Source organism: Nansenia antarctica (assembly GCF_963989245.1).
Source record: "Nansenia antarctica genome assembly, chromosome: 20".
NCBI lineage: Eukaryota > Metazoa > Chordata > Actinopteri > Argentiniformes > Microstomatidae > Nansenia > Nansenia antarctica.
In genome coordinates, this window is record NC_137693.1 from 15,424,245 (window position 1) to 15,495,035 (window position 70,791).

Genomic DNA, 70,791 nt, shown 5'->3' on the forward strand with positions numbered 1-70,791 from the left:
TCTGTCTCTCTCTCTCTCTCTCTGTCTCTCTCTCTGTCTCTCTCTCTCTGTCTCTGTCTCTGTCTCTCTCTGTCTCTCTCTCTGTCTCTCTGTCTGTCTCTCTGTCTCTCTCTCTCTCTCTCTCTCTCTCTCTCTCTGTCTCTCTCTATGTCTCTCTCTCTGTCTCTGTCTCTGTCTCTGTCTATGTCTCTCTCTCTGTCTCTCTCTCTATGTCTCTCTCTGTCTCTCTGTCTCTCTGTCTCTCTGTCTGTCTCTCTATTCCCATTCACACAGGTATATGTAGTCGCTCTCTCTTCTTCTTTTTTACATCATCAACCCAGAAGTCACTTTTGGCTTCTTCCCGATTGGATCTTGGTTGTATCAGGAAGGCTTTTCCAGCATGCTTTTACCAAATGTCTCACCCGCTAAAGTCACAATGATAACGACCCGTGGTCGAGGTCATACAGCCGGATAACCATGACGTCAACCCTTTGTGCCTTTCCCAACCCTGTGATTAGTTTGTGCAGTAAAGTAAATTCAAGGTACAGTCGCAGATGTGAGTGCCAACAAGAACCAGAGCTGCGTTCATTAAATCACATATTGTACAGAACAGACACGCCTATCTAACCATCGTCGCTGTCAGCAATATTCTTGAAATGCCTTGCTCAGCAAAGTCCCATGTTGCACATCCTAAACCCAGGTGCATTTATATCATCCTAATCAACACGCAGACACAGCGCCAGACTAGATGTATACAACAGATTCAGACAGGCACATCAGGCAATGCATACCTAGGTCAGAATATGGACAATCAGCTCATGCGAAATCACTTTGTTTGTTTGGTTACTTCTACTTATCATCCAAACCGTGTTCATTGAATGTCAGATCGATCAGGATCGACTACCTCGTATCTGCGTCTTGTTTCAAAAGAAAAGTCAGGTGCTTCTCTAAGCCTCCCCTCACTGGGGTACACATCTCTGAGCCTCCCCTCACTAGGGTACACATCTCTGAGCCTCCCCTCACTAGGGTACACATCTCTGAGCCTCCCCTCACTGGGGTACACATTCTCTAAGCCTCCCCTCACTGGGGTACACATTCTCTAAGCCTCCCCTCACTGGGGTACACATCTCTCAGCCTCCCCTCACTAGGGTACACATTCTCTAAGCCTCCCCTCACTAGGGTACACACCTCTCAGCCTCCCCTCACTAGGGTACACATCTATAAGCCTCCCCTCACTAGGGTACACATCTCTAAGCCTCCCCTCACTAGGGTACACATCTCTCAGCCTCCCCTCACTAGGGTACACATCTCTAAGCCTCCCCTCACTAGGGTACACATTCTCTCAGCCTCCCCTCACTAGGGTACACATCTCTCAGCCTCCCCTCACTAGGGTACACATCTCTGAGCCTCCCCTCACTAGGGGACACATTCTCTCAGCCTCCCCTCACTAGGGTACACATCTCTAAGCCTCCCCTCACTAGGGTACACATCTCTCAGCCTCCCCTCACTAGGGTACACATTCTCTAAGCCTCCCCTCACTAGGGGTACACATCTCTCAGCCTCCCCTCACTAGGGTACACATCTCTAAGCCTTCCCTCACTAGGGTACACATCTCTCAGCCTCCCCTCACTAGGGTACACATCTCTCAGCCTCCCCTCACTAGGGTACACATCTCTAAGCCTCCCCTCACTAGGGTACACATTCTCTAAGCCTCCCCTGACTAGGGTACACATCTCTCAGCCTCCCCTCACTAGGGTACACATCTCTAAGCCTCCCCTCACTGGGGTACACATTCTCTAAGCCTCCCCTCACTAGGGGGACACATCTCTAAGCCTCCCCTCACTAGGGTACACATTCTCTAAGCCTCCCCTCACTAGGGGTACACATCTCTCAGCCTCCCCTCACTAGGGTACACATATCTCAGCCTCCCCTCACTAGGGTACACATATCTCAGCCTCCCCTCACTAGGGTACACATTCTCTAAGCCTCCCCTCACTAGGGGTACACATCTCTAAGCCTCCCCTCACTAGGGTACACATATCTCAGCCTCCCCTCACTAGGGTACACATCTCTAAGCCTCCCCTCACTAGGGTACACATCTCTAAGCCTCCCCTCACTAGGGTACACATCTCTCAGCCTCCCCTCACTAGGGTACACATCTCTAAGCCTCCCCTCACCAGGGTACACATTCTCTAAGCCTCCCCTCACTAGGGTACACATCTCTAAGCCTCCCCTCACTAGGGTACACATCTCTAAGCCTCCCCTCACTAGGGTACACATCTCTCAGCCTCCCCTCACTAGGGTACACATCTCTAAGCCTCCCCTCACTAGGGTACACATCTCTCAGCCTCCCCTCACTAGGGTACACATCTCTAAGCCTCCCCTCACTAGGGTACACATCTCTAAGCCTCCCCTCACTAGGGTACACATATCTCAGCCTCCCCTCACTAGGGTACACATCTCTAAGCCTCCCCTCACTAGGGTACACATCTCTAAGCCTCCCCTCACTAGGGTACACATCTCTAAGCCTGCCCTCACTAGGGTACACATCTCTCAGCCTCCCCTCACTAGGGTACACATATCTCAGCCTCCCCTCACTAGGGTACACATATCTCAGCCTCCCCTCACTAGGGTACACATCTCTAAGCCTCCCCTCACTAGGGTACACATCTCTAAGCCTCCCCTCACTAGGGTACACATCTCTCAGCCTCCCCTCACTAGGGGACACATTCTCTCCGACATGGCAACTGGATGATTGCCTGAGCAGTATAACAATGGGGCACCACACACATTCTACCTGGACCACCCACCACCGGCAGGCTGTCAACATGTAGAAAGCTGCCATTCAATGTACAGATCCATCTCTCTAACCCATTCAATGTACAGCTCCATCTCTCTAACCCATTCAATGTACAGCTCCATGTTCTCTCCATAGAAGCACCACACACCCCAGTCCATGTCTTACCTGGAAGATGGCTTGCCTAAAAAACGATCATAACTAACTGCTATGTCTAAATTGCCACACAAGTTAGCTCCACATTGTTAGGCTCGAGAATGCATAATTCATATTATTAAGAAATATATATACAGGCTAAAGTTAGCTTGCTGGTTAGCAATCAATTGAATGAGTGGCGTAGCTGATATCACAGGAGGTAGGTACGTCAGGACTGAAACATCCGAAAGAGCATTACTCACATCACTCACATCACTAACATTACATTGAGTAGAAAGTCATTTCTAGTGAAATCTCTCCAGCTAGGTAGCATCATGCTAACAGCAGCTAGCCAGCTATCTCTGCCAAACAGGGAACCAGCCTAGCTATGATGACTCCTTTGTTGCTGTCTCTGCCTTCGCACACGTTTATGGCAAATAACGACACTCCTAAAACATTCATTATATCATATCAGAGGTGGCAATACTTACTCTCCATGTACCTCTGCGAAAGGCATTACTTAACACATCGTGGTTTGAAGGTTCAGAGACAGATATTTATTTGCTGTTATTGCTCCGAATCACTGCTGCTGTCTGCGGCAGCAACTTCCGGCGCATGCGCAGCAGGGGTTCCAATTCCAAGTAGGTCCTGATCGAACCCCCCCCTCCCACCCAGGCACTGATCTGAGATCAGATTGGTTTGGTTATTTTAAGACCTAATAGGGTCAGGTTAACAGTTAACTGTTCCTAAAACTGCGCAGAGGAAGATTACCTAGAACCAGTCCCAAGATGGTGTAGCCTACTGTAGACATTAATTGCAACAATACTATGTGCAACAATACTATGTGCAACAATACTATGTGCAATATGACAACCCTCGTGTACATAAGGTTCAGATATAGGAAATGTTAGGATATTTATAGCATAGCATAGAGTACAGCACAGTGTTTTATTGTATAGTATAGTAGTATAGTATAGTAGATAGTGTACATAGCCTTTATTTATGTAAACCAGCTCTTTTCCCTTTTCTATTTTTACCCTTGGCCCTCTTGTTTTTAGTCTTTTTTCCTAGCACCAGGGGAGCCCCCCATACTAAATGTTGTTGTTTGGTACCTGTTCTGTATTAATGACAATAAAGACCATTCATTCATTCATTCATTCATTCATTCATTCATTCATAATTGGTGTAAACTCCATTCCATCTAGGACATTTAATTCATGTTTTCAATATATTCATATCCTACCTAAAGAGTAACTTAAGTTATATGATGATTGCATAACATTATTGATACATTATGCAAAATCTATGACAGGGGAGAAAATATTAATACAATTCAATGTCTAAATGTGTGAAATGTAACTTGTGTAGAATCCTGTGTTCTCGGTAAAAAGCTCTGGGTATTATGTTTTGGTGTAATGATTCATTCCTGCCAACTAGAAGATGTATCCGTGAATTCCAACAGAACATGATCAATAGTGTCACATGGTTTGTGGTTTGATGACGAGCCTAATGTGCCAAGTTCTCTGAACAAAGACTTATATTTCTGTGACAACTCAAACAAATTAGCCCATTACATCCACCCACCTGCTCTGCAGTACTGTGGCTAATCGTTTGTGGCTTGGCGAATATGACAGTCAGACATTGAGAGAATATGAGAATATATCCACATTTGCCATCTTTACCATTATGTTTTAAGGGGTCACTTTTGAGGGTCAGGTCAATGTATATATTGTATTATGAATGGCCACCTTTCTGCTGGTGACAAGAGAATACATAGTAAGAAACAAGAAATAGAGGCATCATTTTCAAGATGATGTTGATTTGAATCACCTAAATGAACATTTCTGAGGAAAAAGTACATAGTAAGTAATATAACGAGTTATCTGTGACCGATTCTTCTGTGTGACATTGTAAAGCCTTGGTTCCCATCCAGACCAAATGAATTCCCCCAGCCAAATCAAGCCTGCAAGCATCATTACACCCACCACCCAGTGAGAGAGGGTGAGCGGCTCTGTCTGAAAGCCCAATCACACACAGAGTCTGGGACTCCAGCGGGTGGGCAAGTAGCAGCAGCGAGCTCCATCAGGCAATAATACAAAGTTAATGATGCAGAATGGTGTCTTTTCTCCTACCCCAGAAGACGTCAATACAGGATGTTTTAAGAACGGTGTTCCAAATTACGCTTCTTAAATTCACCGCAGACATGATTGATGATTTCAAAGGGAGGCATTATCGATCTTCTTCACAGACAAGTAATATTGATCGCAGGTCTAGAGTGAATATAACTTTTTTTTTTTTTTTAAATGTCCCCCAATGAGAAGAATTTCAGACCATCGATGTGACCTGTGCTTTTTTTCTATGTTGGGGGGCGCGGGAGGGGACTTTATCAATTCTTAAATAGCATTTTTTGGCCAGCTGTGCAGTGATCTGAATGTTGCTCTTGCTCAATTTTGATCTTGATGCATTGGCAGCCGTTCTCTCACAGTTCTCTCGACATGCTCATGTCTCATATTTATTATTTAATCAACGCAGTTATTTCTCACCAGCAGCCAGGTTGACAACATCACAGGCAGCTGCCTGTAACTGCACATCTGTTACTAGTCTTACTGATACAGTAGCTAAACATGTGACGCTGCATACATTAAACATAACAGCACTTTCAACCATTTTTGTGAGAATCTTTTTTGAAGGCCAACGTTAACGCAGTCATAGAAAGAACTGTGATGCACTCCCACCTGAAATAGCCATGTGAGGAAAGCCCTGAGGGAACTAAGGCCTTTAATGAATTCTGTGTCTGTCTCTGTGTGTGTGTGTGTGTGTGTGTGTGTGTGTGTGTGTGTGTGTGTGTGTGTGTGTGTGTGTGTGTGTGCGCGCGCGTGTGTGTGTGTGTGTGTGTGTGTGTGTGTGTGAAAGAGAGAGAGAGAGAGAGAGAGAGAGAGAGAGAGAGAGAGAGAGAGAGAGAGACAGACAGACAGAGAGAGACAGCGAGAGACAGAGAGAGAGACAGACAGACAGACAGAGAGAGACAGCGAGAGACAGAGAGAGAAGGAGAGAGTTCAAACATAAGTGATCCTCAAATATCCCTTAGGTTCTAGTTCAGTTGGAGTGTTTTGCTAAAAGCTCTGTTTTTGTTCCTCCTTCTTTCCTGCAGTGCTTTCAGAGTTAGATGATGACAGATTGTGAGTTTGATGGACTATGGGGAAACATCTGCTTTACTGGAGAGAATGAAAACAACACATAAAATAATCATCAATCAATCAACTACAAACTCAACTGTATTACTCTCATATTAACCTTGCGGACCTGAGTTATCTAATTACATTGTTTTGTTAACTTGTCAGGGTGAATTAGTTATGCCAATTCAGCATCCTCACTCTTAGGCATTCATCCTAAGGATAACATATTGCTCTCTAAGCCCAGAAGCCAAAGATGTTCACTAACTACACTGTTGTACAGCCTCCCAGGGATACTTCCTGGGAGTACTGGAAGAGACAATCTGTAAATGTATATAGCTGTATTTCTTAGTGTATAAATCATTTTTCTATGAAGCCAATTATCACTAAAAGCCCCCCAAAAGTGTTTTCTTTTGCCTGCTTGCGACTCTGTCAGTATGTAAAGCGCATTGAGTCGCATCTTGTGAGAAATGCGCTGTACAAATACAACTTGATTTGATTTGATTTGATTCCCTTGCTATTCTAATCATTTGTAATTTCAGAAATTAGCATGAGCCAGCAGACATCTTTATCATGGAAGTACACCAAAAGATGTTAAATCAGAGGGAATAACATAGAGGAGAGGTACATGTTCAAGTGTTCAGAAATGTTTGGGAACCACTGTAATAAGTTAGCGTAGACACACATATTACAAACAAACTTACAAAAAATTGGACAACCCACAGTATAATATGTAAACACAACAATGCCTGGCTCGATGACAAGAAAATTGCATTTTTCAGACTTTAGTCATTGCATATGCATGTGGTTGGTACTATTGAACACAACATCCTTTTTGAGAATGTTCCTCAGTGTATGTCTCACCACTCCCTCTTATCTTGACCTCATACATACAAGGAATAATTAAGTACAAATGAAGTACTTAATACTAAGTACAAAATAAAACACTGCACATTCTACCTCCATTGTGGAAAAGAGGATAAGAATTCTGTTTATTGGTGATTCTTCTATTGCCCGCTAGGGGGCAGTAGAGCTACAGACACGAAACAAATCGTCTGCGTAGCCGCTCTTACCAGGCGAAACAGTCGTCGATGAAAACAACATGTCCGCGCCCCTAACACATGTGGAAGTCAATAATCACACCATGAAGTAACCTTGCTATGGGCGTAGAGTCATGCAATATACTCACATCCAGCCATCGTCCGGTGACTAACGTGTCTATATTATAATGGCTTTCCGTGTGTGCAATGCGTTGTTCCGAAGCTCGCTTCGTTTGCAGAGACAGAGAGTTCTGTCTGCGCCACGGGGACATGCGTCACTGTCTCCCAGAACGGGTCAGTACCGAGCCAGATATCTGATCTATTTATCTATCTAATCATGCATGAACCAGAACATGTCATCATGTGTGTTGGTTAGCACGCGTTCATCTACAGTATTCTATTCGGAGTTAGGTACTGGTCATTTTTGTTGTCAGGTTAATAGCTACATTAAAATGGCCATTTATTATGTGTCATGTCTAAGTAGCCCTTGTCTTGTGCATCAGTTACTTGCCAATGCCAGGTGACAGGTGACAGGTCCAGGATGTGATGTTGATTGTGGAGGTCTTGTTTCCAGGATGTGATGTTGATTGTGGAGGTCTTGTTTTCAGGAGGTGCTGCCTGCCGCCCGGGTACTAACGGACAGGGTTTCTCCTTCACCCCTGTCTGCTTTATCACCTCGGACGCGTTTCTGACCAGACTGGTGAAAGGCAAGGCGACGGAGACAGATGAGACAGAGGAGACAGACGACAGCTCTCATCATCACTACCCAGCCACAGTTCCGCCTGACAGCGGTAATTAAATAAGAACAATATTCCATTTGTTCATTTGCTTTAATGAAATGACTCTGCGAAATGACAACAATTAATTAAAATTAAGTCCTGAGCAGGGCGAATGCAGGTGTAAACATTAGAACAGTTGTCTATCTAATTCCCTTTCCGGTGCCTGCACCTAAACATATAACCGTAGTGCAATATTCCCTATCTCCCCCCGAGCCTTTAACACGACTACAATAAAGGCTGAAACAACAACAAGCCTATAAGAAGAGAATAACTCAAGTGTCCGTACAAATCACAAATCAACAAGCAAAGTGCACAACACGACACAACGCCCATATAACCTAGTAATGTCAACCCATGGAAAAGTCCCTGTGCCAGGCCGGCACGCAGGTCGCCCTGGCGGACCGGCGTAGGCCTGACGGCGGCGGCAGCGACGTGACCGGGACTGGCGGGGAAGAGACCACTGTGGCCCCAGGGGCCGGCAGCGACATCTGGGGCACGGCCACCCTGGCGAGTCTCGAGTTGGTGTCACAGGCGAGGCAGAGGTGGGGTGTGTCCCACGCCGGGGAGAGCCCGCTGATGGCAGCGCCAGCGGCAGGGCGGACCCAGGCTCCGATACAGGTATTCCAGGGCCGCTTGTGGGGTCAGGCAGCCACGGCGCAACAATGGGCACCGGCCTGGCGATGCGGATCGCCAGATCATCATAGATCGATCGGGGCGGAAGCTGGTCATTGCGAACCGGGTAGAACTTGCGCAGGAATCTCCTGTTCCGAAGTGTGATCCTGCCCGAGCCGTCAATCTTGATCACGTATTGATCGTGCTGACGCACCTCCACGACGCAGCCCGTCCTGTCCCATTTGTTGGGGTGGGGTCCTGTCTGGTTCTGTACACGGACCAAATCCCCAACTACGAGCGGCGGAAGGCGTTTAGTGTGCTCCGCCCAGGTGCCCGCTGTGCGGATATGCCGTTTGCGGAGGGCCTCCTCCCTCGCTGTCAGTGTCTCACGCCAAGTTTCATGAGGCCTGTATTTTCCGGGGGCGATCGGGATGAAATCGCGTATCGGGCGGCCAAACACATACATCGCTGGGGAAATCTTGGTGTCCGGGTCAGGCGTGTTGCGGTACTGCAGTATCGCCCTCTGCACGGCATCAGTGTCGAGTTCACCCTTCGGGCCAGTGTTGTCAGTGATCAGCCGTTTCATCGTTTTCACCCCTATCTCTGCACGGCAGTTGCTGTGGGGGAAAGCCACTGATGAGAGGCGATGGTGGACCCCCCATCTGCGCAGGAAAGACCTGGTCTCGGCGGAGGTGAACTCAGGCCCCCCGTCTGATGAGAGCTCCTCAGGTGTCCCGTATGTCGCGAAGGCACGACGTAAGTGGCTTATCAGGTCGAGAGCGCCACCCGATGACCTTGAGACGATCGGCCAGTTCGAGTAACGGTCCACCGTCACGAGGTAGTGTACACCTCTGTGCATGAAAAAGTCTGAGCACACCGCCTGGAAGGGGTAAACGGCCGGGATGGGCGGGGTCGGTGGTGCCCCAGGTTGTGAAGGCGCCATCCGGTGGCAGTGCTCGCAGTTGTTCCGAGCGGCGCTGATGTCGGCTGACATGCCTGGCCAGAACACAGAGGACTCCGCGCGGGCGGTCATCATCGAGACGCCCTGGTGGGCAGCGTGTAGGGCACTCAGTACCTCAACGCGGAGTGAGGGCGGTATGACCACCCTGTCCTTGAACAAGACCACCCCGTCAGTGGATGTAATGTGGTCACGGTATTGGTGGAAGCCACGAATTGTCACAGGCATCCCGATCTCCGGGGACCACTCGAAGCGTGCCCCACTCTGCAGGAGTTTCCGGAACGGCTGCATACGTTCAGCCATACTGAAGGCGTAGGCCACTTGGTTGACCAGTCCAAACCATGACCTGATGTCAGTGATATTGCGTGGACGTGGGAAGTTGTGGATCGCCTCCAGATAGCGGCTGCATGGCCGTACGTTGTTCATGGTGATCGTGAAGCCTGCAAAGTCCACCGTGGATGCGCCGAAGACGAACTTCTCCGGGTTGAGGATGATTCCGTTCCGGCCGCATACATCCAGCCATTGTATTGCCTGGAAGTAACTCTCCTCGATCGTGTCAGCCCACAGCAGTGTGTCATCCACGCATTTGGTCTTGCTGCCGATGTCTGCGACCACTTCGTCGTACCTTCGTGAGTAACCGTCTCCCGACGCCATATACCCTTGCGGGACTGAGCGGTACCGGTAGCGCCCCCATGGAGTGATGAATTTCATCTTGTGGCGGTCATCGTCGTGCAGTGGGACGCTGTGATAACCGTTCCACGCGTCGAACACAGTCTTGCGTTTCCCGCTGGGTACACGTCTCGCCTGGTGGAAAGGGGACTGTGTGTGGTGGGTTTCGCGGAACGCATGCTTGTTGAGTACTTGGAAGTCGACTGTGCGGCGTGGTTTGCCGTTCTTCTTCGCACAGATCACCATGCGGTGACACCACGTCACCGGTGTACCGACGGGTACCTCCTCTAACACGCCAAGGCGAACGTCCTGGTCGAGGCCTGCCTTCACCACATCCTGCCAGTGTATGGCCACGGGGATGGGGGTGTGATGGGCAACTGGTGTCGCATTCTCATCAAGCATGAGACGGAGCGGCGGGCCTGACATCCTTGGTAGGGGCACGTATTGAATGTGCTCTGGGCGTACGTTTTGAGTAAGTGCTCGCGTAGAGCTTCCCTGTTAGCTTCGGTCGCCGGCATGGGGAGCGTGGTTGACCTGGCTGGCGGCTCTGCACGCCGTGGGCAGTCACATAGTTCTGAGGCCGCCAGATTCACCTCCCCAAGTGTTGGAAACCTGTCCGAGATCATGCCCAGATCCACGCAGGCTGAGCGGGAGAGGAATATGCGGTCTGAAGTGTCCGTCACGTACGCAATTTGGCGTGTCTCCAACCTCCGAGCGTCGTTGCTGTCACCGGCGAACCTGACCACCGCGGCACCAAGAATTCGAATTCCCTCGTTGTTCGCCGCCCTCATGGTCATGAATACGGGAATGAGGTCCTCCGTACTCAACCCCATTTGTTGGGCGACCTTGATACCGATCAGGCAGCTCTGGCAGCCCGTGTCGGCCATGGCAGGCAGGGTCACTGCGCGGGTGCGTTTCAGGAGGTCAAATCCCAGTGCTCTGTAATCCTCACGTTCGACGGTGAGGGAGAGGTTGATGTAAGGCTGCGGGTTGGATGTACGCTTCATCCACTTGTCACACATATCGTCTTATAGGTGGTGAGCGAGGGGAAGTGTGTGTAGTTTGTCACCCGCGCTGGCCACGGTGAGCATGCACAGCTCGACGAAGGCTGCCGCCTGCTCGTCGCCCACCACATCTGTCTTCTTAGGTGGGGGTTTGGCTGGCCAGCTACCCAAGGCAGACCTTCTCGAGGTGATTTTGGCGGCTACATTTCCGGCACGTCTTGCCATAGCCGGGGCACTCGTCACGTCTGGTGCGCCATATGGGCGTTTTTCCGTGGCCCATCCCGCCGCAGTAAACGCATGCTCCGTCAGGCTTGGCCTTCGGTGTCTCCAACCTGGCGTTTCCAGGACTCCTTGGCTTCGATATACTCTATCATGTCCTTTAATGGCATGTCTTGTTTCTTTTCGCCAAGCAGGTCGAGCTGTATTTCTTGGTCCGCGATGCCGCGGGCGATCACGTCACGTAGTATTTCCTCTGTGAAGTTATTGATTTGATCACACCCCGCCTTAGTGCAGTCCATCTCATATTTGCATGTGTCTGCCTGCCCCTTCAAGCGGGCGTGGAATGATCGGATGGGCTCCTCGTGTCCCTGTCGCATGTTAGATAGGGCCACCCGAGCCACCATGGTGTTTTCCGCACGGATGGCGAGCGCCTTCATGGCCGCGAGGACCTCTCTCTCATCGCTGTCTACCAGGCTTCTGCCTGCAGCGCGAGTGAGGTCTTTCCTCAGATCCTCCTCGCAGCACTCTAGGAGCTGTGTGACGATGTCAGGTCCGACCAGCTTAGTGCCCCTCTTGTATTCACTCCAGCGGGTTATGAAGTATGACCAAGTCTCTGCCGTCATACTTCATATGTGCTAGTGCTATAGAGGGGCGCCTGAGTTTCTCCATTTTACTGTTAATGCTCGGTGCTCTGGGGACTGCAGCGTGTGCTGTTGCGTGTATGTTCAGCATGGCCACTACCACTGCTGCCTCTTCATGTCTAGCTACATAGTCACAGCCCTCGATCGGGCAATCCACTACTACAGGTGCCATTAGTACAGCTACTTTATTTTTTTTTTTTAACGCAAACTTAATTTCAGCAAAGCAGGTTAGTGACAAGTTCTGTTAATTACCAGTTCTGTTCTTTGACGACATGTCCGTAGGCTATTCAGATTCCCGGGTGGCGCTATTTGCCGATGTCCGTATACAGATTCCGGGGTGGCGTTATTTGCCGATGTCCGTGTAACGGCCAAGCTCCACCTGCTGCGTTGCGTCAACTCGCCATCGGCGTTGCGTCAACTTCCCGTTGTCCAAGCTCCACCTACTGCGTTGCGTCAACGTCAACGTTCTACTAACAACCAATAGGCTATACAATTATAACCAACAACTACAATTGTAAATATACAATTGGTCTCATTGTGACGTCTGCGTCCACCGTCAAAAATCAAACTTTTTTGAATGTCTACTTTGGACGCAGCCATCGGATGCAACGCAACGCTGACGCAACGCAGCAGGTGGAGCACCTTTCATTGATTACAATGCATTTGATCCCAATTTCGGACGCAACGCACATTTGACGCAACGCTCGATGGCCATGGTGGAGCTTGGCCGTTAGTCGTTCGCGAATACATGCGTCTTCCTCTTTGCTGGATTTGTCTGCTTGACTGCATCACGTTGTTTAATTATAAATAAGAACAATATTCCATTTGTTCATTTGCTTTAATGAAATGACTCTGCGAAATGACAATAATTAAACAAGTCCTGAGCAGGGCGAATGCAGGTGTAAACATTAGAACAGTAGTCTATCTAATTCCCTTTCCGGTGCGTGCACCTAAACATATGACCGTAGTGCAATATTCCCTAGTAATCGAATCAAACAAATGCGTTTTGTATTTGTATAAAGTGCCATACAAATAAATGTCATTGATTGGTGGTGCCTATCGCAAGTTTTTGTCTTCTCTATCTAGAATAAATGCCACCTTTCTTATCAAAATGTTTTACTCATAAGTCAACCCTGACTTATCTGTCTTCAGCTGAGCAGACATCATTGCTGGTGAAGGATCCCGATCAACCTGAGAACTCTAAGGTCTTAAAGGTGGCCATCATTGGTGCCCCAAACGCAGGGAAGTCCACTTTGTCGAACCAACTCCTTGGCAGAAAGGTAGTTCACTTCACATTACTGGCCTGTGTTTTCAGTGTAAAACGTGTCTATATTGTGAAGAGTAGCCTATTTCAACCAATGACATTTCACACCTGATTTGTAATAGGTATTTGCTGTGTCCAAGAAAGTACACACCACACGGTCTCGTTCCCTCGGCGTGCTCACAGAAGATGACACACAGATTGTAAGTGTTAATCACAACTTGAACCAGCATTCTAGCTAAGCATTCATTTCACACTTTACCATGAATTGCATGGATATCTCCAATATATCTAAACGTTTGAGCTACAGCACCACTCAAATCCTCTCTCCTATAGCTCTGTTTCTTTCTCTGTCTTTCTTTCTAGATTCTACTGGATACTCCTGGGCTCACGACCCCATCGAAAGTCAAAAGGTGATTGATTTGTTATATGTTGCTGGTTTCAATTTAATTTAATTTAATTGTAATTGATTTATTGTAGTGCTGAAATAGTTCAATCAAATTGACAATTTTTCTTCTTCTTCAAAGGCACCAGCTGGAGAAGTCACTCCTGGAGGATCCCTGGAACACAGTGAAGGAAGCTGACCTAAGTAAGACATGGTGACTCTCTTACTGTAAGGTTACTACTGTTTGGTACACAAAAAGCTGGTTATTGTTATTAATTATTTAAAAATGTGTTTGTTTTAATCATCTTTTATGATTATTTAATTTTAATTTCAATGTAAGACTTTTTTGTCTGTAATGCCCTCAATGGAAACAAGTGTATCTCACGTGCATTCACAAATAGGAGTATGCCAATGTCCTTTTCTCCTTCTGCCTGCAGTAGTGGTAATGGTGGACGTGTCAGACAAGTGGGCTTGCGATAAGCTAGACTTCGAGGTGCTGAAATGCCTGGCCCAGCACCCAGGTATCCCAGCTGTCCTCGTTCTCAACAAGGTACTGCTCTTCTGTTTGAACCTCATTTCCTTCCTGACATGATCTCATTGTCAATAGCAATGTTGACAGTAGCCTACACACTGAAATCATGTTAAATGATAATGATAGAAATTCGGGCAGCTTGAGTGAAACTGCGTTAGTTGTCATGTTCAATGATTTCCGAAAACGTTCGAGAGAAAATCAGGGTCACCAATGTAGGAGTGATGGCAATAACACGACAATGTAGTCGTTTTGCCGGTAGAAAAATAATCATGTGCGCTTTATTTCACTCTCTTCATGCGTACTGACAACAACATTCACTCCCCTCTGTGCCACTTATATTACGTCATATCACCCGCTAAGCAGCATGGGTGATGTAGTAAACACAAACATACAACAGTGCTTTATACAAGGCTGGAACGCCATGAATAATGAATGCTCTACTCGCTAACTAGTGGTCACTACAAAGTATGATATTATGCCACATTTGGAGCCTTGAGGTAAATTCCAATATTTTCAGATGGCCCAAGTGGTGTTCTCAAAAAGCAAACCATGCAGAAAATATCGAGGACAATTATCCCCCCAAAAAGCAATTTGTTAATGATTGAATGACTGTCCTCTAGGTTGACCTGCTGAAGAGCAAGAACAGGCTGCTGGAGATCACGGCAGAGCTGTCAGCAGGAGTGGTGAACGGTCGTCAGATGAAGGTCAGGACCGTGATTAAGCCTCCCTGGGCGTACAAGGGTCCAGCCAGGCCCGCCGGGGCACCAGAACCTGGGGATGAGGAGGAGGCTGACACGGGACCTGGGGACAGTGAGATGGGTCCTGGGGACCAGTCACAGCTGAGCAAAGAGCAGCTCCGGGCCCTGAGGACCCACCAGGCCTGGCCTCACTTCAAGGACGTGTTCATGCTCTCTGCTGTGGACGGGGAGGACGTGGACACTCTGAAGGTAACTTGAGCTTGTGGCCACAGCCATAAATGCTCTGTATGCTACATGCTACAACCACCATCACCACTAGGATAGTGTGGATATGTTACGGTACATGTGGGAAAACTAGGGTTAGGGTTAGGTGCTAGGGTGCTACAGTTAGGGTTAGTGTTAGTGTTAGGATTAGGGTTAGGGTTAGACATGCCAGCATGTACCAAGTCGACGTAGCACCTAACCCTAACCCTAGTTTTCCCACATGTACTGTAACAGATACACTCATAACGATCTAAGTTGTATCAAAGCCATGAATTTATTGAATTCAGGTCATGTCAGATGAACAAACTCTTAATATGATATGTGTGGGTTTCTGTGTTTAACAGCAGTACCTAGTAGTGGTATGATATGTGGGTTATGTGTTTAACAGGCGTACCTAGTAGTGGTATGATATGTGGGTTATGTGTTTAACAGCTGTACCTAGTAGTCATGTGATATGTGGGTTATGTGTTTAACAGCTGTACCTAGTAGTCATATGATATGTGGGTTATGTGTTTAACAGCCGTACCTAGTAGTCATATGATATGTGGGTTATGTGTTTAACAGCCGTACCTAGTAGTGGTATGATATGTGGGTTATGTGTTTAACAGCAGTACCTAGTCGTCGGGGCGAAGCCGGGTCCATGGCAGTACCACAGTGAGGTCCTGACTGACCAGTCACCCGAGGAGATCTGTACTAACATTGTTAGAGAGAAGCTTCTGGAATATCTGCCTAAAGAAGTGCCCTACACCATTTCACAGGTGACTCATGTGAACACGCAGATTGCACTGACACGCCTAAGACATTTATACACATGCTGACCATTGTAACGGCCAAAAGTTGTCTCTCATTCCAGCTTGAGCTGTACTGTAAATTCAGTGGGCACTTACAAATTAATATATTGGCTTCCTGGTCAGTACCACTACTGAAATATGAAATATAAATATTGCTTTGTTGTAGAATACTCACATTGTGCTGTGAATTGTATATTAACAGTTATAAAAATCTTATTTTGCAGTCCATTGACTTTTGGCGGGACAGAGACAATGGGGAGCTGGATATAGCAGTGAAACTTTATGTGAAAAAAGAAAGTCACATGGTAAGTGTCCTGCATTACTCATTACGATTTTCAATGTTACCAATGATGTTAAAAAAAGAGTATTGGACGTAGCCAGTAACTAACATGTAAGGTGCCGTCAGTGGAGGGACATAAATACAAGGAGAAGTGGCGGGAACTCTTTGTCAGACAGAGAGAGCAGGCTTCCATTCTTAGGTAGGTGTGGCCTTCACACAGCCCTGCCAACGTGTCGATGGTTCATCAGCTTATTCTGACCCCTCCCCCTCTGCGTCTCCTGGTGATACAGCATCTCGCTTCTACAAGACCTCTCTGTCCTGTCACACCCATCTCTTGCTGGTGTTAGATGTAAAAGGGTTCATGCACAGGCTTCTGATGAGTAGGTGTTTGTTGATTAGCTGTTTCCTCTGATTGCAGTTTCCATTTTGTGCCCGTAAATAACTTGTAAATATTTGAGCAGGCTCAATTTTTAAACCATGCATTTTTTTTTATGTCAAGCACCCTATGGACATGAGCCTCCATCTAGAGTGGTGCACTGTTCATTGGCGAACGATAAAGTATCCGTGGAAAAGTGACTCAAACCTGACCCCTAACCCCAGACTGTCAGCCTAGTGAATTACGATTACAATGTTGGAGATATTTGGATGTTAGGACTGTTACAACGTTAACTCTGTTCTGCTAGATTTTTTTGAACTTCAACAACATGTGAAACTCCCCACTCATAATCGAGGTCACACTCTGGACCTTATCATCACCAAAGGCCTAGATATTTCAAATGTTGTTGTAACAATTTCAACTTAAAACTCACAAAAGCCATTGATGATATTGCACCCATTAGATCCAAATGCATCTCTGGTAAGCAGAAAGCTCCCTGGAGAACTGCCCCATCCGTAAAGACCCAGAAAAGAGAATGTCGTAAAGCAGAGCGCAGATGGAGAAAAACAAACTTTCAAGTGCACTATGATATCTATAAAGAGAATCTTCAAAACTATAACTTAGAAATAAGAAGCGTAAGACAATCATTTTTCTCTAAGATCATAAACAATAATATCAATAACGCCTGCGTCCTTCCTTTTCAAAAGACAGACTAACAAATCCCCCAACACCCATTGCTCAGGAATTTCACTCGACTAGTAAATGCAATGAGCTTGCATCCTTTTTTAACAATAAATTAGAAACCATAAGACAAGGCATTAGCTCTTCTATGTCATGCATGAAAAACATGTCTCCATTAACACCCCCAAATAGGGCTGACATAACAACCATGTCACAATTTAACACCATCGACTACAAGACCCGAGATAAAATCATGTCACGTCTTAAACCATCCTCCTGTGCCCTTGATGTCCTGCCAACAAGCCTTTTTTTTGCTGCCTGGCAGGCGAACTAATACAGATAATCAACACTTCCCTTTCATCAGGAATCTTCCCCGAAACCGTGAAAACTGCAGTTATCAAGCCTTTGCAGTTATTATTATTATGATTTTTTTTTTCGTTTTATCTTTTTACTTCTTATACCTGCAGCAGTTTTATGATCTATAATCCAAGCACTATGAATTCGCTGCAAATGTGTCATTTTACACTGCGACCTCACACGCCGTGTCACACAAGATAGCGGCTAAACACAGACGCAGTACCTGCCATCTCACACACCATATCGGGAAGAGCAGCGCTTGAATACATTTGCAGTAACAACACTTTTATCTATATCGTTTTATTCATTGTCTTATTATGTTGTTAATTATTATTTTATTTATTTTATTTTATTTCTAGCCTTTATTTAACCAGGGTCGGTCCCATTGAGACACAATGATCTCTTTTTCAAGGGAAGCCTGGCCAAGACAGCAGCTCAAGTTTCAACAGCACAATTACACAATAAAACAACACCAGATCAACAACAAAAAATAGACTAAATACAATTTGATCAGAGCAATAGGATAAAAGTTAAAACAATGGGACTTTCATATAAAATATAAAATATAAAACAGGAGCAAGAACGATATGAATAAATAGAATAAAATAATGGGACTTTCATACAAAACAGGGGCAAGAACGATACGAGGCTGATTCCAAGTTACTCACAAGGTTTTTAAATGTTCCAAGAGAAATTAGTTCTCTCATGTTTAGAGTGCTCTGTAACGAATCCCAGGAAGCGGGCGCAAAGTGCATGAAAGAGTGCTTGCCGAATTCAGTGCGAACTTTGGGGACATGTATCCACTTATTTTCTATATGTATCTATTCTTTCAAAAAAGTGCCTTGCCTTGTCTGTACAGTGATACTTTTGGTGATTTGACTTTTTGGTCAATTGACGTGCATATAACCTCATATAACCTTTCTTTTTTTTTCCTCACAGAAAATGGTGATTGGCCTGGCTGGCCAAATGGTTGGCCGGATCGCTCGAGAGGCTGGAGAGGACCTGAGCAGTGTGTTCATGAGGGAGGTGAAGCTGAGGGTCTCCGTCAAGGTGAAGAACTGATGAGGATGAAGAGAAGAGAGATGATGATGGTGGAGATGAGGACAGACACTGTTTAATGGAGATCTCAGACTTCTCAAAGTTTCCATTGCTCTGATAAGGCCAGGCCTGCAGCTGAACTGAACTGCACCTTAGAGAGCTCATGAGTCAGCTAGTAAGACACTAGCAGAGACATTTCGACACACAGCAACATCTCTCCACTGGTTCCTACTCTCACTTTCTGTAAAGGTTCTGTATATTCCAAAGTAATGGATGACTTACCTTTACAGCTTCTGTAACATATTTTTGTTATTTAAATAGATATTTTTTAATATGTGTGTGAGTGTATTTATGTGTTGGTGTGGTGGTGGGGGGGTTGGGGTGAACCATCGTACAAAGGTTGCTGGTTTATCTTGGGTTCACAGACCCTTCGTTGGCAGCAGACCTCGGCTAACCTGGACCTGGCTGATTAAACAGTTAATACAGTCATGAGCTGCCCTAGGTCACTGTCGTGTTATCCGACCCGTCTCTCTCTCCACACTTTCTCTAGCCTTGTCTAGACTTTGTCAGAATATCTGTCCTGTCAAGCCTCCTTGTCTTTCTATTTCCTCTTCTACTTTCTTTCTCCATTTTCTCTCTCTCTCAAAGCCAAACGTCTGCGCCTGAGGACTGAATTGTCTCTTTAATGGAACCCCAAATGGAGCACTAACCTGCTGGTAAAATGGGTCAGATAAATGGTGATTAGATTCGTTTCTCCTCCCTGTAAGTTTGCTCAGCGGTCACTCTATCCAGGGCATGCTGATGAATAACAAGTCTGCGCCCTGTGGCTCAGAGCGAGGTTAGAGAGAGCCGGATCGTCTCAGAGACGCTGTGTCACCCTGTGGCTCAGAGCGAGGTTAGAGAGAGCCGGATCGTCTCAGAGACGCTGTGTCACCCTGTGGCTCAGAGCGAGGTTAGAGAGAGCCGGATCGTCTCAGAGACGCTGTGTCACCCTGTGGCTCAGAGCGAGGTTAGAGAGAGCCGGATCGTCTCAGAGACGCTGTGTCACCCTTCACCCTGTGGCTCAGAGCGGGGTTAGAGAGAGCCGGATCGTCTCAGAGACGCTGTGTCACCCTTCACCCTGTGGCTCAGAGCGAGGTTAGAGAGAGCCGGATCGTCTCAGAGACGCTGTGTCACCCTTCACCCTGTGGCTCAGAGCGAGGTTAGAGAGAGCCGGATCGTCTCAGAGACGCTGTGTCACCCTTCACTTCAACGTGCTGCTCTCCCTTGATTAGACAGGCAGTTGCACTACAAAGATTTTTTTAGTTTTTTTCGACAAACCAACTGATTTTTTAAAAAGCTGTACTGTTTGAAAATGTCTCATGTAAATATCATTAACTGTTAAGAGATGAGAGTACAGATATATAGATAATGAACTATATGAACTGCTTTATTTCATACATAGAAGTCAATCTTACACAATGTTACAATTAGCAAGGAATATTAGATTAGATTAGATTCAACTTTATTGTCAAATTGCAAAGTACCAGACAACGAAATGCAGTTTAGCATCTAAACAGAAGTGCAAATAGTGATATAAGAACATGACAATGATAGTGATAGGTACAGTATGGCAAGTACAGTAGTTTAGAGGTATATACACTTATGAGCTATGTACAGTTAAGGTAGTATGTAATGTACAGATGTATCAAAAAGGTATGTGCAACGTGCAATATATAGGCTATGTGCAACTGTAGTATTGTAAACAGCAGTAGTGCAAAGCACCCGTTAGCAATTAGCAGTTTTGTTAGTTTCGTCTGCGTGATTCCAGGTGACTTTGAGAGAGGGCAATAGAACCCTTACCATTGCTAAAACTCAGTAATGGTAACGGTTTGACTGCCCCTCCCCTTCTGCCCCTCCCGGGGACACAGCATCTCGCTTCTACAAGACCTCTCTGTCCTGTCACACCCATCTCTTGCTGGTGTTAGATGTAAAAGGGTTCATGCACTGTTCATTGGCGAACGATAAAGTATCCGTGGAAAAGTGACTCAAACCTGACCCCTAAACCCAGACTGTCAGTGAATTACGATTACAATGGTATATAAATATTACAGAGGTATAGACACTTATGAGCTATGTACAGTTAAGGTAGCTTATGTACAGTATGTAATGTACAGATGTATCAAAAAGGTATGTGCAACGTGCAATATATAGGCTATGTGCAACTGTAGTATTGTAAACAGCAGTAGTGCAAAGCACCCGTTAGCAATTAGCAGTTTTGTTCGTCGGCGTGATTCCAGGTGACTTTGAGAGAGGGCAATAGAACCCTTACCATTACTAAAACTCAGTAATGGTAACGGTTTGACTGCCCCCCTCTAGCTTCCCACCACCAGAGGGCGTGGTCCCTTTGTGCGTGCGTCTGATAGTGGCTGGAGGGGGGATGAGACCCTAGATAGTACATCATCTATACTGTAGTGTCTCTATAACGAACTTACAGTATATGATGATATCCTGTCCAGGGTACAAGACCACGTAAGACGTTGTAACATTACTGTTTTGCATAAATAATTCTGTGGGGAAAAAGACAAGACAAGAAAATATATGTTGCATAATATGATCAAGTAACAAATGCATAAATACACTGAACAGATCTCGGTTAATGTTAATGTTTGCAAGAAGTGAAGTTCATGTTGACCATCGTCCATACATTGAAATAAGCCCTACTATAAGTTGTACCAAGTGCAGTTACTATTTAGTATTATCTGGCATACATATTTAGTATTACCTAGCAATGATGTCATTGCTTGTGGTTAAAAGAAAACACTTTCAAGAGCCTCCGACACCTTGAGGGCTCACTCTGAAACCCTGACATCAACGACCCCCCTCTCACCTAATTAGAGCCTCAGATGACGCTCAGCTGACAGCAGCAGAGGTTCGGTGCTCACCTCTAGGTCTGCCTTGTCTTCGGTCCTCTTGAAGAAAGTGTTAATTAACAGCTTGATGCTGCTTCTCTTAACACTGCTGTTTTATGGCCACCGTGTCTCCATGCTGTTCACAGGCTCCTAACAACTCTCTGAGGTACCGCCTCGGCTCAGCACTTTATTAAGGCCTCCAGCTCATTTGCATATGGTGATGACGTCACGTTTGGACTCCTTATCGTGCTCTCGCCCCGTTTGCCTCCAACCAATAAGGTACCCCACCCCCCACTCCCCCACCCCCACCCCACCCCGACACCCCCCACCAGACTAACTGAACAGTTACACAAGGCCAGGTGTTTACTGTACATGTACATACTTACATACAGTACATACCATGTAAGTTTTGGGGCAAGAGACATTGGGACACCGATATTGTCTTATTTTGGCATATTTGTATCTACTGCTTCTGCCTGATTGTCATATTTAGCCATTACTCCAATCATCGTTAGAATATGACTTCAAAAGGGATCTTTAGTTAATTTCTGGGTTTCTGAAGTTCCAGAGTCATTTGAAGAGTTTGGAGTAAAGAAGAACTCTCAACTGAAAACATAATTTTAGTCTAGAACATGTCAATGGCTTTACAGACTATTTTTTAGGAAGATATTTACTTCAGGTGTAGAATGAATTGTGATTCAAGCTTTAACCACAAAGTAAAACGTAACAATTCAGTAAAAAAAAAAAAACATACATAGCTCATCTCAACTGAACATGCTGCGGTGACTATGAGGTGATTGTCAGTGTCTGTAAATTATATATTAATGTAAATAAATAAATACAATGGCTTTATGGATGATGCATGTCGTGAGTTTAGAATGATAAAGTTCTATCTCTGTTTAGGGTAGTTCAGAGATATTGAGCATCAACGTTTTTAAAAATTAATTACTATTAATAAAACAATTTTAAAATAGCACCACACAGGCATTAATAAACACCTAATGGATCAGATTATTGACCAGAAATGGAGATAGAACCTTATAATTCTAACGTCACGATGTGTGAAATTTTGGGTGACATGGTTTGGGGTGAGAACAGGGTGAGGTAGTGGTAAGGCTCCCCAGTTTGGGTGGGGGACCTGGGGTGGCGTGGGTGCAGGGGTAGAGCTGACTGATAAAGGAGGAGGCAGGCCTATCTGCAGCCCCACAAGGCTGCTGGTGTCCCTCCAACTCTTTATCAGCTCTGGAAATAAATGGAGACTTCTGTGAATTTCAGATCACATTCAAAGAAAAATGATTTTGGCTAGCCAGTCGCCAAACATTAACATGCTAATGTGTGTCTCCAAATTAAACATTTCTATTGAGTACAAGTGAGTTTGTTAAGTTATAAATAATGCCAAACATGTTGAATCTGTTTCTGGTTTCAATATGATTCATATTGATTAATCAGAAAACAAATGAGTTGTTTTAGAAAAGAAGGTAGGATATAACGTTTACTAAAAGGAAGCTCTCTGACCGTCCAGCTGATCCATCCTGGTGTCAGTTAATTGTCTTTTTCTACAGCTGACATTACATTACATTTACATGTTTGGCATTTAGCAGACGCCTTATTCCAAAGCGACTTACAATCAATACATTTGACTAAGCAAGTGAATCATCAATCCACCAGTCGTAGCAGGAAGAGTAATCCAGCTCAGGCCCGGGGCCATTGATAGAAGGAAAAACCTTCTTCTTTATATATATATTTTTTTTTTTATATAGACACTGGAGAAACAGAGAAACAGTACAAGGGGGGCAATAGAAGTTTTTAGGGGACACAGTAGAGGGGAAAAGCGGGTGTCTTCAGGAGACGCAGTGCTGGGGGGCAGTAGATGTCTCAGGAGGAGACATTAGTCTCAAGTCCATGTTCTTTGTAGGCCCTGATCTGGAATTATAGGCTATGATAAGACATTTGTAAGCTCACTTGCACATCTTGAAATGTCTTAAACATAGAATGCTTGTTTGATTGTTGAATGCATTTAATAATGATGACATTTGATATAAGCACGTCACTAATCATTGTTACTCGAATGCACACCAAATAAGTCTTTTTAAGAATTGAGTTTTTGTCTGCTTTTATTATTTATTAGAAGAAATGGAAAACCAAGAGGTGTTGTCACGAGTTTAGAATGATAAGGTTCTATCTCCGTTTAGGGTAGTTTAGAGATATTGAGCGTCAACGTTTTTACATTCCATTATGTTTTGTGAGATGGAACCTTTGTATTTTATGAATTACTATCTAAAAAATGTCAACATTTAAAAAAAACAACACCACACAGGCATTAATAAACACCTAATGGATCAGATTATGTAAAAAAAACTCAATTTTGACAAAAATGGAGATAGAACCTTATAATTCTAACGTCACGATGTCGGCACTCTGGGTTTGACATGACCAAGCCAGCGGTATTTCAGAGAGCCAGAGAGAGAGAGAGAGAGAGCCTGCCCAGTCTCAGACTAGAGACACTTGTGGCTGCTACTAGGAGGTGTCAGTCTCCACACATGTCCATTGACACGTCTCTCTGCCTCTCTCTCTGTCTGGCCTCATAAAGGAGCTGGGGCCGGGGTCCGCTTCCTGTAGGAATGGCAGGACTAACTGCCCAGGCCAGGGGGGATTACAGCCTGGGAGCTGGAGGGGGGGAAGCAGGGGAACCCCAACCCCCCATGCCCTACTCCCAGACACCCCTCTTCTCACCCGACATGTCCTCCAACTGTGAAACAAGGGTATAAACATCAAAGTGGCCCTCTGACTGATGTCCTTTCTGTTCACACACACCTCTTCCATACACACACCTCTTCCATACACACACCTCTTCCATATGGGAGGACCAGGCAGTTGGGATCGGCCCTATCAGACCTCAGGTGCAGGTCAGTGACTGCAGTGGGCTTGGATGGTGGGAGGCTGGAGGAGTAAACCAGAGGATTACAGCACAGGAGCTCCAAGGGCATGTTTCTACCTGAAGAGAGGCCGCTGTGTGACTACCCATACACCCTCAACTCTCAACCCAGGAGCTATGCTTATTGTCCACCAGGTAGGTTGACGTTTCATGGATAGTCCAGATAACATGAATGTGATTTATGTTGGATGAACGGGCTGCATCACTCTGCGTGGTGTTCATAGGATACTAAGACTAGAAAAGGCCTTTGCCACTGAAGTAAATTACTTTCCTATGTTCCTATTGAAATGAATGCAGGGGAGTAATCTCCACTAGGGACACCCACTTTTCAAAACCTAGATTCTGTCCCCCCCACTGATGGTAATGTTACTGTTGGTGTCCAGCATGTTTACAGTTAGTTTGTAAAGACTTTTAACTGACCGTCCGTAAATTAACTGTTTTCAGAGCTTTCTGAAATCTGTATTTACGAATGTGTTATTATTAAGCTTCGTCTTTTGATGTGCTTGCTGCTTATAGCACAACTGTTTATGCTTGTCAACAGAGTGATGTGTGTAGTTCTTCATAGATCTAGCCTCTTAATTCTGCCCTCAAAGTGCACCAAATTTATGCATTTTACTTTCAAATGTAAAAAATAAATCTTCCGTGTCCCCCCACTTCCCAAACCAAAGTGCCCTTGCACTGAAGTAAATTACTTTCCTATTTTCCTATTGGAATGAAACGTGAAATTAATGTATAAACACAGTGGCTCTGAGTCTGACTATGCAAAGAACAACTGGGTAGATTTAGATATTTTTGCGGATATCCCCTACATAGATTGGAAAGATGCGGTTCTCCGGGGCCAGGCTGGGGACAGCAGAGAGAGAGATGCGGTTCTCCGGGGCCAGGCTGGGGACAGCAGAGAGAACCAGCTGGCAGCGCTGGAGGTCCGGGTGTCGCTCCAGGGTCGGGAGCTTTGGGAACAGTTCGGAGACTTGGGAACAGAGATGCTCATCACTAAGACCGGGAGGTAAGAATAACCGGGTTATCTGTAAATAATCATTTAAAATCTATACTTGCCTGAGTTGTAAATAGGCTACATAGAATGTGCACTATTGTCCAGTGGCGGACTCAGGCTGTTTGAAGGGCAGGGGCGAAAAAAAAAAAAAGGCACCTACTGCACAACATGGGACCCCATCAGTGCACATGGTCAAGTTTAGACCATTGTAAGGGCAGCCAATAGGGCACATCCTCTAATTTTCGCCACTCAAAAGGGCATTTTTGCCACTCAAAAGGGCACTTAAGAGAGACTTTTTTCAACCATGGGGGCACCAGGAGGGGCGGTCGCCCCCCCTGCCCCCCCCCTGAGTCCGCCAGTGCTATTGTCAAGGATTCCCTATAACTAATTCTATATAAGTAATTATGTATGCGTAGTCCCTAGGCCTTCATCATTTTTAACTGACATTTTCTTTATACATAAAAAATATGGGCTGCGCACGCCTTCGGTTCTCCAGCATAAATGGAGATTCATTCCTACATTCAAACTTGTTGCCTTGTCATGTTTTAGGCGGATGTTTCCAAGCTGCAAAGTCACGGTGACGGGGTTGAATCCTCGTGCAAAGTACGTGCTGATGATGGACATGGTCCCTTTCGATGAGAACAAGTACAAGGTACCTCACCCTGCCCCTCCCTCACCCTGCCCCTCACCCTGCCTCACCCTGCCCCTCCCTCACCCTGCCCCTCCCTCACCCTGCCCCTCCCTCACCCTGCCCCTCCCTCACCCTGCCTCACCCTGCCCCTCCCTCACCCTGCCCCTCCCTCACCCTGCCTCACCCTGCCCCTCCCTCACCCTGCCCCTCCCTCACCCTGCCTCACCCTGCCCCTCCCTCACCCTGCCCCTCCCTCACCCTGCCTCACCCTGCCCCTCCCTCACCCTGCCCCTCCCTCACCCTGCCCCTCCCTCACCCTGCCCCTCCCTCACCCTGCCTCACCCTGCCCCTCCCTCACCCTGCCCCTCCCTCACCCTGCCTCACCCTGCCCCTCCCTCACCCTGCCCCTCCCTCACCCTGCCCCTCCCTCAGGACCACTCCCTCTGACCAGTACCACTTCTTCACGTCTAGTTCTAATCTATAACTGAAATACACACACACACACACACATACACACAAACATCAATCAATCAATCAATCAAATCATGTCTAGTTCTAATCTATAACTGAAATACATACGTGTGTGTGTTTGTGTGCGTGTGTGTGTGTGTGTGTGTGCATGTGAGTGTGAGTGTGTGTGTGTGTGTGTGTGTGTGTGTGTGTGTGTGTGTGCGTGTAGCAGGCCCATGTCTGATACACACTGTATAATCCCTATCCTCACTATAATACACACTGTATAATCCCTGTATAATCCCTGTGCTCTGCAGTGGACCAAGGATCACTGGGAGGTGAGCGGGGTGACAGAGCCACACCTCCCCAACCGCCTCTTCCTGCACCCAGACTCCCCGGCCCTGGGGGACAGATGGATGCAGTACCCCATCTCCTTCCACAAGCTGAAGCTGACCAACAACACCCTCAACTCTAATGGCCTGGTAAGGCATCCGGGGGACCCTGGTGTCATCATATTTTTTTTTTTTTTAAAGAGCTGACACCCTTATCCACACAATGATAACAAACCCTGGATGTTACAATATGCAGGGTTCCCACGCTGGTCTTAAAAAGCAATCCAATTTATAAGGCCTAAAAAGGTCCCAAATTTCAGTTATTCTGTCAAAAAATTAGATGCTAGGTCTTAAAAATGAGATCCTGCAAGGAAATCAATCCGACCACATCTATTTACGCGGAAATTAATAAAGTTGGAACCCAAAAAAATGACGATTCGCTTCCTTTTTTGTCTGTATGGCAGTGAAATCCCTAATTTCATCACCTCGAGGATGACAAAAAGCTATCATACGGTGTCGCGATAGGTCTAAAATTCCATTCAAAGAGGTCTAAAAAAGGTCTAGAAAGGTCTTAAATTTGACTTGTTGAAACTTGTAGGAACCCTGAATATAGAATCTGAATTGAGGATTTATGTTATGCAATAAGCACAGTGGCTATAAGTATAAGTGTGTTCCTTGTGTCTGCAGGTGATTCTCCACTCGATGCACAAGTACCACCCCCGCCTGCATATCGTCCAGTCCCCTGACCCCTGCAACCCTCTCTCAGGAGGCTACCTGCGTTTCACCTTCCCCGAGGCAGCCTTCATAGCTGTCACCGCCTACCAGAACACAGAGGTAATCCCGCCTTTATGATTCTCACAGAACAACTGAACACTGGCCAATTGAGTTTTTACATTGGTTGAGTGAAGGTCAAACTTATTGTAATATGTGTGGTGAAGTACCCAAAAAGTAATCGTTATGAGCTTGTAGGGATACTGTGATCTGCCTTGATGATAGTGTTGATTTAGAGTGCCCCCTAGTGGTTGAACGTCATATTCTGCTGGGATAAGAACATTCGAGATGTGTACCCTAGTTTATAGTAAATGAGCTTTCTGATTCATCCAACAGATTACCAAACTCAAGATAGACAACAACCCTTTTGCGAAAGGCTTTCGTGACAACGGGCTGAACAGAAAGAGGTGAGACCCTCAGGTTTAGAAGGAGTTACACCCAAACATCACCTCTGACTTGATCGTACAGCCACACTCACACTGAAATGATAACTGTAGGACAACCACATGGTGTGTACACATGCAGTTCAGTAGGTGGTCAATAAGTCAAGTCACTCCAGTTCCTTGTTTAACCTTGTTAACTCAGTTTGGGACATGATGATTGTACAGCATGTACAATAAAGTGGCCTGGGGTGGTCCAGTGGTCTAGCACCGCGGTCTACAGTGCACACATATGCCCACATGGGTTTGAATCCAGCCCATACCCTGCTGACATGTCCTCTCTCCCTTCTTCTCCTTGCTTTCCTGTCTGTCTTCACTGTATCTGTCCAATACATATGAAAAAAAATGAGTGGGACTGCTCCCAAGAATGTACAATAAATTGATTCACTGATCAGTAAAGTATGAGGATATGGTATTTTGCACATATACATCATAATCATGTTGCTTAGAAACTGTGTATAACAGCTATTTGTTTCTTCTTAGGTTAAGAGAAAAGGAAGGTCAGAGCTCTGACAAACAGCTAGAAGAAAATCAGATGGAACCCAAACCTTCGAATGGTAAGGTTTAACAACAGGATGAGTCACGTAGCAGATAGCTGAATGGGAAATTGTTGATGTTGAATGTCATGTTTACAGGAGTTATTTGTATATTTATACAATGGAGGCCAAGTGAGTCTAGCCTCCCACACTGTTGATCACAGTTTTAGGTCAGATAGAGACATCTTCTGTGGCTCAGTTGGTAGAGCATGGCACTAACAACGCTTAGGTTGTGGGTTCGATTCCCGCTGGGACCATATATACTGAAATGTATGCACTCACTGCAATGTAAGTTGCTTTGGATAAAAGCGTCAGCTAAATGGCACATTATTATTATTATAAACAGGAAACTGCTCCAGTACATAGCCAGCAGGTGTCAGTATTGGCCTCTGAGACAATCTAACATTTATTCATCATGGGGACCAGGGCCAGAAATTTGTGGAACACCAACACTTGCATTTGTGGTCTTTTAAAGCCCCTTTCACACATAGTTCCCTGTCATTTCCCTGTAATCCCAAGCTGCCGACCAGGCGTTTACGCTGTTCACACATGAGCTAAAGGCCAGTAGATTCCCTGGTTGCGTGATCTACTAGAACTGGAGCGGGACCGCCGCGCACCACATATATATCTGCCATATCATACCTCCGTTTTATATTAAGATCCTGCTCTCCAAAGATATCAGAGGTTATTACTTAATACAGTACGTATGTTAAACAGTTGTAGTTGGTCAATGTAGCAGGCATGTGTATCTCCTCATGTATCCTCGTCCTCTCTGTTCCTATGTTTTTAGTTTTTAGGTGCTATTGGCCAGCTGCAATTAGTCCAAAATGCAGCAGCGAGAGTTTGAACCAAAACAAGCAGAAGAGCTCATATAACTCCTATTTTAGAGACTCGACACTGGCTTCCTGTTAAGTTCAGAATAGATTTCAAGATCCTTCTGCTTGTTTATAAAGCTCTCACTGGCACAGCACCAGAATATCTGAAAGACCTTTTGCTAGCATATCAGCCCAATAGAGCTCTCAGGTCTTCTGACGCTGGTTTTCTCTGTGTACCACATGTACAAAAGAAGAGATTTGGTGAGGCTGCATTCTCATTTTATGCACCCAACTTGTGGAATGCACTGCCAGTTTACATTAGGGATGCAACCTCAGCAAATACTAAAACCCCATCTTTTTAATATTGCCTTTAAATGACTAAATAATTAAATTAAGATTTTGATTAGATTAAAGCACTTTGAGCTGCCACGTTTGCAGGAAAAGTGCTATACGAGCTAATACAACTTGCTATACAAGTTATTATTATGATTATGTTTTGTTCTCACATTTACCAGGAAGCAGACCAGTGGACTCAGGCGATGTAGCTGATGTCACCGTCTCCAGCTCAGTGGACTCCCAGGGAGCAGGGCACCGGCCTGAAGACACGTCTAGAACCGCTGCTCCAAACCCCTTCATCTACGCCTTCATGAACCGGAGGGCCGCCGCCCTGCCTTGCGGCCAGGAGGGGTGGGCACACGCACCACGGACTCATCACACCTCCCACAACACACTCCCAACCAGGGGTTACAAAAGGTAGTTTGACCAATCCAGTCTTGGCTGATGGTTTATGTGTTTTGTCTCAAGTAGGATGTATGAATGACACTATGGCCAGCTACCTATGTTCTGATATTTATTCTATTATTGTTGATTTTGTATCCTGCTGCAAGCCTAAGAATTGTACTCTGGTGTACCCGTACGTTGGATGTAATGAAAGCAATTCTGGTTCTGATTCTGATCTACTCTCTTTCTGTCTCAGCCCTGGGGACGCTGAGGCCAGGAACGCTGGATTGCCAAACATCACCGCCCCCCTCTTCCCCCAGGCCCCCCTGAGTCAGACTCACATGGAGTCTGTTAGCTTTAGGAGACCCCCATCCAGGGGTAGCAGACCAGTGGGACCACCTCACCCCAGAGGCCCTGGTGCTCCAGATCTCTCACACGGCCACACGCCCGACCACCAGACCCAGCAGGCTGAGTTTGACTACCCTCACCCTCTGCCCCCTCAGCTCAGCAGAGTGCCCCTCCCTGAGAGTGCCCTGCGCTCCCTGGAGATGAGCCCGCACTCGGACCCAGGCAGCCCTCGGCCCCTCACCGAGATCCTCAACAGGATCCCCAGCCGGGCGGCTCCAGGGAGCCCAGGGAAACTGCTCCAGGCCCAGTATGAGAGGCCAGGCCTGGGGGGGGACAGAGAGCTCCAGCCACAGGCTTACCCTCCACTACTGGAGCATGGGGGGGAATACCTGCCTCTTCACAGCATGATGCTCTACCAGAGCAGCTACATGGGCTCTGTGGGGCCTCCGAGGGACGGCCATGGTGACCCCAGAGTCTCCTCCTCCTCCTGGCTGGAATACCCCTAGAACACACCTCTGCTGTTTTGATGACCAGGGCGGGAAGTGAAGGACTCATGTTCAATGAAATCTAGAAGTAGAATTGAAACAAATGTATATATTTTGTCCTCCCAATCAAACGGTCAAGAAACTCCTGTAACTCCTTGCAAAGAAAGTTATGAAATGTAAATATTATTCAATGGCCGGGGAAGGACGTTGTTTGGTAAAATGGAGACTCTTGGGGACTTTTGACTGCAATCATCAATCAATAAAAGGAACTTTAAATTAAACCTAACATGCATGTGTTACTCAGTACTGTATGTCACTGTTGTCTGGTCATCATATTTTCACACTTTGTAAAACCAAAACTCAAAAGGTGTCAAAACCTTTATTACAGGGTAGTATTAAAGGTGTCAGAACCTTTATTACAGGGTAGTATTAAAGGTGTCAGAACCTTTATTACAGGGCAGTATTAAAGGGTAGCACAGAACACTTTGCCATAGAAGGTATGAGGGTCACATGAGCACATGCTGAAATATCCACGATGGACCGGTTTTCCAGTAAAGTATTTAACAGTCTTAGAAATCCAAAAACAACAAATTCACACACATTATTTGAGTCTGGATAGATACACTTCTATAATGGGTAATAAAGGTACATAAAGGTGTTATAGATGCTCTATAGATAGCATACAATGCTTCAACTACATTCTAGTCTCAATGTTGATTTTCTTAACTGAAAGCTGCCTCTACCCAGAAAGTACTCTTAAAACGAAAGAACTTTGGCACATGAGGGACCAAAGAATAAATGAAATTCTTTGAAAGATCTATGCTTCATAATCGGTAGGTTTTCTGTAAAACTAAAACCCAATCTGACCAGAAAAAGATATGCAGTATTTTTTTTAAATGGAACATTTCAACATTTCCTTTGAAAAAATGGTTCCCTTGTAATACAAAAATGTTTGCAAGCAATTTTAGTGGTGTTGGTGGTGAAACACAAAATATGAAACAATTTCAGTGTCGTTAATTTGTCAATCTTGGCTGCTAAATCTGCAAATATATATATACACACCCACACACACACAGAACACTATACTAACACTGGGTAGGGCCTCCCTTTGCTCTCAAAACAGCCTCAATTCTTTGTGGTACTGATTTAGAATGTTGTAAACATTCCTTTGAGATTCCAAACCATGATGACATGATTGCATCACAATTGCTGCAGATCTTTCAGCTGCACTTTCAAGCTGTGAATCTCCCCTTCCTCCACATCCCAAAGGTGTTCTATTGGATTCCATTATTGATTGGGCTTATTGATTAAATGGGCCCAAAGTGTGCCAAGAAAACCTTCCCCCCACCATCACACCACCAGAATGACTGAGGTGTCCAGGTGTTACTAACACAGTGTTCTGAGAGGGTAAATGCATGGTGACCTATCAGGGATGTAAATGGTATATTACACCTGTTATCAAATGAGAAAACCGACATTCACTTATCAAAGACTGGGTACAGATGTAACAGTTCTACAGAACTCCACGACACTATCGTTGCAATGTACAAGAGGAGTTGTTAATAATAAAACACATAATAAAAGAAACACAGTATTCTTTTGGTGACCAGTAACGAATCAGATTAATCACATTTGTCCATGACACCAGGCGTGCCACGACCTGGCAGGTAACTGTGAAGTTGTTATATATTCAACAAAAACATGTTATACTTGATTGAGGTAATTGATCATGAGTGGTTACACCTTCATTAAAGCTAACATTATTTTCTGAAAGAAACGACACGAACATACAAACCAAACAAAACACACAAAAACAACAGTCCCACTCAATCATGTGTCGAAATTAATTGAAATGTCTAGAGAGCATATTTGGTAAGGAATGTGACAACAACTGTTAAAACTGTCTGGTCTTGAGGCCCAAATACATCATATAGGGGTTCTGTATATGTAGCGAAAGATAGCAGCTCACTGGAAAATCCTGAAAGTAAGGAGTCTGGTAAGGTGTTAAGATAGTACTCTATAGATAGTACTCTATATAGCAAGTGTCCTAACAGAACATAGTCATAGGCTGACCTATTCAACTGAAAATAATGTTATTAAACATCTCAATAGTTAGAAAGAACAATGGGAAAACTTTGAAGTTTCGACCATCCCCCCCCCCCCCCCCCCCTGTACAGTTTCTCTACTGTCAATAAAACATAAAAAAAATATATAATTCTTCCTTCATCTAGTAATGTGACTGTCAGTGGCCCCTGGTCCTAGCATACATTTGTTTGTCTCACGACTGATGAATAGATGATTCTCTTACTTTAGACAAATATACTGTGTAAGTCGGCTTTGGGATAAAGTTGTCTGCTAAACGTCTAAAATGTAAAGTAACGTAGACCTCCTTTCGGAGATCTATTGATTGAGGTAATCCATAGTTGGTCAGAAAACCAAGCAAGGACTCCTGGGTCTCTATTAAGGCTAATCTTAAGAGTATAAGAGTATGGCTTCATACAGACAAATAAATGCTGACGTCAACATGTCTGCTTTTAATGCACGTCTACAAATACGACACACCCAGAACAAAAGATCTAACGTCACCGCTTCTGTCAGTTGATATAAAGATGGGGGAACAAAATGTTTCTCTCACGTAGAGATGGTAGAGGTTTGTTTTGTAACACAACAGAACAGCCAAACCGTTTCTTTTCCTGAGGTTTGGCCTCTTGATTGGTAAACAGGCACTGCACATTAGAATGAAATGATGGCAGATGACAGCACATCTGATACACAGACACAAACAGGCACATCCCCAAAGCAATATAGCAAAAAAAACACAGCGACTGTAAGGTGAAGACTTGGGTGCCTTACATCTTTGAGACCAGACAAAGGCCTCTGTTCTACAATGCAGACGTGTGTTAGTACAAAACAATTAGTTGTGATGATTTAAAAAAATCTAAGCGAAAATAAAATGTCTGTTTTAAAAGTGATAAACAATTAAAAGTGTAACATGCAAGATGATCTGGTCCTATAGACAGTGAAGGCACCAGGGCTCTAGGTAAATGAAAATGATGTGTTGACACTGTAGAAAACGTGTTTTCTAGTAGAAGGCAGTTAAAGAGTGCATAATACAGTTGCATTGGCGGAGTCAGGGTGGAGACGGTTGTGTTCATGCTTGGGGGTTGATCATTTTCTGAAGCAACGGGATCTGGGGAATGAGAGAAGAAGAGAGACTGGATTAGCCGCTTCCCTGGGACAACGCAGAGTAACAATGAACAGGGGCTGGCGCGTGGCCAGGCTAGCCGTACTTGGAGATTAAAGGTGTTGAATGTTGAATAGATACCTTGGTCAGGTCTATTCCTGTGAGGGCGTTGACGGACACGGGGAGCTCAGCCAATAGGCGGTTCACCTCCCCGGTCACGCGGCTGCCGTCGCCGCTCAGGATGACGATCTCATTGGTCTGGGCCAGGGGCGCGGCAATCTTGGCAGCGATCTGGACAAAAAACCACGAGAAATCTTTCCGTCAAAATCTCACAAAACATGTAAAAAATTATGGTTTGTGATAATATTATTCCTAATCATATTTTTGGTAAATGGACTGCACTTATATAGCGCCTTTTTTTGCTGCTCCAAAGCGCTCTCATTCACCCATTCACACACACATTCACACACCACGGCACGGCGAGCTGCCATGCAAGGCGCCGGCCCCACTCACTGGGAGCAGTTTGGTCGTTCAGTGTCTTGCCCAAGGACACTTCGACATGTGGCCAGCCAGGGCTCGAACCGCCGATCTGCCGCCCTTGCGATCATTAGACCGCGGCTCTACCTCCTGCACCACAGCCGCCACCTCCCAACCCCCAACTCTACCAGAGAGACAGGAGACAGGTGTGCTCACCTTGGGCAGGGCCTCCAGGACCAGGGCGGTCTTGGCTGCCTCTCCGTACATCAGGTAGGCCTCCGCCTTCAGCCTCATCTTCTCCGCCTCCGCCTTCCCCACCGCCTCGATGGACCCGGCCTCTGCCTCACCGATGCGACGGATCTTCTCAGCTTCAGCCTGGGCGGTCAGCACCTTCTTGACCCTGGTAAAGGTTTGGAGGGGGAGGGGGCATGAGAAGGTTTAAACTATTAACACTAGAACAGCCGTGCCTTTTTTACCTACTAAAAAAACCGCCTCTTCACAATGCTCAAGCTGCTATTTACACACAATGACCACTAGTTGGCCGATTTGTAAATTAGCCTGCTTCCTACACAGAAACACGACAAAATAGCTTCATACTAGCTTATCCTGATGCGATTTAGAAAATGTAAGGATACTGGGTGGTAGAACGCACATATCTAGGAAAAGTCATGAAAGGAGGGTCCTGAAATTTGATTGAGTGCAAAGATATAAAAAAAATCTTTACTCACAGGGGTCAAATGACCCCTCATGGTTGTTCCAGGATTCAGACTGTACACTTTAGCTAGTGTGTGTTTCCTAGAATAGGACGTGCTGCTAATACATCCGCTAGTTGTAGCGTAGTTGTAGCGTGCCCAGCCTCACGGTGGTTTGAGCTCGTTGTGTTCCACAGGCTCACTCACTTGTGTCCCTCGGCCAGCTGCTGCATCTTGTAGGCCTCCGCCTCGGCGGGCCGCTTCACCGTGGCGATCAGCTCCTTCTCCATACGGTCGATCTCCTTCTCCTCGATGGTGATCTGCTTCCTCCTCTGCACCACCTCGATCTCGATCTCCTCCAGACGGATCTTCTGCTGCTCCTTGGCCGCCTGCAGTTCGTACGCCAGCTGGGCCTCCGCTTTCTGGACGGGGAGAGGTGGTCACATAGGCTTTTATTGGAAGTCAGAGAGATGGTCATATAGGCATATTGGAAGTCACTGATTGCTAACGGTGATTCTATGCTAACGGGGCCATCCCTGTCTCATACCTTGGTATTGACTTCCTGGTTAAAGGAAGCCTTCTGCATCTCCAGCTCTCGTTTAGAGTCGGCCATCAAAGTGTCTGCTTTGAACTTGACGTCCATCATCTCCTTCTTACATTCTGCTTCCTGTTGAAGGACAAGGTCAGGTACATTATGGAGGAGTGGAAGAAAGGGAACGGGTGAAGAGAGAAGAGCAGGGGAGGAAAAGGAAATAAGTCGGACGGTTTGGCGTAAGACTAGCATCAGCACTGCATAAGGATCATATACTGTATATACGTCTACTAGTCCATATGTTATATGTTTATAAAAGTACACAGTTACATGCTAACTCCCCCCCCTCTCTATATACCCCCCTGCGAATAAGCCATATAGTGTATATAGGCCATATAGTGTATATAAGTATAGAAGCTCACATCACGACCACTTATCCCCCAATTTTTATTTATATCCCCCCTTATTTATGTCTCATTCTTGTTTTTTTTATTATCTTAGGACTGTGTTTGTTTGTTAGCACCTAGGGGCTTGCATTTGAATTTCATTGTACCTGTTACAATGACAATAAAGATCATTCATTCATCGTCACGTTGAGGACCATCCACTGGTTTGCGTTGTCACTCTTACCCTGATTCCTGCATCTCTCTCTGCCTCGGCCACTCCGATGTCTGCATCTCTCTGGACCGCAGCGGTCTGAGCCTTTCCCAGGGAGCTCAGGTATTCCACTTTATCATATACGTCCTGCCAGGGGAACGCACACGGACATGCTATGTGGTTAGTGGGGCTCACGACAGATCAGATGGCGGTAACGAGGGTCCACAGCTTCAACAGGAGTCAACTGAACCACAGACCGTAAACAGGACCTGAACAGCCGTACCTTGATGGTGAAGCTGAGGATCTCTATGCCCATGCGGCCCACGTCAGGTGACGCCACCTCGCGCACCAGCTTGGCGAACTTGTCTCTGTCCTGGTAGATCTGCTCCACAGTCAGCGTGCCTGAAACACAGAACGCCGTGGTGAGACTGGCTCACAAACCAGGAGATAGTCTGCTTTCAACGTTCATCCATTTAAAGTAATTTTTCTGAGGGGGGCAGTCCCACTCATATTTTCATTTTTATTGTGATAGAGATAGTAGAGATTTGACAGGAAGGATGGGTGAGAGAGAGAGAGAAGGGATGACATGCAGGACATGTCCACAGCCGGAACCGGGAACCCTGCGGTTACGTGGTCGACGCTTAGCCCACTACGCCACCTAAGCGCCCCCAGGTTCATCCATTTAAAAGGTTGGTCATTCATAATAATAATAATAATAATAATAATAATAATAATAATAATACATTAGACTTATATAGCGCTTTTCTAGACACTCAAATATGCTTTACAAACTGAAAAGATCGAGTAGTAATAATAAAAAGAAACAAAAAGGTAAATAGAAGAAAGTATAGGGGCGTAATGAAGGTAGTGCTGGGGACACATGGGAAGGGGAGGGGGAGAGGGTTAACTGGTGAAGGGGAGCTTGAAAAGATGGGTTTTGAGGGCCTGTTTAAATGTTGGGAGGGTGTTGGCCTGTCTGATGTGGTTGGGGAGGCCGTTCCAGAGGGACGGGGCTGCGGCTGAAAAGGCCCCATCACCCCAGGCCCGGAGCTTGGTCCTGGTGGTCTTGAGGGTGGTTTGGTCATCAGACCTGAGGCAACGGGAGGGGGTGTGGAGGGGGACGAGGTCGGCAAGGTAGGAGGGTTGCCAGATTGATGATGGCATTGTAAGTGGTGAGTAGGATTTTTAATTGGATCCTGTATTTGACCGGGAGCCGGTGTAGGTTTTGGAGGACAGGGGTGATGTGGTCACGGCGGCGAGTGGAGGTGAGCAGACGGGCAGCAGAGTTCTGGGCGTATTGGTATGTTATGTATATTGATGTGTTAATGGGTAGTAGAGAACAGATCCAGCAGAAAGCAGATATGTTCTGAAAAGCTCCTTACCGAGGATGGAGCGTAGGTGACCCTCCAGGGTCTGGAGGATGACACTCTTGATCTCCACAACAGATTTCCCCAGAAACTGCTCACAAGCGTAGCCCAGCAGCTCATCATCCACCATCACCTTCACCTGGAGCCAGGAGGACATGGTCAGGTGCTAGCCAACACACACACATACACACACACACACACAGATGCCAGCACACACATCTGAACAACTACACATCTGAACAACTACACATCTGAACAACAATCTGATTAGCCTTCAATCATTTTCTTACAATTCTTCTATTCCGTACATCTCTAATTAACGTATATTTACAGTACTACTAATAATAAACACATCACTACATTCTTTAATAAAATATGTATATTGGCCTCTTGGTAAGAAGAAAACAAACATTAGGCCTATTTGATTGATTTGTTGATTAAAAATAACCAAACCTTGAAACACCCTGGGGTTGAATTGGCATAAGCACTGTGTGGTACATTTGTTCAGTGAAAAACCTTAATGCAAAGTGAGGACATTGATATGGGGAAATTAAGTGCAACAAATGTTGATTCGAGCCCATTGGCCAAGAACGCGTCATATCTTCCAGGTTGATATTGTGGACAGTGTTACTTATTAAATGCACTTGCCTAAGTCAGACTAGACTACCATGCACTCAGATGATTAGAGTGATTATTAGCAGGGAGAGTGACATAGATTTTTTTTTAGGGTGTCGGTGATCAGCTTGCAGTCCCTGTCCTCAAGATCAATCTCTATTTGGCAGCACCTGCTCATGTGTTAACTGTGATAATCACGTACAGCCAAAAGTATGCCACGTATCTGGTCTGCATAAAGTAGTGGAACGGTCAGGTCAAAGAGGGGTCGACTTTGTATGAAAACTGGACATGGTAATCTTACAACTTCCCAGTATGACTTGGTCCTGAGGCATATCACACATGAGGGTCTTTTCACAAAATTAACCAAAAATGTACATAACATCAAGTCAAGTAAGTAACTTTACTAAAATGGAGGATAGAGTCAACAGAGGTGAAGACATTCCCTCAGACGGGACTTAACGGGAATCTAAACCAGTGGCCCCTAACGGCTCTGACCTGGACACATCTAACAATGTAGCCAGCAAGAAAAATAGTCATTTAACAGGTGAAACCTCTATAAAATAGTCATTTAACAGGTAAAGTAACAAATGAAAACTCTGCTTTGTGTACTCCCGTTGCAGCTGAAAGGAAAGAGAGTGAGCTAGTCCCTGAGGTGACAGTTGGTTTTGAACATTGACTCCAATGAGGCATGCACTGATAGGACAGGCTTGGAGGGGGGCTTATGAGGGGAGGGGAGATGGCAATCATTCCAAGAGAACACTGCTAATAACTGACCACAGACAGACAACCACCCCTGCTTATAACTGACCACAGACAGAGACAGACAGACAACCAAACAGCAGGCCACCTCACAGAGACAGCAGGGGGCGCTGTGGCAAGGCCAGCGCTGGAATAAGGAGGACCCGGGCCAATATGACCCCTCTCCTATTCCAACCACCCTGCAAAACACCAGCTTCTACAGCATGCTGTGAAACAGTACCACAGAACATCACAACAACCATAAACATGGACAGGAAATATGAGACTGGATGGGGTTTTCTGACGTCAAATCTTATTAAAATAACTTTTGACTTGAGAGACAGGCCAAATAAATGAAAACGACTTTAATGAAAACATAAACTATATTGGTGCTTTATTCTGGTAGTTGGTTCAGCCTACTTTTATGGTTACTAAGGGGTCTATTCTCATATCCTTATGTGAGCAGATCTGTGCTTTATGCACCAAATGTGTGTGCGGAGCTACAACGCATATCTAATGTCGGCCTAGTATGATCCAAGGTACCAACTGTGCGTTTGGGGCCAAGAAACTCCCATTTGAGGAATGTGACTCATGAATATCATAGATATATAGTATCATAGATACGCTCATTCTCCTCTGAGAAAACAGGGCCAGTCTATGCGGTTGCTTAGGGCCACATCTGCTAGAGGGGGCCACACTACACCGTCGATTTAGCTAAGCTACCAAGCTACCACCAGTCAATCAAAAACTCTGCTACCCCCATCGACGAGACACCTGTCGATCAAAAAGTCTGCTAGCACTGTTAGGGACACCAAAGCTCTCCATCTTTTGCTATCAGTATTCTATCAGTATTCTATTTATTGATTTAAATAGCAGGCTATTTTAATTGCTATGTCAGTCATTTGTTGAAGTGACACTGAAAATAACCGAAATACATTAGCATGTAGCAACATTGAAATAGCAAATAGCACTGCAACCCTTATCTATGGTAGATGTTTCCCTTGTTAGTGGTCTCAGTCATTTAGCCCATCTGGATAGGGTCAGGTGCTGTTAAATAGCTTAAATACTTTCAAATGTATCGTCATTATTGCTTACCAATTAGAAAGAATTGTCTAGCTGATGGAATCTGGTCCAAGAACAGCGGAATACAAGTTCAAAGTTATATTGTCATATTACTATGTATTCTAGAGTGTAGACTATGTACTGGGACAAAGGAGAGTTTGACAGTACAAGTCCATTCTTCCTCTCAAGCCCTCCTCTCAACAGTAAAACACCAGAGGGTGTGCAATATCATGGATATTGGAACGGCAGTGATTAGTAAATTAAATTCCACTGCAAAGCAGGTGGGCTATTATAATAACAGGCTACTGCGCACAGCGCATACAAGCCTGGAATAACAGGGAGTCAGACCTGGGGGCTCGCGAGACTTCTTATCAAAATAAGCCTGGATGTTCGATGTTGATGGAATATCCTGTTTTCAACGGACGGCCTTCATCTATTGACTTAACGAAAGTCAAGTTTGACGTGTTGTGTGTCTGGCAACAAGACCTTTTAAAGCCTAATGATGAGATTCCAGTTTTTATAGTTTTTTTTATAGTTATAGCCATGAGAGGGGTGAGATTTTGAGGCAGAGGTGAGTAAAATGTGGAAAGCCTATTTGGCGAGAAAATTGGCACCTTTTCAAAACGGGAATAACAAATGATGGAGTGTGGAGCTAGATGTGCGTAAAGGATGTGGAGTGTAAGGAAGTCAGAATAGACCTCTAAGAGACTAACTCACTCTTCCACTTCTAAAAAACACGGACACCTGTTATTGTAAATTAATATGATGAGAAATTTGATATGGGCGTGTTAAAGGTCAGAAGAGGCTGGGTATCCAAACAATTACAACCGGCACTGATCCAGCCCCATCTCTTTATCCTGGGTCTCTTTATAACTCCATCAAGTAAACTTGTACGGTAGACACAAATTCTGTTTCCACAGAAACCTGCACAATGGTTTGTTTAGGCTCCTCCAATCAGATTTAGACTTGACGGTGAGCCTCATTAGGGAAGTGTATAGGCTCTCTCTGCCTCTGACAGTAGACTCATTGTAGTCTTGCCAATAGGACAGACTAAGAGAGGAGAGGAACACAACCCATGTACATTGTCAGAAATAATACTTATCAAAAGAAATCACAGATTGTAGATAAGAAAATAAATAAATTAAAATAAAATAAAATAAAGATGGGTATTACAGTAGTCAGAATGACTAAATAAGTAAATTCAAGGGACATTTTTTGCAATTTACTCACATACATTTTACTCACACCAATTGCTAAAACAACCAACTCAATTGTCCCACAAGGTCAACTATTTTGAATCAGACAGCAGATTAACAGTACGGGGACTCTAAACAGAATCCGTTTCTTGACTACCAGCAAGCGAAGGACTTTGGCACAGAGGAAATAACACACCAAAATACATTATGAAACAGAAATGTCTGTAAACATGAAGAAATGTAAATGTTGGGATGCAAAATAAACATGGCAGGCTGTATTTCAGCTCCGTCGTACCCTTCTCGAGGAAGACGCCGTTCAAAGCAGAAATGCCTGATGGGACTTTCTGCCTTGATATGAGGCTCAATAATTCTCCACATTTGTAGTTGTATTAATTCATTAAATTATGTCTTCAGCTTCAGTTATGAGTATTCTCATCTAAATCTGTGAGCATAGTAGCAATAGCAGTGGACAGGGTCACAATATAGAGAAGTAGAGAAGACTTCTTGAGCAAAATGTCATAATCAAACCAGTGTTAATTTTGTCAGGCTTTTTAGTCACTTAGTCTTTGGTGTTTAGATGAAAATGCACACCAGTTCTAGTCACACCAAGTCACCTCCATGTTTCTTAGTTCCAGTCCAGTTCCAGTTGATGAAAACTGAAAACATTCCAGTGCAGTCTGGAATGCAGTCTGCACTGGAATGTTTTCAGTTTTTCATCAACTGGAACTGGACTGGAACTAAGAAATATGGAGGAGACTTGGTGTGACTAGAACTGGTGTGCATAAGTGACTAAAAAAGCCTGCCAAAATTAACACTGAATCAAACAAGTAATTATTGTAATCCATGTCCAAAATATCTCCCAACCAGATTGGGAATTGGGATAGGATTATATATATTCACAAGCATAGGAGGTTATTACTGGGTGTACACATAGTGTGATGTGATTGGTTGAAGGGTTAGGGTTAGGGGTCGTCACGTTTATCAGGAGAATGATTGACCCTCAGTTTTGGCACCGTTACCCACGGGGAAGCAGGGGGGCGGAGGAGCTCAGAGGGGGGAGGAGGAGGGGGGGTGGAGGCTGAATCCGCCTTGAGCTGAAAGGAGGCATTCCCAGAAGTTGATTTACCTGTGCCACCCCAGTGACAGTAAGAGCTACCCCCTCCGCTGTTTCTACATCCTCACACTTGGGCTGCAGGGTCATAATCTCAAGGGTTATCCTGTGGAGAACGTGAAAAATAAAAATAAAAATTGGCATGTTCTGAGGGGAAAGCAAATGAAGAGAGGGGGGGGGGGGTAAAACACAAAAGTGAAGGGAAAGAAAAACAACATTCACCCAAAAAGACTCCAGCGCAGTGACAACAGGGGAGGATGGTAATGTTGTTCTGGGTGCAATTATCATAATTATCACTGGATGTGAGTCTGTACTATGTACAATACTACATATTGATATACACGTCCAGTTATATCAATTTGAGGATCTAGAGGCGTGGCTAGCCATAGGAGTACGACACTTCTTTGCACACCACTTTTGAGCAATCATTCTGGTGCCCCTGTTGTCAAAGCACGTAAGAGTGGTGTAGTAGAGGTTAGCTGTGTAGCAAAGCCCATAGACAGCAGGTTAATGACAGCTGACTCTCTCTCCCTTCCGCTGTAGATGAGAGAAAGACGTGGGAGAAGGACAAATAGAGAGACACACACACAGTTAGCTAGTTAGTCCAGTCCACCTGTTTTTTGCCTCTGGCTTTATTGGTTTGTGACCAAATCCCTGACGAATACTGTCTTTTTATTTTTGCATTACCTGAGCCACCCCTGTCACCTCCAAGGGGACACCTTCCAAGGTTTCGATATTCTCACAGCGACAGAGGATGGTCATTATCTCCAGCGACATTCTACGCAGGCAGGCGGGCGGGTGGGAATAGGAGAGGCAGGACAGTGAGTATACAATAGCTGTTAGGAATGTCAGTACCGGGGGGGGGGGCATGGGTGAGAGGGGGGAGGGGGTTTTAAGACACTATGGGGAAGGGGCGTCTATGTCTAGAGGCATGTGAAACGACAGTCTGGAGGTTTTCTTCAGCCTGAAATAACGGCATCTCAGAGGACGGCCCATCTCTAGGTGTGTTCTGTCCTATATCATCTGATTATATCCTATATCATCTGATTATATCCTATATCATCTGATAACACGGGCATGCATAACCACAGCACAGTGGATCCCTTCTCTCTACAGAATGCAAAACTGCAACTTGTTAACTAGGCCAAAGGTCAGAAGTCACAGGACAGGCCTGTTTAGCAGCATTCCTGACCCCAACATGTGAAACGGAGGCTGTTTAGAGATTACCTCAAGAATGACTGACTGCACAAACATTCTCGCGGCAGATAGTCTCGGGGTCAGAGATACCCAGGTAGTCTAGGGGTCAGAGATACCCAGGTAGTCTAGGGGTCAGAGATACCGGGCCGACAGTCAGGAGGGCACTGTTGACATCATATCCGATGATGCTGGCATCATATCCGTCATATCACCAGATTGCTGGCAACATTTCTAAGGTGCCTACCACTTCCATTGTGCCCTTGAGCAAGGCACTTAACCGTTAACTGCTCCAGGGGGGCCGGAGATAGCTGAACCTATGCCCAGAGCTCTGTTCTCCCTGGGGGGGGGGACGTGAGCACAAACTACATGTCGTTGTCTCAGTACTTGTGCTCTGTTCAATGACAATAAAAGTTCAACCTTATTAACTCTTATCTCTCTCATATCTACCACTGGGTTAACAAGCATAAGAATATTGACCACAAAACAATTTCAGTGCAGCTGGAGCACATGTCTTTCTGATACGAAAGAGCCACGCGTGTAGGCCTAAACACGTATGACAAAACTAGGATCAGATCACGGCAGTGCTAGATTCATCGTCGGCCAGAGTGCGTTTAGACTCGATGCGACCGTTTGCGCATTCAGAGGCTTTCTATCATGTAAAAATCTGGGTGTGGCTCGGCTCCATGGGCTCATGGGTCTGCTGGACGCAGCATCACTCAGCCTCTGGCTCCAGCTCTGCCTCTCTTCTAGGGGGAATTGGATCAATGAATCATCGGGCCAGACACTAACGAGATTACTGCATCACATACGGGAAGTGGGAGCTAAGGTTACTCCATCCAGTCCCACCCCCTTTCTTTCTTTCTTCTGTCTTTAATGGCCACCAGCCACCACACAGCTCAAAACAAGTGCCACCCGAAAAAGCAATACCGTGTCTCATATTATTTCCATCCTTCATGAAACGATCTGAAACGATAGCATCTCAGAGATGGCTGTATTGAATTTATGGGTGTTTTCTGACATAGAAGCTGGAAATAACTGACTGTCATTGTCCTGAAAGGCTTGAGCTGTTAGTTGAGCGAATACTTGAGCCATTGTCTCTACTTTAAAGCAGCGTTTTAGAGCGGTAACAAGTATCCTAGCGACTACACAAAGAGCTCCTCTTTATAGCGATGAAGCTAATAAGGATTCCGAGACACATCAGTGCAGTGATGGGGTGAGACACCGCGCCAGGCAGGGCAGGTTAGCATGGCAGAAACAAAGAGACAAAGAGATAAATAAGAGGGAAACATCCACAAACACATCCCATGACACATTCATCATAATATAATAGTTCATCTGGAGGAAAAAAACTAAACAAACCCCAACCCTTATTACCTCAGAGTTAGCATGTAGCTGCAGTGGTCATGTGGTTGTGGTTCTACTATCTTATGTGTGTTGTGGAAGCTTTAATTGCTGGCTACGCTACGGCACATCTCAGCGGACTTCACCTCGCCGTCCGTAACCTCCTTAGCGTGTTTGTCTTTCCAGTGCTGTGCTGGATGTGCACTCACTGAGGCTATGCTGGAGTGCAGCTGACTAATGTGATGCCCGGCGTGTGTACACGTTCAGTAAACATTAGCTCCTGATGGATGGGCTTCAAAGGTCACAGCAAACCACGTCTCCGAACACAACCACAACACACCGTCTTATTCAGGTGGCTGAAAATGATGATATCCAGAATTGAGCTCAAAGACGACTTCAATTCATGGTTCTAGACGTGTGGGTGTGATGAGGACAATTAAAATGTGTTGTTAATACTGAATTTATTATTACATTGACGTAAATCTTAATGAGAATGACCATCAGTCTGCTATGCAAGAATAAATGGTGTGTCTGACATGATCAATTCTGTACGAAGGCACTGAACAAGGTTCAACAGCGCCCCCGACACCTTAGAAGGACAGGGTCTTACCTCTGTATGTCGGAGATGAGCCACCAGGCCCAGGCCCAGCCTCCCACCATGTAGGACTTCTGGTCCGACCCACAGCAGCCACCTGTTGGTCAGCAGAGACAACGTCAGCATCACAGCAACACTGGACCGCTGCTATGGCAGACTAACTAACAGTGTCATCAGTACCAGTGGACCAGAGCATCACAAGCATGCGCCACTACAGTACCACCAGTCCACACCCACCACAGTGCACCAAGGCAAGGCAGGTTTATTTGTATAGCACATTTCATACAACAGGGCCAATTCAAAGTGCTTTAAGCGCCAGACAGGATTCCCGCAGGTTTCAACAAGTCAAATTTAATACCTTTTTAAGACCACCTTTAATAGAATTTAAAACCTATTTCATGGCCATACTGGCAAACACATACTCATACAAAAGTATGAAGGAAAGAAGAAATAAGTCCCAGAATGACTTACAATTTATTCACATTCAACATAAGAACATCAAACAAAAATCGACATCAAAAGAAACAAACAGACACAAACAGTACACAGGACTGAGTGTCTGTGTGTTGTGTCGCCTCCCACTCCTCCCACTGCCTGCCTATTGGCTGTTGCTGGTTCCTTTGGGGAACCTTGGCAGAGTGGGTTAGACTAGAGTGGGTTTAAGTTAGGGATGCTCCGATTTATCCGATTTAAATCGGCCGATTTCACTCCAAATGACTCGATCGGTGATCGGCAAAAATGGCCGATCGCAAAAAACGATCATTTTTTTTTTTTTTTTCCTTTCCTGGGGAAGACAGATAACTGAACAGAAAACATAGGAGGACGTAACAGTATGTAAACCATGAAGGCCACGTTTATGATGTCTTTTATACAGCCATATCGACTGACTTGGGCTTCAGGCCCTAACTGGGTGATAGGCCAGACCTTTACTATGCCATAAAAATGGGTCTGCGTTTGCTTGGTGCCTAATGGATCAAAACTTTTGTCTAAAAAGCAAAAAATATGTAGGCTATCCAGTCAGTAGGCCTACAGTTATGTATTTAAAAAAAAATCGGTATTGGTATCGGTTGATCTTGAGGAAAAAAAAACGGTGATCGGTATCGGCCCCAAAAATCCAGATCGGAGCATCCCTAGTTTAAGTCTAAGGCTGGGGAGGTTCCATTTAAAGTGGGCTGTCTGTCCTATACTTAGTTATCGCAGTTTGATGGTCTCAGCTTTAGGGTTTTGTGATTTTGTTTGTTTTTCTTTTTTTCTTTGGTTGCATAGGGTACTATGGCTTCAATTATATTATACAAATTAGTTTGTTGACTCCCCATCAGTAGCACTATTAAACCAGTGTACTAAGGACCAGTTGCTGTCTATTTCTGAGCATTATAAGATTGAGATTCCTAGTAAAAGACTGAAGGAAGAGGTCATGTCCAGTTTGAGGTCTGGGTTGGTAGTGGGAGGTATTCTCAAATACGGGGGAGGTCGTTTTGATCCGGGGGATGGGCATGTCTGTGTTCCCCATTCCTGTGCGTAACATGTCGTTCATTTCAGGTTTGGGGAATGGAGATGTTCAAATGGGGGTGTGGGTGGAGTTGCCTGTAGAGGGCGTGGACATTGTTTTGGGTAACGATATTGCCGGGGTACGGGTGTGGGCAGACGGGCCTGCCATTCAAGAATCGCAGAGTCCCATTCAAATAGACACGGCTGGCATTGCGTGTCCAGCCTGTACTGTTACCTGTGAAATGACCAGGGCGCGCAACGCGCCAAGTACCACTCAGGGGGCAGAGGGGGTAATTGGCGATGTTATTTTTATTCTACCAGAACACTTTCAAACTATGTCGCCGGATGAGATTGGGGTCTATGTCGATGGTTTTAGACGCAGGCTGTTTTTGACCGTAGAATGTATAAAAGAGAAGACGCCGGGTACTAGGAAACTGGCGAGTAGGTTTTGTTTTGGTAACCGTATAATTTGCCTGCCTTTTCTTTTCCTTCTAGCCGGTTTGTTTACTCTCTTAAATGGCTCCGAGGTTGCTGAGAGTGGAAGCAGGGTGGTGAGGAGAAGGAGTAGGACATGGCACTATTGATTGGTAGGGATGCTCCGATTTATCGGCCACCGATTTAAATCGGCCGATTTCACTCCAAATGACTCGATCGGTGATCGGCAAAAATGGCCGATCGCAAAAACCGATTTTTTCTTTTTTTTTTTTCTGGGGAAGACAGATAACTGAACAGAAAACATAGGAGGACGTAACAGTATGTAAACCATGAAGGCCACGTTTATGATGTCTTTTATACAGCCATATCACTGACTTGGGCTTCAGGCCCTAACTGGGTGATAGGCCAGACTTTTACTATGCCATAAAAATGGGTCTGCGTTTGCTTGGTGCCTAATGGATCAAAACTTTTGTCTAAAAAGCTAAAAATATGTAGGCTATCCAGTCAGTAGGCCTACAGTTATGTATTTAAAAAAAAATCGGTATCGGTATCGGTTGATCTTGAGGAAAAAAATCGGTGATCGGTATCGGCCCCAAAAATCCAGATCGGAGCATCCCTATTGATTGGTTGTGTGTTTACTTATTGTGGGCAGTGGGGACAAAGTTTATAGTTAGGTGGGTTGGTTAGTATAGTGGTGAACCATGTTTTTTAGGGGGTGGATGTGACACCTCCCACTCTGCCTGCCTATTGGCGGTTGCTGGTTCCTTTGGGGAACCTTGGGTGGGTAGCTCGTCAGGCTAAATAGTGTCACCTGGGTTTGGGGAGCTGAGGTTATGGTGGGTGTGTCCTCAGCTCACTCTCTTTCTTCCTTTTGCTTTGGTTCATTTAGGGTTATGGTAAGGTCTCGTGGTACCAAGGTTTTGGGGCCTTTTAGTTTTACACGTCATCCTGGACTCCACCCTCTCCTTCCACTCCCACATAAAATCCATCACTAAATCCGCCTTTTTCCACCTCAGAAACATCGCCAGATTACGACCTTCCCTCACTGACTCCGTTGCCGAAACCCTCATCCACGCCTTCGTCACCTCCCGTCTGGACTATTGTAATGGTGTCCTGTTCGGGGTTCCCAACAAAGCCCTGGACAGGCTCCAGTACGTGCAGAACTCGGCTGCCAGGGTCCTCACCCACACCAAGCCCTGGCAGCACATCACCCCCACCCTCATTCACCTCCACTGGCTCCCGGTCAAGTCCTGCATCACATTCAAAATCCTCCTCCTCACCTACAAATCCCTCCACGCCTGCGCCCTCCAGTACCTAACTGACCTCCTCCCCCAGCATACCCCTTCCCGGAACCTGCGGTCCGCAGACATGGGCCTGCTGTCCACCCCCCGCACCAACCTACGGACCTTTGGGGACAGAGCCTTCAGCGTGGCCGCACCTACTCTCTGGAACTCTCTCCCCATAGTGATCCACAACGCCCCCACCCTGGACTCCTTCAAACTAGCCCTCAAAACACATCTGTTCTCCAAGGCCTTTGGCCCCTAGTCAATGTTTCAGTTTTTGCTTTGTTTTTTTTCGGTTTTGTCTGTCCGCTTCATTCCCTTGTAAAGCGTCCTTGGGTTTTTGAAAGGCGGTATATAAATTAAAGTTATTATTATTATTACTATTATTATTATTACACTACATACACCCCTTACACATACAACATACATTCTACACCCATTCCCTCATGGCATACACCACTGATTCTTATCCCTATTCATATACATATGTTATTTAGTTTATTTGCTTATTTACCCAAATAAAACTTAAGTTGTATAATATAAATACATGTGTGGACTCCCTTATTTGCCACTACCTTCGGGTGTGTGACAGTGTGTAGACCTGTGTGTGTGTGTGTGTGTGTGTGTGTGTGTGTGTGTGTGTGTGTGTGTGTGTGTGTGTGTGTAGACCTGATTGAAAAGGAAATCCCCAACACTACAAAAACCTGCAAGGAAAGATCTGCTAAGAACTGGACTGAACTGTGTGTGTGTGTGTGTGTGTGTGTGTGTGTGTGTGTGTGTGTGTGTGTGTGTGTGTGTGTGTGTGTGTGTGTGTGTGTGTGTGTGTAGAGCTATCTTCTGAACTCTACTCCCTTGGCCACAATTTCCTTTTCAATGATCTCAAGCTCAGCCAACTTCTCCTTGCGGCCCCCTCCTCCTCCTCCTCCTCCTCCTCCCCCTCCCCCTCAACAACAGTGTCCTCCTACATTGCAAGTATCCACTTCCTTGTTCACAGAAAAGCCTCTCTCCACAGAAAAAACAAACAAACAAAAAATAACGTTTTTTTCCCCCCTTCTATCACGGAGACTGCCAATGGCCCCGGGCCTGAGCTAGATTACTCTTCCTGCTGCAACTGGTGAACTGATGATTCACTTGCTTAGTCAAATGTATCTATTGTAAGTCGCTTTGGAATAAGGCGTCTGCTAATGTCAAAAATGCAAATGTAAATGTCTCACAGAGGCTTGACCATGGGACAGGATGAGCAGCTTCTGGCCCAGACCCAGAGCTCAGGATAGGGCTGCTCAGGAAGTCACACAAGAAGATGTCCAGCCTCTTTTGCTGGGCGGGAAGGAGAGGAAAACCTCAGTGACCCTGTTGTACTGGCTGCTAATGTTGGTTAGAGCTACTGTGCTACAGTACTGGTGCTAAATGCTAATGTTGGTTAGAGCTACTGTGCTACAGTATTGGTGCTAAATGCTAATGTTGGTTAGAGCCACTGTGCTACAGTATTGGTGCTAAATGCTAATGTTGGTTAGAGCTACTGTGCTACAGTATTGGTGCTAAATGCTAATGTTGGTTAGAGCTACTGTGCTACAGTACTGGTGCTAAATGCTAATGTTGGTTAGAGCTACTGTGCTACAGTACTGGTGCTAAATGCTAATGTTGGTTAGAGCTACTGTGCTACAGTATTGGTGCTAAATGCTAATTCATATCAACCAAAACTATGCTACCCTCCAACTAGTCTTGCGTAGCCATAACTCCAAATGGTGTTGTTCTCACGCCTGTTTTGGAGGTCTGGAGGATGTTAGATGAGCTGATCTGGCCTGGCTGGAACCTGGACGGAGCGATGGGAGAATGGGCTGATCTGGCCTGGCTGGAACCTGGACGGAGCGATGGGAGAATGGGCTGATCTGGCCTGGCTGGAACCTGGACGGAGCGATGGGAGAATGGGCTGATCTGGCCTGGCTGGAACCTGGACGGAGCGATGGGAGAATGGGCTGATCTGGCCTGGCTGGAACCTGGACGGAGCGATGGGAGAATGGGCTGATCTGGCCTGGCTGGAACCTGGACGGAGCGATGGGAGAATGGGCTGATCTGGCCTGGCTGAACCTGGACGGAGCGATGGGAGAATGGGCTGATCTGGCCTGGCTGAACCTGGACGGAGCGATGGGAGAATGGGCTGATCTGGCCTGGCTGGAACCTGGACGGAGCGATGGGAGAATGGGCTGATCTGGCCTGGCTGGAACCTGGACGGAGCGATGGGAGCAGGGGGTCACGATTTCACTGGATGTTACTTTCCAGGAACCCTCCCTTAAGCCCAATTTATCCGTGTGCGTAAAGCCAACCAATGTATTCTGCATAGCCAGAAGTGTGCTCACTGCACTATGCACTACATCTAGTTGATGAAGGCATTACGGTAGGTAAGTTATGTAAATGGTCTGAAGTGGAGCCAGGCATCACTCAAGGATTTCACCAGGCTTTCCGAACTAGCATGGTCACAATGAGGTTACCCCACAGGTGTTAAATTAAACTCTTTTGTTCATGTTTTCTGAACATGAACAAAATGGCAGAGAGCAACACAGAGACACAAAGAGAGACAGACAAGACACAGAGAGAGAGACAAGACACAGAGAGACAGACAGACAAGACACAGAGAGACAGACAAGACACAGAGAGAGAGACAGACAAGACACAGAGAGAGACGGACAAGACACAGAGAGAGAGACAAGACACAGAGAGAGAGACAGACAAGACACAGAGAGAGACGGACAAGACACAGAGAGAGAGACAAGACACAGAGAGACAGACGGACAAGACACAGAGAGACAGACAAGACACAGAGAGAGAGACAGACAAGACACAGAGAGAGACGGACAAGACACAGAGAGAGAGACAAGACACAGAGACAGACAGACAAGACACAGAGAGAGAGACAAGACACAGAGAGAGAGAAAAGACACAGAGAGAGACAGACAAGACACAGAGAGAGAGACAAGACACAGAGAGACAGACAAGACACAGAGAGAGAGACAGACAAGACACAGAGAGACAGACAAGACACAGAGAGAGAGACAGACAAGACAGAGAGAGAGACAAGACACAGAGAGACAGACAAGACACAGAGAGACAGACAAGACACACAGAGAGACAGACAAGACACAGAGAGAGAGACAGGCAAGACACAGAGACAGACAAGACACAGAGAGACAGACAAGACACACAGAGAGACAGACAAGACACACAGAGACAGACAAGACACACAGAGAGACAGACAAGGGGAGCGCACACAGTAGACTGCTTTCTGGATTCTTATTACAGCACAGTGTGTGTGTGTGTGTGTGTGTGTGTGTGTGTGTGTGTGTATGTGTGTGTGTGTGTGTGTGTGTGTGTGTGTGTGTGTGTGTGTGTGTGTGTGTGTGTGTGTGTGAGAGAGAGAGACAGTAAGAGTGTGAGGGTATTTGTGTAATTGTGGGATTGTTTTAGAGGTTTTTCCCCATTGGACAGATCAGAGTGTATGCTGGTAGAGACAGAGACAGATCAGAGTGTATGATGGTAGAGACAGAGACAGATCAGAGTGTATGCTGGTAGAGACAGAGACAGATCAGAGTGTATGCTGGTAGAGACAGAGACAGATCAGAGTGTATGCTGGTAGAGACAGATCAGAGTGTATGCTGGTAGAGACAGAGACAGATCAGAGTGTATGATGGTAGAGACAGAGACAGATCAGAGTGTATGATGGTAGAGACAGAGACAGATCAGAGTGTATGATGGTAGAGACAGAGACAGATCAGAGTGTATGCTGGTAGAGACAGAGACAGATCAGAGTGTATGATGGTAGAGACAGAGACAGATCAGAGTGTATGCTGGTAGAGACAGAGACAGATCAGAGTGTATGCTGGTAGAGACAGAGACAGATCAGAGTGTATGCTGGTAGAGACAGAGACAGATCAGAGTGTATGATGGTAGAGACAGAGACAGATCAGAGTGTATGCAGGTAGAGACAGAGACAGATCAGAGTGTATGCTGGTAGAGACAGAGACAGATCAGAGTGTATGCTGGAAGTTGTTAAGAAGTATGAAGGTTTTTGAGAATCCGTTCAGAGTAGAATCCACACCGTCATTGAGCACTGAGAGTGTCTGCTGTGACAGGTGGGAAGGTGCAATAAAATGTAGAGGCCTACTTGTACTTGTTATTATTGGATCTTTTTACAAAATTCTTCGTAGAGACTAATCTCTCAATGTTCATTTCAAAGGGCACCAGATGCTGCATTTATCCGTTAACATGCAAGAAAATAATTGCCGTCCGAGAAACGCCCCTGCCTCCAGCCAATACTCCAACATGAAAACAGAGGCACATTGTCTGGCCATGATTAACCAGAATCAGACAAGTATGTGCTTGTGCAATATCCCTCTTTAATCTGAGGGTATCTGGTTTAGTCCAATGATTTATGCTTTAGGTTTGACTGAACTCAAAGGCTGAAATAAACTAGCTATTGAATAAACAGTAGTTAAATCAAGTATTGTGATGCCTGAAGACAAACAAAATGTCCTTAAATGAACCATGGTTTGTGGTTGAACCATGTAGTAACCATGTAGTCGTGCATAGTGGTTGATCCGGCCCGGTTTGTGACTGTTGTTGCTTGATTGGATCAAGTAGTGGAAAAGTACCATTAGAGCAGTATCAGTGTCTCACAGATAAAGTTTATCTGGAGGCTGTCATGTGACATTCCCAGCTGTCACGACACCCTCTCTCACAGGGAGGGGGTCCTCGCCTGGCGGGACTGTGTACACAACGCCAAATGCCAAAAACTAACCCTAACATACTGCACTATATCTTGTTGCAAGGGCATTCCACTCAATGAAAAATATTCTATTTACAGTGTTGTTGTCAGACTCAATCTCCGTTATCACAAAGTTTCGGACAAAACAACGTGCATACACAGACTCAAGACAGGGTGGTGGAAAGGGTTGTACATTCTGGACGAGTAGCCTAACTTTTCCTTTTCCTGTCTGCAACGTGACTCGATAGCGCTTGTGAAAGGAGCTGTTTCTGTCTGTTCCAGCCTTGCAAAAAAAAAAAAAGGAAAACCACACAACAACAACCTTTATCTAAATAATTACAGAACATTGTCAAAGCATTGAAACCATGACACGAGAATGGTCTGATTCAGCATTCATGACATGTACCAAAAAATGTTGTGGTAGACCCTGCAGCACACACACTCTCCTACGCTACGACCCACTAGCTGAAACAGACCCTGAGTTAGGGTTGGGCGGTAATACGGTTACATTTGGGAACGGTTTAACTCTATCAAACACTGGATACTGCCCAACCCTGAATAGATGAAGTCACAGAGTGGAGTGTGACTGACCGGTGGCCACAGCTGTTCAGAATCAGAATGCGTTTGATGCTGTTGATGCTACACTCCACATTCTAACAGTCACACTGGGCTTGAATGAGGATTTTATCCCAGCTATAAAAAGCCTGGCATTGCATTTTGGTTTGCTTCATGTTGGGTTGACTTAGGCCTGCAAAATGAAAAAGCAGCACTATGTCATCACCATTTAAACATGTTAAAACGTTCATGAACAACTCATACAAAACTGCTGGGAATGGAAGGGTCACCACTATCAAGCCATGCTGCATTTTACTTACTACTAACCTTCCCCAAACCTTTTACTACTAACCTTCCCCAAACCTTTTACTACTAACCTTCCCCAAACCTTTTACTACTAACCTTCCCCAAACCTTTTACTACTAACCTTACCCAAACCTTTTACTACTAACCTTCCCCAAACCTTTTACTACTAACCTTCCCCAAACCTTTTACTACTAACCTTCCCCAAACCTTTTCTTTTCTTGCGATGACTGATGGTTAGATGATTCACCTACAACTAATGGGCTACATTTGTCTAAGTAAGTCGCTTTGGATAAAGGTGTCTGCTAAATGCGAAAAATGTCAATGTAAGCCACTCTTTCAACATCACTACATCACTTCTGACATGATCATTCTAGTGTGACCAACAAAAATGTTCAGAAGTCACTGGAGAACATAATATTATAGTATGTAGTATTATATTACTACACCCCTCCTGACAGAAACAGCCCTTAAGTTTCAACACAATGGAAAACTCAAGAGCCATTTCAATGTGCAGTGAACAGGAAACTGGCTTCTCAATGACGCTTTAAGACGTTGAAAACAACCTCACTTTGCAATTGGAGCAAACCACAAACCATATTTTGAGCTGCAATCTCACAAGAGTAACACTTGATTAGCCTTTCTTATCAAGGCTATATAAACAATTGATATGATTTGCTGTATTATCTTGAGAGCTTGGAACTGAGCTGATGAATAATTTGACATCTATGGTTAATACCCATAACCCATGCTATACCTAATTATATAAACTTTGACCTAAAATGCAACGTGATAAAACTGTATGTTAGGGAATGGCAGGTGTGCATTGGAGGAGAGAAGGACTAAGTGAGATAATTTTTTAATCTCCAATTTAGAACTAAATTGTAAATGCTGTGTTACAACATGTTCTCTGAGCCAATGTTCTTCCAAGTTTTGGAGGGATTGTATGGCAACTGCAAAGCACCAGACTTGTCTCCTGAGAGCAGATAATAACTGATACAGTACCGTAGAAATTCTAGGGCCTATCTGTAGGGTTGCAAATTCTGGTAAATTTCCTAATTTTTTCCATGGGAAGTTAAGACCGTGAATTTTGCTTAAATTCATCAGAAAGTTAGCTGATAACAGTGAACCTTTTTGTGGGATACACATAAGGCAATTCTAGGTCTTGTGACATATTTTGCTTAAACTATCCCAATTCAATGGAATTGCAATGCACTCATCCATGTACAGCTGATTCTCAAGATCTTACACACTAGTGAGATGTTATTGAGCCACACTACTACACTACTACACTGTCTGAGCCAAGGACTACATGCCTTGTGGTAGGTTGGGGTTAGGATGGATCTTTGGGGATCACTCCATATTCCCTTTCTTTTGTTGTACCTCTTCACTACACTGGCTCCCCGCTGGTGGAATGAGCTTCCCACGGCTGTCAGAACTGCAGAGTCACTACCCATCTTCTGTCGGAGAGACAGTCAACTAATTTAATTAATTTTATTAAATTAATCAACCGGTGCAAATGATTAGAACATAGTAGGAGAGGATTCTGGAAGAGCCTGTCTTGTTTAAACCTGAGACATTCAGTTTGGTTTGCTCTTGATTGTTGAAGTGAGAGGCAACACCATGTGACAACACCGTGGGAAGAAAAGGCTCTGTGCCGGTTCTGGTTCCCATGATGGAGTCTCAGAACCGTGGTGCTTTCTGGCCAGCCAGCCCGCGTTCATACCAGTTTAAACAGAACCATCAACGGCATCCATGTCACAACAAGATGGCGGCTACTTCACTGGAAATTAGGATAATATCTTCCACTACAGTTTCTGAAATAAACACTATTTTGTATGAAAGAAAACAAAAGACACTTTCTAAACATGTTCTCTTACTAGCCAGCTGCACTGTTACTAGAGTATAAATGGCTTACAAAATGTGCGTTTGTGCGTGTGTGTTTGTTGAGCATGTGAGGAAGAGAGAATTATTAAACTTTTTTTTTTTTTTTTTAAATCACTAATGATTAGATAAAAAATGTTCTCCTTCCTTCTTGCTAGTCTTCACAGCCTAGAATATGACACACCCACTGATGACATCAGTTGTGTATAGGCTACTGTCCCACCATGCACTGTCCATACATTCCTGGCTTTTGCACTATGCTCTATTTGCACTGGTTAGATACCAAACTGTGTTTCCTTGTCTTAGTACTTGTACTCTGTCAATGAAAATAAAGTTCAATCTATGAATAATTTAAAAAAACGTACCCGTTTAAAAAAGAAATTGGATAATAAATACAAACTGATATATATATATGATATCAAGATGCTCGCTCACGTGCACAAAATGTTTAGGCTAGTTGATTGTGATTTATAAAGGGAAAAAGGTGTGGGCCGTGCATGCGCACTGTGTTATGTGCTTTGGACAAATTAATCCAAAGTTATACTATTTGGGCACAGTAACAGAAGACACGTTTGGCACAAACCAAAGACAGCATTTGAGCACAAGAACCTCATGCCAACTGTGAAGCCTGGGGGTGGAAATGTCCTGGTTTGGGCCAGATCACCATCATACAATCCACTATGTATTCTGTATTGTATCAGAGGGGGCTTGAGGAAAATGTGAGACCATCTGTCCAAAGATTGAAGCTGAAGCATAAGTGGAGCTGGAACACGACAATGACTCAAACTTTCCACTAAATCCACCAAGGAATGTCTCAAAACAAAGAAATGGAGAGTTCTGGAGTGGCCAAATTCAAAGCCCAGATATTATCCTATTCAGACACTGTGGGATGATTTGAAACAGGCTGTGCATGCAAGACACCCCTCAAACAGCACACAGCTGAAAGGATTCTGCATGGAGGAGTGGGAAAAACCTTCTCCCAGTCGATGTCAGAGACTGGTAGACAGTTATCGGAAATGTCTAATTGAGGTTATCTCAGCCAGAGGGGGCAATGCCAACTATTAGTGCATAGGGTGTCCTCCTAACGCTTTCCTCAGTAGGAATTGGCATCTTTGTCCATTTTTTGTTAAATAGGCCTAAATGATAAGATATTTAAATTGTCATTGGTTCAATTACATCACCTTTATCTATAAATACTGTTTGAAAGAAGATCAAATATTATTAGATAGAACCACAATACCAAGGCACTGACGTGAGAGGGGTGTGGTGTGGTCTGCGTATTATAAGGGGAGACCTGGCAGTATGTGCACTGATGCTTCACTTCCTGACAAGCTCAACACCGTTTACACTCGGTTTGAGGGAAGCAACAAGGAGTCCCCCACAATGACAGTGAGCTATCGATCACTGTGGCTGACATGAGGCTTTTAAACATCCGCAAAGCAGCCGGTCCTGGACTCGTCCACAGAGCAGGCGCTGACCAGATGTATTCACGGACATATTCAGCCTCTCCCTGTCTCAATCTGGAATCCCCACCTGTTTTAAGGTGACACTGACAACAATCGTTCCAGTGCCCACAAAGACCAAGGTAACCTGCCTTAATATCTATCGCCCTGTTGGTGCTCTGACTAGTTAAGACTGGTTAAGTCCCACAACAACTCCACTCTGCCTGCCATGCTGGAGTGGACACACCTCAATTTGCCTACCGCCCCAACAGATCCACTGAAGACAGCAATGCTGTTCATTGACGACAGTTTAGCATTGAACACCACAGTCCCCTCCAAGCTCATCACAAAGCTCAGGGACCCGGGTCTTCACACCTCCCTATAGTCACTGGATCCTGGATCTCCTGAGGGCAGACCAGACCACGGTGGTGAGGGTAGGCACCGGCAGTATCACCTGGGGCCCCTCAAGGCTGTGTGCTTAGTCCCCTATTGTACTGCCTGTTCACCCACGACTGTGTGGCCATGCACAGCTCCAACCCCATCATCACTGGGGTTAGGGTTAGGGTTATGACACCACTGTGGCTGGCCTGATTATGATTCCTCGCATCCTCACCTCTCTCCACCACTTGTTTCCTACTTAAAACACATTGGAGAAGGAGACCTAAGTTCTCCTCCTTAGGAAATCCTCCTCCGATGCTTTTTTAGAAGAAGAAGAAGAAGAGAGTGGAGAGTGTTGGAGAGGACACACGGAAGGGAGTGAGTTGACCATTGAACAGCTGTTCATACATATGGTGCGTTCAAGTCATGTCGGATTTTCACATGCTGCCCACTCTGAGATAGGCTAAGCACTGAAACTAGCCTCCAAGTTGAAGCTCTAGACTTTGACAGTAGATAATTATGTACAGTTTCAACATGGTTGAGAAAGTAGTAGCCTACCCTCAGATGTCTCTACAATAAGGAGCAACACAAGTACAAGCTTTCTTAGGATGTTGTCAACCAGTGGCGGACTCCGACTGTTTGAAGGGCAGGGGGGGCGAAAAGAAAAAAAGGGCACCTACTGCACAACATGGCACCCCATCAGTGCACACGGTCAAGTTTAGACCACTGGAAGTGCAGCCAATAGGGCACATCCTCTAATTTTGCACTTAAGCGGGACGTTTTTCAACTGTGGGGGCACCAGGAGGGGCGGTCGCCCCCCCCCTGAGTCCGCCAGTGTTGTCAACAATAGCTGAAATCTCATTGGTTGAAGAGTTGTTCTGACATGAGGGTTCCAGTGTGCTCATGAAGGCATGTGGTGCAATTTGGGTTTGGAACAGCAACACACAAGGTTGGTACATGGATGGATGGACTTCCTGAGCCACAGCCAACCCACGAGCAAGCTTATATTTGAGACAGTTGAATTAAGATCAGGATCGTGTAGATAGTTAGTTCATTATTCAATAATCTATGGCTAAAGCCCATCACTAATTAAACCAATGGTTCTGCAGATCCCAGATCGGCCCTTTAAGGCATGCATGGTCGGAAGTGACAAGACCGAGTTACGGGAATGGGTCCAGCCCCCCTCCTCCAATACTCCAAATACATCACAATAAATAACACTGGAAGACACTTGATTTAATCAACCCAGGATCCGATGCATATTAAAACGCTACGTATATTGCATAATACGCCCAAGGATTATGTTGGATTCGTAGGATGTGGAGTCAAGGAAATTCCAGATGCCTAAAGCCTAATCCAGTCCGTAACCCCACATTTAGTCATCTGGTTGACTAAACACCGTAGACACTGTGTGGCTATGCAAGTCAATCACTACCAAGAATAACTCCGAATAATGTATTCAGTAGTATGTGTGACCATTACCCTAGTATGAGTAATAGTCAGTGCGTGCAAGACATCCATCCTACTATGTCGTACTCTGTATAAAGAGAATGCAAAGGTTATCAGAGTTTAGTCGATAAATGAACATACGTACCTGAAACCACAAGGGCCTCATTTGGTCCGACAGTATGACAATTTCCCATGCTAATATAACTCAAAACGCCTTTTCAAACCAAGTGCTTGTCTCTTACAAATCTCACGAACGGAAAAAAACAATCCCTCAGCGGATCGTATTGGTCTGCCCCGCCCCTATCAGTTCGAATGTTGCCAGCCCCCAGGGTTCCAAAATGGAGACGTTTGTTTTGAGCGACGACACCCCCCCACCCTCCTGCTTTCTCTGGTTGGTATGGTCTGTGACACCCCCCTCCTGCTTTCTCTGGTTGGTATGGTCTGTGAGCGACCCCTCCCCCCCCCCTCCTCCTCTGGTTGGTATGGTCTGTGAGCGACCCCTCCCCCCCCTCCTCCTCTGGTTGGTATGGTCTGTGAGCGACCTCCCCCCCCCCTCCTCCTCTGGTTGGTATGGTCTGTGAGCGACCCCTCCCCCCCCCCTCCTCCTCTGGTTGGTATGGTCTGTGAGCGACCCCTCCCCCTCCTCCTCCTCTGGTTGGTATGGTCTGTGAGCGACCCCCCCCCCCCTCCTCCTCTGGTTGGTATGGTCTGTGAGCGACCCCCCCCCCCTCCTCCTCTGGTTGGTATGGTCTGTGAGCGACCCCTCCCCCCCTCCTCCTCTGGTTGGTATGGTCTGTGAGCGACCCCCCCCTCCCTCCTCTGGTTGGTATGGTCTGTGAGCGACCCCCCCCCCCCCCTCCTCCTCTGGTTGGTATGGTCTGTGAGCGACCCCTCCCCCCCCTCCCTCCTCTGGTTGGTATGGTCTGTGAGCGACCCCTCCCCCCCCTCCTCCTCTGGTTGGTATGGTCTGTGAGTGACCCCTCCCCCCCCCCTCCTCCTCTGGTTGGTATGGTCTAAATGGGCGCGGTTTTATCTCTGCCCTGTCCTTTTTATGTAAAAGTATAATATTTATTACGGTTATACGGTTTTATTTTGGAGATATTTATTCCTGGATATTAAAAGAACCAGGTATTGAGTAAACGGAATTTTATTTGTTTTGTCATGAGATGGAATTAATAATGTTAGCCAATGGGGTGGCAGTACTCAGTACTCAGTACTCCAGCGCCACCAAACGGCAATGATGTGCCGTTGCATTGTGCATTGTTACAAACAAGTGGCCTCAAGTAAGACTCCAGTCATCATTTTGCTAGATGTTAGAACTTATTTGTGTTCAAAAACACAAACACAGTTGCATTTACATTTTTATTTTGAAAACAAAAATAGTTAAATATATGCTTGAACTATTTTAAAATCTCACATTTATGGGCTGGGTAACACAGGGCTCTATGATTCAAAGTGAAGTCACAAGATGTCCCAGATCTCAAGTCTTCCATCCTGCTCTCATAATTGCAGGAATGTCATGCTCTCATAATGTCATGCATAACCTTTGGCCTGAAAAACATGGTGACTGCTTTATAAGCACCCCTAGCAAGATAACTTTGGAAGATAAGAGATTCAACTTTATTGTCATTGAACAGATCACAAGTACGGCGACGACCAGATGTAGTTGGTGCTCACGTCTCCCCCCAGGGACAACAGAGGTCTGGGCTCTGGGCACGGGGTCAGCCACCTGCGGCCCCCCTGGAGCAGTTGGGGTTAAGTGCCTTGCTCAAGGGCACAACAGCAGGGGTAGGCACCTTAGATATGATGCCAGCAACCCCCCAGGCTCTCTCCTGGAGTGGGGATTGAACCACTGACCGACCGATTGTTGCCCGGCCTCTCTAACCCCTAGGCTACCTGCTGCCCCCCCCAGCAAGGACACACAATCATCAAGGAGATTCATATCCTACTGTACTGGTTAAAGTTATAGTACAACTGCAGTAAAATGCCTATTCACTCCAAGTTCACTACTATGTTTACAATTGTCTATGTATAGAATGTTGACAATTGTTCAAATATGATTTTTGTGTCGGACCCCAGGAAGACTAGCTAATGTTATGGCATTAGCTAATGGGGATCCCAATAAACAGACAAACAAACAAACCGCAATACAGTGCTGTGTATACGGTCCTATGTTTAGATTTAAATAGTGCATTCCACTAAATTGATATTTAATTGCTGCCAGTGGTACTTTTTAGTACTCTGTGACTGAATCTCAGAAAAGACTAAGATTAATCTAAACTGACCTAGTCATGACCTGAAGATCAAATAACTGGCCAATTAGTGCTTTAGAACGCACGTAGAATACACCCAAAGTAACTGTATAAAAATGTCTGTACATCCTAAAAACATAACTGTGTGCATATGCTTACCTGTTTCTTAAAAACATACTGTAGCTGTGTGTGCATATGTGATGAACGAGCCCCGGACAGGGGGTGCGACCGCAGAGGGACACAGAGGGACAACAACCAGAAGTGGAACTTTGTAGCAAAACCACAGAACACTTGCTTATCACATTGTGACCTTCACCACATGACTGTCTGTATTAATGTAGTATTTGACCGAATCATTTTATCTTAGAAGTTACAGTATATCAAGGACTTCTCGCTTGTAGGTGAAGACTCTGTTAACTCATTTCTGGAGGAGTTGACCGCCCTACAGCCAACAGAAATGACTTGTTGTCTCTCCAACCTCTGTGCACTGTCATCCTGAGCACTCAGCTAATCATTAAAGACCATAAAAGATGATTATATGACCACGTTTACATTTATTACTAACCAACTCTAACCATGGAGTTTGAGTCCAAACAAGCGACAGAGAAGACACAGAGAGCATTGGAGATGGAGCTGGAGCCTAGCAGGCCGACATGGAGCAGGCAGATAGAGTTCACCTTGGCTGGGATCGGCTGTGCCGTGGGCCTGGGGAACATCTGGAGGTTCCCTTACCTGTGCTACAGGAGTGGAGGAGGTGAGAGAAGCTTCAGGAACCAGCCCAGAGGACTGTAGAACCAGACCAGAGGACTGTAGAACCAGACCAGAGGACTGTAGAACCAGCTCAGAGGACTGTAGAACCAGACCAGAGGACTGTAGAACCAGACCAGAGGACTGTAGAACCAGACCAGAGGACTGTAGAACCAGCCCAGAGGAGTGTAGAACCAGCCCAGAGGACTGTAGAACCAGCCCAGAGGACTGTAGAACCAGACCAGAGGACTGTAGAACCAGCCCAGAGGAGTGTAGAACCAGCCCAGAGGAGTGTAGAACCAGCCCAGAGGACTGTAGAACCAGACTTCATCACAGTGCATGTGTGACACACAGCAGCGGGTGAAAGCGAGAACCGTTGCAACCGACTGAATGTTCAGATTTTTATTCAGAAAAATGTAAATACATGTCAAAGTTGTTGAAAATCAATGACACACTCAGTAGTCAATCCAAAACATTGCAATGCTGTGTATTCAGTGAGTAATCCCCACTACTACCTGGTTAGTGTAGTAGAGTAGTGGGGATTACTGCATTGCAATGTTTTGGATTGACTACTGAGTGTGTCATTGATTGTCAACAACGCTGACATTTATTTGCGGAATAAAAGTCTGAACATTTTGATTGGTAAACCGTATAACCGTAGTAAATATTATATTATACTTGTTCCCGCTTTCACTAGCTGCTGTCAGTTTGAACTGTCAAGGATATATAAGACGTTTTTAATTAATATTAGAACGTTTTAAAGGTGTAGATTCCCAAGTCTGTATTAATATTGATAGAAGCCACAATGATGTCAGTGGCTAGTAGTGTAAGGAATTGAACATCATATTGGAAGGTTTTAAATGTTTTATGGTATTTGATTACATCAAGGCATAAAGTACTTCAATTATTTCAATTTGCCACATGCCACTTTTATTGGTATTGTGTATTCATTATTTCCTACCAAATTATAGTTAAAGTTTAATAATATGAATAGAACAAGCATCATATTGCAAATGAAACAATTGTTGCAATAACAGAAGAACAAATTATGTAATGTGTCCAAAACCCTGAGATAAACAAACCAAATATTTGATTGTGGAAAACACAACCCCTCAACTGGAAGTTATAAAACTGTGAGTTAGTCTGTGAGTTAGTCTGTGAGTTAGTCTGTGAGTTAGTCTGTCAGTTAGTCTGTCAGTTAGTCTGTGAGTCAGTCTGTGAGTCAGTCTGTGAGTCAGTCTGTCAGTTAGTCTGTCAGTTAGTCTGTGAGTCAGTCTGTGAGTCAGTCTGTGAGTCAGTCTGTCAGTTAGTCTGTCAGTTAGTCTGTGAGTCAGTCTGTGAGTCAGTCTGTCAGTTAGTCTGAGTTAGTCTGTGAGTCAATCTGTGAGTTAGTATGTGAGTTAGTCTGTCAGTTAGTCTGTCAGTTAGTCTGTCAGTTAGTATGTGAGTCAGTCTGTGAGTTAGTCTGAGTGTTAGTCTGTGAGTCAGTCTGTGAGTTAGTCTGTGAGTCAGTCTGTGAGTTAGTCTGTGAGTTAGTCTGTGAGTTAGTCTGTGAGTTAGTCTGTGAGTTAGTCTGTGAGTTAGTATGTGAGTTAGTCTGTGAGTTAGTCAGTGAGTTAGTCTGTCAGTTAGTCTGTGAGTCAGTCTGTTAGTGAGTTAGTCTGTGTGTTAGTCCCACGTTAGTCCCACACGTGAGAGACACAGACAGATTGAGGAGGTATGGTGTTAATCCAGCGCCTTAGACCGCTCGGCCACACTACCCCTTAGTCCCAGCAGAAGATAGTCAAACTTCTTTCTGTCTTAAAGGATCTGATGAGAAAAGGGACTAGGCCAATAGCCTAGCAAGACGAGGGAGATGAGTTTTTAAGCTGGAGAAGAATACTAAATTATATTGGTGGAGATCACAGTGCTATTAGTTATATAAAGCATAGCTTGGACCGCTCGGCCAAGCTACCTGACTGTAGGCCTTTTTAAGCTGAGCCTGCCACTCTCCCTTTTAATGGACTTTAATGGAGTCGAGAAAAGAGTTTGGAGATTTGGAACAAGGTCAGAATGAGATGGTATTCTGTCCTCTTTCGCTGTGGCGCCAACCTAGCTTCTCATCTTTGAAAATATGGCAGTGGTGGGATTTGAACCCACGCCTCCAGAGAGACTGGAGCCTTAATCCAGCGCCTTAGACCGCTCGGCCACACTACCCCTTAGTCCCAGCAGAAGATAGTTAAACTTCTTTCTGGCTTTAAGGATCTGATGAGAAAAGTGACTAGGCCAATAGCCTAGCAAGACGAGGGAGCTGAGTTTTTAAGCTGGAGAAGAATACTAAATGCTATTGATGGAGATCACAGTGCTATTAGTTATATAATGCATAGCTTGTATTGGGACAGCTTCTCTAAAGATGGCAGCGGTGGGATTCGAACCTACGCCTCCAGAGAGACTGGAGCCTAAATCCAGCGCCTTAGACCGCTCGGCCACGCTACCTGACTGTAGGCCTTTTTAAGCTGAGCCTGCCACTCTCCCTTTAAATGGACTTTAATGGAGTCGAGAAAAGAGTTTGGAGATTTGGAACAAGGTCAGAATGAGATGGTATTCTGTCCTCTTTCGCTGTGGCGCCATCCTAGCTTCTCATCTTTGAAAATATGGCAGTGGTGGGATTTGACCCCACGCCTCCGGAGAGACTGGAGCCTTAATCCAGCACCTTAGACCGCTCGGCCACACTACCCATTAGTCCCAGCAGAAGAATGTCAAACTTCTTTCTGTCTTAAAGAATCTGATGAGAAAAGGGACTAGGCCAATTCATAGCTTTCAGTCATGTGGTTTCTTCCCTAGCAACCACCAACCTGACGGGCAAAAAGTATCATAGCAACATCGCTCAACATGGCGAGTGGACGCAATTTACCGGCTGCCTACTATTTAGACCACCTCACCCATGAAGAACTATCAAGATACACGACGGTGATAGGAGAGTAGGATTAACACCATTCAAAAAGTTTGGGATTCCCTGGCTTCTCCTCTATCCGGACACGTTGGAATTATTATCCTAACCCCCGGTGAATCAAAGTTATTGACCCGCAAAGGGTGCCTCCTTGACCGTCTTTGCCCGTGAATAACACCGGTTATGGAGGTGGTACAAACACAATACTATTATTGCTAAATTCACCATCAGTATACGGTCATTTTGAGCCCTTAACCACCGCGCTGACACCCCGAGAAGATATACTTTTAATATGAAACTCGATCAACCGGGAGTTCTACCGCTGCTGGACGAAACTCCCAACTCCCGCTGTTAGCGGGGCGAGGGAATATTTCTACCCGGGAATTCGCTCCTTGCTGTGTCCACGGTGATAGGAGAGTAGGATCGACTCCATTCAAATCGTTTTGGATTCCCTGTCTTCTCCTCTATCCGGACACGGTGGAATTTTTACCGTAACCCACGGTACACCAAAGTTATTAACCCGCAAAGGGTGCCTCCTTGACCGTCTTTGCCCGTGAATAACACCGGTTATGGAGGTGGTACAAACACAATACTATTTTTGCTAAATTCACCATCGGTATACGGTCATTTTGAGCCCTTAACCACCGCACTGACACCCCGAGAAGATATACTTTTAATATGAAACTCGATCAACCGGGCGTTCACCCGCTGCTGGACGAAACTACCGCTGACCCAGTAACGTGCAGTGAGGTCATTGGCTGGGTAGGCAGTGAGCTATTTTTAAAAAATCATGCGATTAACGCAGCAGCCAGACTTCAAATGGCATAGCGCATAATATAAAGGCAATCAATAGCCCTTATATCTTTTAACGCAGGCTCAAAACTCACTTCTTCAAGAAGTAGGCCTACTACCAGAATCCTTCAAGCACCTATTGTATTGTTAGTTTGCTATTCTTCTCTATGCTATTGCTATTGCTATATTGCTATATTGTATTTTTAGTTTGCTATTCTTCATTTTGCCTTAAAAAAGCAGTACACTCCTACGTTAAATGCAATTATTGTAAGTCGCTTTGAATAAAAGCGTCGGCTAAATGACTGTAATGTAATGTAGGCTAATATACTATACTATAAAGTCAATCACATAGCCCATATATACTATACTATCAAATAGCTGGTCAAAAATGTCATGTATTGTTATCTCATAACTACACATAGCGTAGCGCAACAGCCTGTATGGCATACATTCACCTGCATCTCAACAGGATTTACAGCAGCACGCAAAACAGCTCAATGACAATATAAATTCACCTGCATCAACAACACAGGATTTACAGCATTTGAACCGGCACGCAATAGCCTACATTATCTTAACTGTTGGATATCCATGATGCTGATCTCAAGTTAGCTGGGGAAATGTAGAACCGCGGCGCGAACAGCAGAGTGGAATGCCGCTACGGCAAGCCAAACGCAAACTGTCAATCATGCTGTCAGAGGCAGCCTGCACGGTGCCTCAACGTCCATCAATGAAGACAATGTGAGAACAGACTACGCATGCGCAAACCTACGAAACCGTTGGTCTATCACTTCGCATAGCACAGAAGCACAAGCACAGTCTGCCTCAGCCTCTCGCCAGCAATCAGCTAGCTTTGGGAGCAAACTCTCCTGGTGCCAGGGCATGCATTATATTTTTATAACAACACATTTTACATCATTTATTTTTATTTTAACAACATTTTAACACATTAAAGTTAAGAATAATGAGTAAAATAAATAAATAAATAAAAAATATATATTTTTTTTTGAGATAAAAAAATAACAAAAAAATATTTTTAAAAGACTGATATTGTTTTTCTTGCTTAACTGCCTGGGTGAGGCACTGCCTACCCTGCCTCACCTGACTGCACGCCACTGCGCTGACCGCTGACAGCGGGGCGAGGGAATTTCTACCCGGGAATTCGCTCCTTGCTGTGTCGACGGTGATAGGAGAGTAGGATCGACACCATTCAAATGGTTTTGGATTCCCTGTCTTCTCCTCTATCCGGACACGTTGGAATTATTTTCCTAACCCACGGGAAATCAAAGTTATTAACCCGCAAAGGGTGCCTCCTTGACCGGCTTTGCAATGCTACTGTGTTTCCTGGTGCTCTGCAACTTCACGGGCAGTGCCTTTTGCCCGTCAGGTGGGCGTTTCCACTATGCTGTGACGTCACATGAAAGCTATGAATAGCCTAGCAAGACGAAGGAGCTGAGTTTTTAAGCTGGAGAAGAATACTAAATTCTATTGATGGAGATCACAGTGCTATTAGTTATATAATGCATAGCTTGTATTGGGACAGCTTCTCTAAAGATGGCAGCTGTGGGATTTGAACCCACGCCTCCAGAGAGACTGGAGCCTAAATACAGCGCCTTAGACCGCTCGGCCACGATACCTGACTATAGGCCTTTTAAAGCTGAGCCTGCCACTCTCCCTTTTAATGGACTTTAATGGAGTCGAGAAAAGAGTTTGGAGATTTGGAACAAGGTCAGAATGAGATGGTATTCTGTCCTCTTTCGCTGTGGCGCCATCCTAGCTTCTCATCTTTGAAAATATGGCAGTGGTGGGATTTGAACCCACGCCTCCGGAGAGACTGGAGCCTTAATGACTTCACTGCACTGCTGGTCACTTATGTCACCACACATGACGCTAAGCGTGTTATGAAACTGTAACTTCATGGCACAATGTTGACACAGTGATTAAAACATTTCAAATTGTGTAACCGCCTTTGTTCTGGAGAAATGTGTATGTGACATTATTGATAAAACTGTCAATAACCTGGAAGTTTTGAGATACACTAGTATTAAAGATTCTTGCAGCAAGGTTGTAAAGTCAAATACTCCTATAATTCCCTTACAATTACTGTAGTGTAGTGTACACATTTGGCACACACACACACACACACACACACACACACACACACACACACACACACACACACACACACACACACACACACAGACACACATACACCACACACACACACACACACACACACACACACACACACACACACACACACACAGAGACACACACACATACACACAGACACCAGTCAGTAAGTTGACCTGCTGTATGTTGTGATGCTGTTCCCAGGTGCGTTCCTGATCCCCTACCTGCTGATGTTGGTGGTGCTGGGCATCCCCCTGCTGTACATGGAGCTGACCCTGGGTCAGTACATGAGGAGAGGACCTGTCCAAGCCCTGGCTAAGGTCTGCCCGCTGCTCAAAGGTACTGGAGCTCTCACATCTAAACTAGACATGGTGGTGTCCTGGAACGGGGTCACAAAGACTTTTCAGATGAGACGGGGAGTGATTTGTTTGATTTGATTTTTATTAGGAATTTACATAGAATCATTAACGCATCATGACACTAAGTCAGCGTTTCTCAACCGGGGTGCCGCGGCACACTGGGGCGCCGCCTGGCGTCTTCAGGGGTGCCGTCAAATAATTCTATATTCTGACGTTCATATGAATGAATGAATAAATCTATAAATAAATAAATGCAATACATCATCAAAATCTGTCTCGCGCGCCCCTTTCCCATGTCACAATGTCAATACCGGGTTCAGCGTAAGGTCAGTGTGTCTGCAATTAGCCTGCATTGTTTTTTCATTTACCGCGCAAAGACATTTTCGAGAGCAATAAACAAGCAAACAAGCAGAATCATGGAACATGACAAACTGACAACAGATCATCCATCACAAGCTAGCAAGGATGCTGAATATTTTGTTCGGATGAAAAGTCACCATAGCCGTCCAGAACAGGTAATGATGAAGTGCGCCAACGTTTCTGATAAAGCGTTGGAGGCTACCTCGTAGCCGAAATTATTGCTAAGGCGAAGAAGCCACACACTATAGCCGAGTCCGTAATATTGCCAGCATGCACAGCAATAGTTAATAACATGCTAGGCCCACAAGCTGCAAAAGAGATAGCAAAGGTCCTGCTGTCTGACTGTACAATTGGAAGGCAAATCAATGACATGTAAAAGGGTCCTATCCTATGTTCCCCGCTCCCGAAAAAGGGTACGATCGGGCAGGGCAGTCTCGCTCGCCGGCAGCGTGTGGAGGTGGTTGTTCTATATGGATGATCGGTGACATTATTCTCTCGTCCGACTTCGGAAGCTAAGCAGGGTTGGAAAGTTCGGGAAATAACGCACGGTTTCGTTTTCATGCAATGAATTTAATACTTCCAGACAAGGATGCGCGCAGCGGGAGAGAGAGACGCATTTTCTGGCTTAATAACTCTACATCCCCGGTGTTTACGTTGAATGGACTGGATAGGTGTTTCCAATCAAATGTGGGAATATGAAAATGAATGTGTTCCATAAATTCCCGCGTTTGTTCGGTCACTGTGTCATGTTTATACAGCACGGTTACGTGCCTGATGCCTTTGATGCACACTTGCCTTTTTCACTCCCTCCTCTCTCTCAATAATAATAATAATAATACAACTTTTATTTGTATCAATAGCCGCTGAGTGTGTGTGTGTGTGTGTGTGTGTGTGTGTGTGTGTGTGTGTGTGTGTGTGTGTGTGTGTGTGTGTGTGTGTGTGTGTGTGTGTGTGTATGGGGCTGTCTGGGTGATGCAGTGTCGTTTTTGAATAGCTATATTTTAGACTGGGGTGCCTTGAGATTTTATCGACTTTTGAAGGGTGCCGTGACTGAAAAAAGGTTGAGAAACGCTGCACTAAGTAATGTCCAGAGGATAGCACTTGAAAGCAATATTTAAAACACTTATTTCCAAAGTGGTCCTCGATGGAAACATAAAATGAGAATAAAACAAAACATCACACAGCATAAGAACACAGCAAAAAAACACACATTAAAACACACAACATGGAAACATAAAGTGAAACAAAACAAATCGGAATCCCCCTCCCTTTCTTAAGGGTGAGCCATTACTTCTCCCCATAAATATGACTTCACTTTTGTTTTAAAGATGGCTTTGTTTTGGCTTTGCTTAATATGCAGAGGCAGATGGATGGGGAGGACTCTTAAATCTAGTCTTCCTAAAGCCTAGCATCACTCAACTGAAAGCTAATTTCCAGTTAGATGTTCCCGAGGAGCATTCGTCATTCAAAGAGAAAAGCACACAATTATTTTAGTCCAGTTGAACATTTTCAACTATAACCA

General features: G+C 45.3%; 4 protein-coding genes across 6 annotated transcripts in view; 3 read left to right on the forward strand and 1 right to left on the reverse strand.

Moving 5' to 3' along the window:
* The first annotated feature begins 7,252 nt into the window (after positions 1–7,252).
* On the forward strand, positions 7,253–18,895 carry eral1 (Era-like 12S mitochondrial rRNA chaperone 1). 2 transcript variants are annotated; one of them, XM_080549602.1, is made up of 11 exons: positions 7,253–7,418; positions 7,733–7,915; positions 13,159–13,286; positions 13,393–13,470; positions 13,634–13,680; positions 13,795–13,856; positions 14,090–14,202; positions 14,805–15,131; positions 15,755–15,904; positions 16,162–16,242; positions 18,571–18,895. In XM_080549602.1, exons 1-11 carry the CDS (start codon positions 7,313–7,315, stop codon positions 18,691–18,693), a joined length of 1,398 nt encoding a protein of 465 aa, XP_080405728.1. In that variant the 5' UTR covers positions 7,253–7,312; the 3' UTR covers positions 18,694–18,895. The 2 variants fall into 2 exon arrangements, with proteins under 2 accessions (XP_080405728.1, XP_080405729.1); XM_080549603.1 differs by having other exon boundaries at positions 15,758–15,904.
* A 5,650-nt stretch (positions 18,896–24,545) lies between these two features.
* tbx16l (T-box transcription factor 16, like) lies at positions 24,546–31,038 on the forward strand (the record flags this gene model as incomplete). Its single annotated transcript, XM_080549452.1, has 9 exons — positions 24,546–24,630; positions 25,309–25,501; positions 26,039–26,141; positions 26,888–27,052; positions 27,590–27,736; positions 28,010–28,080; positions 28,597–28,670; positions 29,980–30,151; positions 30,441–31,038. The coding sequence occupies 9 exons, from the start codon at positions 24,546–24,548 to the stop codon at positions 31,036–31,038; spliced, it is 1,608 nt and encodes a 535-aa protein (XP_080405578.1).
* A 2,215-nt stretch (positions 31,039–33,253) lies between these two features.
* LOC308174702 (flotillin-2a) lies at positions 33,254–59,978 on the reverse strand. Of its 2 annotated transcripts, XM_080549805.1 has the most exons (11): positions 59,843–59,978; positions 45,737–45,818; positions 42,604–42,694; positions 37,882–38,005; positions 36,783–36,901; positions 36,533–36,646; positions 35,918–36,037; positions 35,578–35,792; positions 34,895–35,078; positions 34,343–34,492; positions 33,254–34,207 (listed from the first exon to the last, which is right to left on the reverse strand). In XM_080549805.1, exons 1-11 carry the CDS (start codon positions 59,889–59,891, stop codon positions 34,169–34,171), a joined length of 1,287 nt encoding a protein of 428 aa, XP_080405931.1. In that variant the 5' UTR covers positions 59,892–59,978; the 3' UTR covers positions 33,254–34,168. The 2 variants fall into 2 exon arrangements, with proteins under 2 accessions (XP_080405931.1, XP_080405932.1); XM_080549806.1 differs by lacking the exon at positions 59,843–59,978 and having other exon boundaries at positions 42,604–42,629; positions 45,794–45,808.
* Positions 59,979–62,525: 2,547 nt separating this feature from the next.
* LOC308174374 (sodium- and chloride-dependent GABA transporter ine) overlaps positions 62,526–70,791 on the forward strand; it is a gene marked incomplete at both ends in the record, with an annotated part of 14,775 nt that continues 6,509 nt past the window's right edge. Inside the window, 2 exons of the mRNA XM_080549453.1 lie at positions 62,526–62,703; positions 68,755–68,889. Of these exons, the coding sequence (XP_080405579.1) occupies positions 62,526–62,703; positions 68,755–68,889 (313 nt within the window). The remainder of the gene's footprint in view (positions 62,704–68,754; positions 68,890–70,791) is intronic.

Bases quoted from the DNA above. Each gene is read 5' to 3' on its own strand.
- eral1 (XM_080549602.1), top strand. From the start codon at position 7,313: ATGGCTTTCCGTGTGTGCAATGCGTTGTTCCGAAGCTCGCTTCGTTTG. The intron at 13,857-14,089 runs GTAAGACATGGT...TTCTGCCTGCAG, and splicing joins AGTGAAGGAAGCTGACCTAA to TAGTGGTAATGGTGGACGTG. The intron at 15,132-15,754 runs GTAACTTGAGCT...TGTGTTTAACAG, and splicing joins AGGACGTGGACACTCTGAAG to CAGTACCTAGTCGTCGGGGC.
- LOC308174702 (XM_080549805.1), bottom strand. From the start codon at position 59,891: ATGGGAAATTGTCATACTGTCGGACCAAATGAGGCCCTTGTGGTTTCA. The intron at 38,006-42,603 runs GTAAATCAACTT...TCCTGGCTCCAG, and splicing joins CTGTCACTGGGGTGGCACAG to GTGAAGGTGATGGTGGATGA. The intron at 35,793-35,917 runs GTATGAGACAGG...CTCCCCGTCCAG, and splicing joins ACCAGGAAGTCAATACCAAG to AAAGCGGAGGCCCAGCTGGC.